The following is a 72,089-nucleotide window of genomic DNA, read 5'->3' as shown; positions in this document are numbered from 1 at the left end:
GAGCATAAAAAGTAAAATTAAGTTTTATACAGGCTCAGATTTTTTTTAACAATAGCCACCCGGGAAATACTCAGAAGAATATAGCAACAACAAAAACACAAAATCTGTTTAAGAAAAAATTTACAATCTTCTTTTTGAAATGGACTGTTTATTGTCATACTCAAAGATATTTTACTGAGTTGGGGGGAGGACTCATATTTGGAGCAAACAAGGGCATATTTTAGCTGCAAACTGGAACTTGGTCAAGTTAGGACTGAAATAATTTGTGTGAGTTTGAGCTAATCTTTTACATAGAAAAGAAACAAATTTCAGACTTTTTCATCAAAGTGAAATGAGATTTCTAATCAGTATTAAAGTCGACTTTTATAAGAAAACTTGAAATCCACTTCAGCTGACAAACCCAAATGTAAATTTTAAAAGAAAAATTTTCATTTAACATATATACCCAGAAGATGGGAATTGATAATGAGTTTTTCTTATTCAGATTTTGGTAATAATTATACAAACCTTTTTAAAAAAGGAATTGATCCATTTCGCTCACATTGTTTGAAATTTACCTTATGGACATGTTTGAAAAATTTCCCCCCAAATTGCATAAGTTTAAAAAAGATTTGTTGCCTATCGAAATGAATTCATTCATTGTTATTCACTGATATCAGAAATAAATCCAATCATGTTTAAATTAATTTTTCATTTCCTTTTATCTTTCCATATATCAAAAAATACTTGTTATGTTCTTCAAATTGATTTCTACCACTTCTTTTGAATCGTTCTTGTCTTTTATCTAATCTTTGGTAACTTGAGAGATTCAATTTAAAGGAATCAGCTTTTTTTGTCTCTAAATTGAAGAACAAAGCACATATTTTCAACATATCCAATATAGAAACTTGATTTACATGACTAATCATGTTTTCTGTTTGTTTCTTTGTTTTCTTTACAGATTGTCTTTTTTCTCCTCCCCTCCCCCCCACCATTTGTGTATGGTGGGGCAAGGTGATTAAAAAGTAGAGTAAATAAATTCTTATTAATTGAAAAAAAGTATTTTTAAAAATGATACTGCTAGTGAAAACCTTTAAAACTCTGTCCGTAGGTGGAGGAATAAAGGAAAGGTCAGATATGGTCCTGTAGGGCTCTGTCCTAAGATATGGTACAACCACATTGTGACAAGACTTCGTAACCCTTAGTAAATGTAGGACAGCAGTTCTTAACCTTTCATGCATCATAGACCTTGTTGGTGGTCTAGTCAAACATATATCTCTTCCCAGAATAATGTTTTTAAGTGCATAAAATGCAAGGCATAGGATCCCAAAGGAAGGTAATTGTATTACAATTCACTTATCTATTTTTTTTTTAATTTCAAAGTGTGCTGGTAAAGAACCCTTTGTAGGAGAAGCCTAGGGCCCTAAGTATCTTCACTGTAGAGAAGCTTACAGTGATAATGTATATGAGAAGAAGCATAGTCTTTTACTGACACCCGAAAGCTGCTCCAAGGTAGGGGTAGAAAGAGCCAAAAGCAACCCACTGAATTTTAAGGGCCAAGGGTGGAGAAGATGTAGAGTCCAGGATGGCAGCATGGCTACCAATATCCTCCCTATGAGTGTACCCCTGTTTCAGAAAGAGTGTGATTGTTAATACTCCTTTCTCCTCTACCAAATGGTATTCATCTGTTACCTTTTGCAATCTGAGAAAGTCAGAGCTTCTAATTCCTCTTCCCCCTTCAATTCTTACTCAAATGGGATGGAGATCACAAGGGCCCATTTATTCTACTATCCTTTCTGTCACATCTCATTAATCCTTAAAACTCCTTTCCAACATAAGCAATGAGGAAAAGACCAGTTGGATAAGACAATTTGAATATACATAGACACACATACATCCTCACATAAATGTATACAGATGTATATATTTGTGCACATGCATACGTACAATTGTGTGACTTTTTGCCATTGCATATTTGAACACCATGCTCATCTACCATAGTATATACCTAGAGTCTTGACATCTAGCCGGTATGTATGACGGTGATACAAGGCTTGATGGTGGAGACCGATGTCAGAATAATCATTTTTCAACAACCTAAGACCTAGTTAAAACTGATTTGTTAAGATAGGAAGCTATGTTTAACAAATCCATTTATCAATAAATATGTATTAAGTATGTATGATCTTAGTACCCTCTTCTGTTCCACAAATAAGGAAAAAAGGCCCTTTTTACAGTTTTCTGTCTCAGTTTCTTTTTCTTTCTTGTTTTTTACTTCTCAACCCCTTATATTCTTGCTTCCCAATTTACCACTCAAGTGGTGACTCTCCAAGGTCAACAATTACCTCGTAATTGCTGAATAGTAATCTTTTATTCTCATAGCTGTTTCTTTCAATATTTGGACACTGGCAATCTCCTCTTCCTCCTGGACATACTTACTTGTATTATCTTTCATGATACTTCCACCTCCTACTATTTTTCTTTCTTTCTTGCTAACTAATCTTTTCCAATACTCTCTTCAGGACCCTTATCCATGATCTTCCCCCTAAGTACAAGAGTAGCCTAGAGATACATCCCATTTTCTCTCTTTTTTTCTGTGCTTCTACTTTTTCATGAACTTGTGAGCTCTCATTGCTCCAGTTTTCATCTCTCTCTTTGAAGATGATTACCAGATCTGTATGTTCACTTGTCTTCTCAAAATTGTAGCCCCATATAAAATTGATAATGATGATGATATATTGTCATACAGAACCTACTATATGCCAGGCATTGTGCTAAGTATTTTACAGTTACCTCATTTATTCCTCTTAGCAATCATGCTATTATTATTCTCATTTTACAGTTAATGAAACTCAAGCAAGTGGTGGTCATGTGATTTATCCCAGATCACTAGCTAACAGGTGTCTTAGGTCAGATTTGAACTCACATTTATTCCTGACTCCATACGCAATACTCAATCCACTGCACCACCTAGCTGTCTAAAACTACCATATGTATGTATGTGTGTATATACATATATATATATATATATACACACACATATATGCACATATTGCACATGCACATATATACATGTATATGGATATATACACATATATACACACCCTCACACGTGTATATATGTGTTATATGTATAATGTGTGCTGTGTGTGTGTGAGTACCTGGATGTACCATAGGTATCTGAAATTACCATGGCCAAAGCAGAATTAATTATCTTGTTTTCTAAATCTATCCTCTAAACTTCTCTGTCTTTGTTGAACTTACCACCATCCTTTCACCTATCAAGATTCAACACCTGGAGAGTTTTCCTGACTTTTTTTTATTTCCCTTAATTCCTATATCCATTCCGATGCCAAATTGTATCCATTCAACTTCTATGACAAGTCTCATTTCTGTCACCCTCCCCACTCATAAAACCATGATGCTGATTCAGGTCCTCAACATCTTTTTCCTGGACCACTGTAATAGCCTTATGTTCATGGTGCTGGTTTTTAGTCTCTCCTCTCTAGTATATCACTCATGGAGATGAAAAAAAATCCTCCTAAAGCAGAAATTTAGCTATTATATTTCCTTGCTTAAAGATATTAAAGTCCTCCTACTTGTTTCTAGAATAAAACATAAACTCCTCAGTTTGACATTTAAAATTCTTCACAGTCCGGTTCTTCTCTAAGTTTTTGGGTTTATTTGCACTGGAAAAACACCTTTACTTTGGCTGAACAGATCTAGTTGTTTTACCCTGAACTTGACATCCATCTCCTGTTTGTGTATGTGTTTGTGTGTGTGTGTGTGTGTGTGTGTGTGTGTGTGTACATTTCAATAGGGTATCTATGCCTAGAATATATATTCCCTCCATATCTCATCCTCTTAAAAATCATCTCTTCATTTTTTATATCTAGATTCATTCAAGACAGTTTATATAGAATTTTCTAGAGGAAATTTTCGTGGATCAATCTAGTTATTAGGTCTCTCTCCTCTCCCAGTACGATGAAGATCTTCAAAGTTAAGAACTGTATATTTGTTTTGTTTTGTTTGTCCCCAGTGCCTTTAACAAATAGACATTAAATAGGTGCTTGTAGGGTTGGAAGTTATAATTATATGTAGGGATGTCCTATAGACCTCTAAAACTCAGGATGTCCAAAACAGAACTCATTATCTTTTCCCCAAAACAATTTCTTCTTCCAAATATTCCTATTTCTTTTGGGGACACTACTCTCAGTCATTCCTGTTGTAATTCTCAATCCTTCACTCTCATTCAATCTACATATCCAATCTGTTGAAATAGTTGTTTACATCTCTCTTATATCTCCCCTTCTCTCTTCTGATATAGTCATAACTATAGTGGAACCTTTCATCAACTCTTACCTAGTACATGAAAATACCCTTCAAAGTGATCTTCCTGTATCATCACTCACCATCCTCCACCAGTTTGCCAAGGTGATTCTTTCTAAAGTTCAGAGCTGTCCATGCCATCCCTCTACTCAATCATCTCCTATAGCTACATATTATCTCTTGGATTAAATGTATGTCCTTTTTAAAAAATTTCAAATGCTTTATATTGCATCCCCTTCCTAATTATATAGCTCACTTATAATTTATTCTACTCTACACACCCAATGATCTATATGAACTGGCCCAATCACAACAACTTGAACGTAGCACACCATCTCTTGTCTAAGTGATTTTGCACTGGCAGTGACTATGGCTGGAAACCTCTGCTCCTTCAACCCCACCTTTTTGTTTTTCTTCAAGATTAAACTCAAACATATCCTCAGGATTTTTTTTAATTTACTTTTAAAAGTATACATTTTATTTATTCATTTTAAATTTTTTTTAATTGAGGCAGTTTTGTCATTTGTGAAATGGGTGGGGGGTACCATTAACTCCTGATATTATGGGGGGAATAGAATAAGATGATATTTCTAACACGTATTATAGACATTAAAGAAGTAAAAAAAAATATTGCTACTGTTTAAATTAGTTTTCTCTTTTTCCAACTTCCCTCCTACACGTGGAACAATTCAAAAAAGAAAAAGAAAACAATCTTTTTAATAAATGTGTATTGTCCAGCAAAACAAATTCTCACATTGACCATGTCCAAAAAAAAATCTCATTTATTATTTTAAGTTCATCGCCTCTTTCAGTAAATGAGTATCATAGTTTTTCATTGTATTGTTCTAATTTCTAAAATCATTCAAAGTTGTTAATCTTTATAATGTTGTTGTCATATGAATTATTACCAAAAATTTTACTCACTTCATTCTGCTTCAGTTCAGAGAGTCTTCTTAGTTTCCCTGGAAACTGTCCATTTTGTTATTTGTTATAAACAATAATAAACCATTGCACTCTTATACATTATTTTGTTTAGTCACTGCCAAGTAAATGGACACTCCAGAATTTTCCAGGATTTTTAAAAATTTTGGTTTATTTTTTTTATTTTGCTAATATGAAAAGAGCTCTTATAAATGTTATCATACATACTTGCATACATTTCCCTATTTCTTTGATCTCCTTAGGTTATGGTAATTAGGGTGGTACTTTTTTGCTGTTCTTCATTAAAGTGTCTTTAATGAGTCTTGCCTTTGTTGGAAGGGGGCAAGCAAAGTGGGACCCTTTTGTCTTTTGTTTTGCAGTGCTTCTCAGCACTGAAGTAACCAAATACCTTTGATCAGTCTTGCCTTTCAAATATAATGGCAAACAAATTGGACTTTTTGTTATGTTTATTTTGGAGTGCTTCTCAGCACTAAGGAATCTTTGATTGAATCTGGAGTCTTTTATGACCTGCTTACTTCAAGGGATTGCCTAGTTCACATGGGCTTGAGTCCCATGTTTGTGATGCCCTTTGACCCTGAAGAAGTGTATATATACTCAGAGGTTAGCGTTTTGCTTTTGGGGACACACTCATTGGAAGAGTGTTGATGATTTGGCCAGACAAAACTCTGGGTAGCCCTTGAAGCCCCCCAGCTTTGAAAAGCCAGATGTTGGTGCACCTGTCTCTCTCTCTCTGGTAACTATGTACTTCCCTGGTCAGACATCTAGAGGCCTGTGTGTTGATTGTGTTTTTGCTCTGTTTATATAATGTATGCTTGTAATTTCTGTTTGTATACTCTCTGGAGTTTAGGGTGCTGGCATTTTTCCCCTGTACTAAGTGAATGATATATACACGTTTAATTAAAGTAAGATCTTTAACCCCTTAAAGTTGCTTTCCTTAGAAAAGTGGATCAAAGAACCTGTGCCAGCAGTTATCCTGTGTGCTTTTGTTGTTGGTCTTTTACCCCTGAAGAGGTACAAATCTAACACATAAAAATTGTTTGCCAACTTATCCTTAATTCTCTATTACATATATATATATATATATATATATGTATATGTATGCATATATACATATATGTGTGTATATTTATATACATGTATATATACACACACATAGACTCACATACACATATATGTGTATATGTATATGTTTGTGCTTGTATATGCATACATGTATGTATAGATGTTTATATATACATATATACACACACATGCATACCACACACAATACGTCTATGTGTATATGAATATATTTGTGTAAACACACATCTATACATATACATGTGCGTATACATACATATATACGTATAATACATATGTGTGTACATACTCACATACACATATATAATTTTCCCTTTCAGGCAATAATTGTTTATTGGTATTCCTGGCCCCAGTTAGCACAGAGACAATAGATTTTTATCCCTGCCTTAAAGCACAAAATGATATGTGATATGCCTGCATTAATAGATTAGTTTTTGAAGGTATTACTGCCATGAACCGATGCCTTGAATTAGTAGGAGTAGATGATTCTACTGGTTTTTCCTCACTAATCGTGTAATGTGCATATTTTGATTCCTGGTTTTTGGTCATGCTTGAAGTTATCACCAACCTTCCAGAACTTAATGAACCCAAGTCAGGATGGAGTTGTACAGCAGAAGGGAAAGGGGGATATTTACCAGAGTGATCCAGGGAATACTTTGTTCTTCTTACCTAAATGTAATCCTTGACTTAGATCATAATCCACCCACAGGAAGCCAGACTCTTATGAATAAAGGGATAGTGAGAGCCTTCTACCCTCTAACCAAACATTGTAAACTGAAAATCACATGCTCTATCTACCTATGATATCTATGACCTTGGAAGTCTATGACTGTTATATAGTGTCAGGTTGTGCTATATTAACTAATGAGACTTGTTGGTACTGTAATAAAACAATACTAAATAATCATTTCTAAGTTTAAAATTATAACAATAACTCAATGATATTCCTCACATAAAATTACAATTAAAAACAAAAACAAAAGGCAAACAAACAAAAAAAAACTTCATTTTAATCCACACATCTTGCATTGGAGGAAACTGGGTCCCAAAAATGAGAAGCACCTTGACCAGTGCAGAAGAATAAGTGTCCAAAATGGGATTTAAACCCAACTCTTCAAATTACAAAATATGTGTTATTTCTGCTGGAACAAGGTGTGATTGTTTAAATGATGTTCATCTTAGTTCAATAGAATACCCTTTGTTTATTTACTAGAGTATGCTTGTCAGTCAAGTAGAAGCTAATAAAGGGCTAAAACACACTACATTATAGAATTAAAATGTCAACATTTATCCATCTGGTTGATGTATTTGAAAGTCTCTACATTATTCCCTTCCTAGCCACTGTCTGCTAATGTTTCAATTACATTCCATCTTCTAAATGACTGGAGAAATTTAAGTAAAGGCACTAAATAGCCTTTTATAAATATCATATGCAAGTTCAAATGCAGAATTTATTTTCCCTCAATTATTTCTTTTTACTCTTCCCTATAATTAGCATCCAATCTTATCCTCATAGCTACAGGCACAAAAACAGTAAATGCTTGACAGTAAGAACTATTTGGGAACTTTTGATACTCATAATTATAAGATATAATTACTTCAGAGATTTAAAAGACTATCTCTGATTATGGAAGCTTTTCTAATTCAGTCATAATATTTGTATTACTACTACATCAAGAAGTCCAATAGTCTAATAGGTTTTTTCCCTTCTTAGTTTTAAAGGCAACTTCAAAACTGATATTTTATTTTTTCTCCTTGAGAGGTTTGGAAGAATCACAAATTGTTAGGTATATTTTAAAATTTTTGATTATACAAAGTGCCACTTAATGCATATCTATGTATACTAAAATTTCATCTTCACTGTAAATTAATTTTAGTGAAGAATCTTGTAAAACAGAAGAAAAGTAGAAGTCTTTCTACATAATGTATTGCTCAGAAGTAAAAAAAAAACCCACACAGGGAAAAATAGAGAAAGGCAATGGATAATTAACTGTCATGTTGATGCCAAAAAAGGCCTTCTCCCTATGGATGTGAACTCCTTACAAAGCTAGAACCATCTTAGCTGCATGTAAGAGGAAGCTGATGCTAAGCCTTAAGCTGAATGTAGGACAAGGACGTGATGAGGCCAAGCCATTGTGTTTGAAATGTGGGTACATATGCTGCAAATAACTAATTAGTGTTCTGCTTCTGTTCAACCTGCTCCTTTTTTATGCTGAAAGCACACTTTTTTAAAGCTACTCACAAAATAACACTATAGCTACTACTAAAGTCCAGGAGAAAGGAATCACTATTATAATGACAGATTTGCACAGAAAGCACATCACTTACACAGGAAAGTACACATAATAGTGTGTTACCCTGCAGAAGTTTGGTTCTGAAACTTTCTTTGACTGTTTTGTAATCCTTCTTACTAAAATTAATTGAGAATATGAATATATATGACATTCCACCTCTAATTCTCATTGAACATTACCTCTCTTCAGCAGTTATCAAAATATTTGAGAAAAGCCAATGACATAATAAATAAAAACAAATATTATGTTATTTAGTGGAAAGAGTGCTCAATTTGGCATAAGAGAAAATAAATCAGAAGCTTGGATGAAGCCATTTAATCTCTCTTGGTCTGTTTCCACGTGTCTATAGTGATTTTGTTGGAAACATTAGCTCTCAAGTCCCTCTAAGTTCAAAACTCTTTTAACCAAATAAACTGAATTCTTAGCAAAAATTAAGATAAAACATTTCTTTGATATATATTCCTTAATATGATCTTTGTTTGTTTTGTTTTCATGACCTGTATTGCCTTACAATTTTTCTTCATGTCAGTCTTGCTTTAGCTGTTGAAAGTAATGTGATGAAAGAGCTTATAAAGACTAATAATCTATTTTCTATTACGAATCATTGGTAACTCTAAGTGGAAATATTTTTGAATCCTTAAATATTACTTAGGAGAGATACTATGAATAAAAGAATTATCTACTTTCATAGATTTATTGTATAGGAGTTGAACTGGAATGTTGTCACATTTGATTTTGTTTTCCAAGGGAAACATTATATATTGCCTCCAAAATCAGTCTACTAAAAAAGATGAATTAAAAGTTTAATCTGAAGCATTTTCCAGACCTTCTAAGAGAGTTTCTTAATAGGTAGCCATAAGACAATGATAGCTTTCATGAATGTTTATTGCTATCGGTTCATTATATACAATCACATAGCACTGCAGTTATATGACTTTCACCAATGTAAGTATAGTTCTGGAAGATTTTATTAAAACAAATTAATTCAAGGAAAGACTTTCTTAAAAGAGTATTTAGATACAATGGTTTAGATGAAAATATTATTGTTTTATAAAATTATTTAACAGCAGACCAGTTCTTTGCCATCAGCCCCAGCAAATTCAGTAATAACCTAAAAGAACATTTCTTAGACTTTACGGTCTGTCAGTACGGAAGTATCAAGCACCTACTACATGCCAGGCATTGGATTAAGTCCTGGAAATACAAAGAAGGGCAAAAATGTACCAGGCATCACAAAAATTTCAGTGTAGTTTTAAGCTGCTCATTTATTATTGCTATTAGAGCTTATAAAGGCAGTTAGACTTTTGGGACTCCCAGTATATGAAATTAATTTATGTAGGTTTATATGGCTTATCATCTTTAACTACTATATTCATGTATTATTAAGATTTTCTAACATGGATGCCCTTGTAGATAGATCATAAAGGAATCATATCCTACAGCTGCTGATATTAAATTTTCATTTTAACAGAAAACAAGTAAGGATGTGTTTTCAAAGGATAATAACTCTTTCCACCAGATATTCACTTTCAGAATCTAAAAGGGAGCAATATTGTATCATTTCTAATTTTTGGAAAGTGCTGGAACATAAAGTAATAGGACATGCTCAGCAGAAGAGTGCTTGGATGAATCCTTTATGACACCTTATAAGATATGACCTGTCAAATACAAAGTAGTTCATGATTTACTCCATTGAAATTCAGGTCAAGTCATAGAGAGAATATTTTGAATAAAGTGGTAGCAGTACATTCAGGGGGAAGAAAGGTAAATATAAGTAGATGAGGTTATGGGCCTTGTACCTCAGTTGCATTCACTTCCAACACATCTGTGAGCGACAGCCTGACCCATGCTAGCTAGATTCTATGAGAATGTTAAATCATATAAAAGAGTAATGTCAGAGAGAAAATGATAAGATTCTAGCCTTGATGGAAATCCTGTATTTCACAGTGTTATGAAAGGGAGACAAGCATCTCACTGACAGATTGTTTCTCAACAGTTTTCTAGAACAGGTTTTGTAAATGATCTACAGACCCAGCTGCCTTATATAGAGGGAGCAGAGTCAAACATTTACTTATGTCATATTACTGAAAAGGCAGTGAAGGTCTCAACTACTTCCTTCATCTCTACCCCACTAGTCCATCAGGATATCTGAAATTCTCACCATTAGTGTAAATGTTTTGGCATACACTGTTACTATAGGCTTTATTAAAATGCCATTAAGCTCTGAGCATCTTGAGAGCATAAATTGATGTTTTTTAGTTTGTTAGTTTTTGTTTGGTTTTGTGGGGTTTTTGGTTTGCTTTCCTTTCTTTGTGTTCCCAGGATTAAGCACAGTGACTTATACATGCTAAGTGGTTAATAACTGCTTATTGACTGATTGATAATATCTAACCTTTAGAAGAGTTAACACATTGCTGAGCTTTTTGAAAAATCAAAGAATTATGTGAGAGCAGAAGAGGGCCATAGGATTATAGACAAGCCTATCCTCACAGCTACCTCCACATCCACTCATTTCGTCGATGAGGAAACCGGGGACTGAAAAGTTTGAATGGTTCATTGAAGATCACAGAATCAGTTTCAGAGCCAGAACTAGAAACCAAGTCAGAAAACATGTCAACCCCTAATCTTTTCTTCTTGTAGTATCTCAGAGCAGAGTGTGTAGTTGCATGTACCCTTAACAGTAATCCTTTTATTCTTCCATTAATCTCTCCATTCGCTCTCTATCAAATTTCTTTCAGGTTCAATTATTTCCATTACAAGTGAATAAATTCTTGACATAGTGTATTGCTACCTTGCTGTAGAAAGGAGGCCTAATTTTCCCTGTGACACATAATTTCTGGGTTACCGTGAACTAGTTACCATATCTCAACATCTCAAATAATTATCTAAGTTTATAATTCACTGTACTATTAATGGGAATGGGAAGATCTTTCCCATCCATTAATAGGCCTATGTGACCTGCTTTGAGCTTGAGTCCCATGGAAGCCTGAGTCACATGGAGGCTTTGGTGGGGAGGAGCTTGCCAAATGGGTGGAGCAGGAAGTGTGAGTGAGACAGAGTTGGGAGAGAGAAAGAGGCAGGAACAGGCAGAACAGCTGGCATGAGGGAGAGAGGGAGTGATTTTGCCTAAGGGAGCTTGTTCATGGGGAGGCTGTGATGGAGGGAAGGCTTGGTGATGAAGATACTCTCTGCACTGGTTATGTGTATTAACTTCTTTATTACTATGATGGATTCAGCTTTCTGCTGTTTGAATAAATGTCTTGGTTTCATTTTTGAGCAAGAGTCTGTTATATTTTGCCATTCAAACCTGAAAATACACTGGCATATTCATAGCAACTGCAGTGGGTATTGTATTGGAGATACAGCCATGTATCAGTTATTGATCTGCATGAATAGGTATTTCTTATTTTTAACAGTATGATTCATTCATAGAGACACCCCCAGATTTGGTTTCATGTATTTACAAACTTTTCTAATTCTCCTTTCCACTGCAAAATATGTAAGCCGTGATTAAAATATTAGTCACTAAAGAGATGCATTGGACATGTGTGTGGGTGTGTGTTTAACAGATGAAAAATAAAATTTTAATGACTTTAATATATTACCTTGGAAACATTTTGGAAAGACCTCTCAAACCATTAAACCACTAAAATAACACCACTCGCTATTTTTGTCAAGATTTCATTTTATCCACATGACTTATTTTCCCAAATTCATTTCTTATTCACTTTTCTTAACCCTATGGAAATGAAGTTCAATTCCCTCCAGCTCTCTTCAACTTGCTTTATACCCTTTTGGTTTGTCCTCAATACTTTATTCTTTCACATTCTGGCAGAGACCAGCTATTTTACTTTAAGACAAAACCACTCCCTTTTTCCTTTTTGAAGCTTGTTTGTTACCAGTCAACCTACCTTCTCCTTCCCTGTTTTGTAGCCCTAAGACTTTCAACTATGCAGCACAGCAGCCCTCTTTCAGTAGTGTAGATCATAACAAGCCCTTTAATGTGAGTCTGCCACCTCCCCAAATGCTCCATTTAGAAGATGCTCCCTTTAATTACTGACTCAAGAAATAGTATGGCTAAAATTATTTTTTAAAAATACGTACATATACACACATATATACACATACCTTAAGACAAGGAAGATCAAACTTTAAAGAAATGCCAACTTGAACAACCATCAATATTTTTATTAAATGAAAATCCTTAAAACTTCCTTACAATGAAAAAGGAGTAAATGATTGGCAGGTCATGTGAATGAAAAATGATGAATATGGTAAAAAAAAATGGTTCCAATTATTAAAATAGAAACTATTGAATTCCATGATCTGTTTTCCAAAGAATTTTTATTTAAATTCAGATTTTAACATAATACAGACATATACTATGCAGATTTTAAGTGCCTGTGCAAAACCTCAGTTTTGAGAAAAGTTCAGTTGCAAGGTTTGTGGAAAAAAATACTAGTAAAGAATTAGCATTTCCAAAGTTGTGTGTTTTGCTGACATTTCACATATCAAGAATCTGTAATAGATTTTTTTTCACTTTTTTTCTTGTTTTTTCCCCCCTTGGCCTGCGTTTTCTTTCACAACATGACTAATATGAAAATGTTTTTCATGATTGCACATGTAAAACTTGAATCAAATTGCTTGCCTTCAGAAAGAATTTGGAACTCAATTTTTAAATGGTAAAACAAAATTGTTTTTACATGTAATTGGGAAAAAATAGAGAGAAAAAAAAGAAGTTCCAAGACATCAGAACTTACAAACAATTGACCTTTTGAATTTCAAATCTAATTATGCTAAGCCTTAAATATGTTTGACAAATTAAGAAAATATAAATTCCATATTTTTAAAAACAGACCTTAGTTTAAAAAAGTGATTAGTATACCAGTAGCTGCCGTTAAAAAAAAAAAACAAACAAAAAATAATACATTAGGGTGAAGTAACTCTAGCATGTTCACATTACATAAAAAATGTACATATTTATGAAGTCTTTTCTTTAGTTGGTACATGGTCCCTTTTATACTAAAGTTTCTTTCCTTTTATCATTCTGTTGAGCCTTCTCTTGTGCTTTTTGAGACCCAGATTATATTCTGTATGTTTTTGTGCCTGTGGAGTCTTCATTTACTGCTACGCTGAAAGTACTTTCTAGGGAATTTTCATCCACTTCTAGAGGAATGAGACCAGAAAGTCCTGATGACTTCCTTTGGGCTTTGATGTGTGATGTCAAAGAGTTAGTTCTTTTAATACCCCTTGTTGAGCTCCAACAAACCCTTAAACTCTGTTGAGGTGAGTTCTGATGAATGGGGGCAATAGCAGTTTAGATACAATTAAACCACTGATGCTTATGAAACACATCATTAACTTGTGAAGTGAGGGACTGCCCTGCAAAGGCTCTCAGAAATGAACTCTGAAGATATTTTTAGATTTGTTTGGGTTACTAAAAGAAACTCGAAATGAACCTCCTATTTTCACATCAGCATCCTGCAGAGCCTCTAAAACCAACTTCTGGACAGGAATAGGCTGACGGTAGACTTAGTAAGGCTGGCATTCTTTGCATATAACAGGATGAGACAAAACAAGGATGGTCTTGAAAAAAGAAAATGTAGAGTTGATGTCCATTTTTATTCTTCAGTTCTCCATGACATAGCAAAGCCTTTCTAGCATCAATCCTAGGATCCTTCTGCTTGTTATCCAGATATTCCAGTTTGTCAATATAATACTGGCATTTTCATTCTCTTCTCTTCAAGTTGATATCAGAGAGTACTCCTTGTATTACCAACAGAGCTTCTTCTAGAGATTTTATATCAGGGTGGTCTTTGGGTGTATGTCTTAGAATTTCTTTAAACAATAAAAAATATTGGACTAGGTGATTTTAAGGAATATCCAGGAAGTTCTGGGGGTCTTATTTTCTTTTTCTTTTTTTTTTTTTTAATCGTCCTTTGATTTTTTTTTTTTAATGCAATTTATTTATTTAACAAATTTGGTTTTCAGCATTGATTTTCACAACAGTTTGAATTACAAATTTTCTCCCCATTTCTGCCCTCCCCCCCCACTCCAAGATGGCGTATATTCTGGTTGCCCTGTTCCCCAGTCAGCCCTCCCCTCTATCACCCCCCTCCCCTCTCATCCCCTTTTCCCTTCCTTTCTTGTAGGGCAAGATAAATTTCTACGCCCCATTGCCTGTGTATCTTATTTTTTAGTTGCATACAAAAAGTTTTTTTGTTTTTGAACATCTGATTTTAAAACTTTGAGTTCCAAATTCCCTTCCCTCCCTCTTCCCTTCCCACCCACCCTCCCTAAGAAGTTGAGCAATTCAACCTAGGCCACACATGTATTATTATGTATAACCCTTTCACAATATTCATGTTGTGAAAGGCTAACTACATTTTGCTCCTTCCCAACCCATCCCGCTTTATTGAATTTTCTTCCTTGACCCTGTCCCCTTTCCAAATTGTTTGTTTTGATTACCTCCACCCCCATCTGCCCTCCACTCCATCATCCCCCTGCCTTTTATTTTTTTTTTTATCTTCCTCCCTCTTCTTTCCTGTGGGGTAAGATACCCAACTGAGTATGTATGGTATTCCCCCTCAGGCCAAATCTGATGAGAGCAAGGTTCACTCATTCCCCCCTCACCTGCCCACTCCCCTCCTCTCCTAGAACTGCTTCCTCTTGCCACCTTTATGGGAGATAATCCACCCCATTCTATCTCTCCCTATCTCCCTCTCTCAGTAAGTTACTCTCTCATCCCTTAATTTCATTTTATTTCTTTTAGCTATCTTCCCTTCATCCTCAACTCACCCTGTGTCTGCTCTCTCTCTTTTACATATATATATATATATACACATACATACATATACACATAGATACATGCATACATACACATTCACTTATATATATACATAAACATATATATATGCATATTCCCTTCAACTACCCTAATACTGAGGTCTCATGAATCATACTCATCATCTTTCCATGTAGGAATGTAAACAAAACAGTTCAACTTTAGTAAGTCCCTTGCAATTTCCGTTTCTTGATTACCTTTTCATGCTTCTCTTGATTCTTGTGTTTGAAAGTCAAATTTTCTATTCAGTTCTGGTCTTTTCACTGAGAAAGCTTGAAAATCCTCCATTTTATTGAAAGTCCATATTTTGCCTTGGAACATGATACTTAGTTTTGCTGGGTAGGTGATTCTAGGTTTTAATCCTAGCTCCATTGACCTCCGGAATATCGCATTCCACGCCCTTCGATCTCTTAATGTAGAAGCTGCCAGATCTTGGGTTATTCTGATTGGGTTTCCACAATATTCAAATTGTTTCTTTCTGGCTGCTTGCAGTATTTTCTCCTTGATCTGGGAGCTCTGGAATTTGGCAACAATATTCCTAGGAGATTTCTTTTTGGGATCTATTTGCGGAGGCGATCGATGGATTCTTTCAATTTCTATTTTGCCCTGTGGCTCTAGAATATCAGGGCAGTTCTCCTTGATAATTTCCTGAAAGATGGTATCTAGGCTCTTTTTTTGATCATGGCTTTCAGGTAGTCCAATTATTTTTAAATTATCTCTCCTGGATCTATTTTCCAGGTCATTGGTTTTTCCAAGGAGATATTTCACATTGTCTTCCATTTTTTCATTCCTCTGGTTCTGTTTTATAATATCCTGATTTCTCATAAAGTCACTAGCTTCCACTTGCTCCAATCTAATTTTTAAAGTAGTATTCTCTTCAGTGGTCTTTTGGACCTCCTTTTCCATTTGGCTAATTCTGCCTTTCAAGGAATTCTTCTCCTCATTGGCTTTTTGGAGCTCTTTTGCCATTTGAGTTAGTCTATTTTGTAAGGTGTTGTTTTCTTCAGTGTATTTTTCAGTATTTTTTTGGGTCTCCTTTAGCAAGTCATTGACTTGTTTTTCATGGTTTTCTCGCATCCTTCTTATTTCTCTTCCCAATTTTTCCTCTACTTCTCTAACTTGCTTTTCCAAATCCTTTTTGAGTTCTTCTATGGTCTGGGGCCAGTTCATGTTTTTCTTGGAGGCTTTGGTTGTAGGCTCTATGACTTTGCTGTCTTCTTTAGGCTGTATGTTTTGGTCTTCTTTGTCACCAAAGAAAGAATCCAAAGTCTGAGACTGAATCTGGGCGCGTTTTCGCGTCCTGGCCATATTCCCAACTAACTAACTTGACCCTTGAGTTTTTCAGTGGGGTATGACTGCTTGTAGATTACAGAGTTCTATGTTCTACGTTTGGGGGGGAGGTGCCAGCTCTGTCAGAGCCGCACTCCTCCTTCCCCAAGGACCCCCAGTCCAGACTGGGCTCAGATCTTCGGCAGGCTGTGCACCCCTGCTGTGATCCGCCACTTAATTCCCCCCACCAGGTGGGCCTGGAGCCGGAAGTAACAACAGCTGTAGCTGCCCCACCTCCGCTGCCCCCAGGGCTGGAAGCCGAACCGCGAACTCCTTCCACTCCCGCAGCTTTTCCCACTAACCTTCTCCGCAGTCTTTGGTGTTTGTGGGTCAAGGGGTCTGGTAACTGCTCACGTATTCAGGGCGCTAGGGCCCCCTCCGCCCGGCTTCTGGACTGGATCGTCCACGCCACTCAGGCTGGGCTCTGCTCCACTCCGTTCCCAGCTCCCAGCTCCCAGCTCCCAGCTCCGTGTGGAATAGAGCTCACCCAGAGACTATCCGGGCTGTCCTGGGCTGGAGCCCTGCTTCCCTCTGCTGTTCTGTGGGTTCTGCCGTTCTAGAATTGGTTCAGAGCCATTTTTATAGGTTTTTGGAGGGACTCGGGTACGGAGCTCACTCTAGTCAGTGCTTACCAGCCGCCATCTTGGCTCCGCCCCTCCCTTATTTTCTTCTGAAAAGAAACTCAAGACATCTTGTTGTTTTTTTTTTTATTCTGATTAAAAAGAACTTTGGCCGCAAGGTAGTTATTGCAGTATCCTCTATAAGCATTTAAAACTGGTAACCAGTTCATAAGAATATGACCAATTTGCTTTACTGTCCCATCTGGCTTTGTTGCCTTTCCTAATCTTGCAAACAGGTCTTCATGCAGACATATATAGGCATCAAAATCTCAAAATATTTGTTTGAGTTCTTCCTCCGACATAATAGATAACTTCAACATGGGGTCATGGTAGGCCTTTCTGGCAAGCTTAAGATCCTCAATTAATTCCTGTTTTCCTCAGAGCATTTTATATATTGCCTCCTAATGCTTTATTTCTTTGGCTGTTAAAGATTCTTTCATGTTGATATCTAACATCTCTGACCATCTTACACTCTTCTTGTAGGAGCTGGGACAGTAGCCTTGCTAAATGATTTCTGGGCACAAGCAGGAGATCTGTTGTCATCTGGAAGTTTAATGTTCAGCCAAAACACTTGACTGCTCCATTTCTCACAAGAGAGATTAAATTTGCCAAAGATGAGAATTGGGCCAGACATTGAAATATTTCATTGCTTGACTCCTCTTGTTCTCCAAACGACTGATTATTAACATCTAGGATAAAAATAGTCCTTTTAATTGTCAGGAAACTTCCAATTTCATCATGAGTCACTATGCTTTACCAAGATTTACATACAATCTTTTGAAATAACCTGCATCAGATTTAGGTCTAAAAAGAATTACTATGGAATATATGAGTTTTTTCAGCCTAAGTGTTCAGCTACCTTTATTTGCCATTTGGCCAGACTTCTTGCTGTGGTAAAGCTCACAGCTTTGCTAACTGTGGGGAGTTCAAAGTACAGGAACCTAAGGAGGAAGAGCTAGATACTTCTTAATAGAGCTTTTATAGCAATGAAATAACAGACCCATTCTAAAAAATATTACATTTCAAAGAAACAAAAACTGCTTTGAATAATATATTTTTTAATGAAAACCTTCTTATCAAACCTCAGTGTTAAGTGTGAAGTGAAATTTGTCATCTTATTTTAAAATTTCTTGTTGCTTCCACTGCCATGGAGATAATGTAGTGAAACAGTTGGTGTTAGAATTATAGCCAGTAAGAATTGGCTCCAATTTCTGACTCTGACATATATACTACTTATGTTACCCTGGACAGGTCACCTAACCTCCTTGGATCTCAGTTTCCTCATCTGTAAAATAAGTGGCTGGATCAGATCATCTCTAAAGTCTCTTCCAGGTCTAAATAAATCATCTTATCAATGTCTGAAGTGATACACACGCATACATACACATACACATATCTATCCATCCACCCATCCATCTATATCTCTCCTAAAACCTCCTATTTTACGGTTTATTTTTCCAGAGGAAAGTTTTGTGCAATTTAATAAATTCTCTCTAGGGCAAAATGATGTCTTCAATAGTATCTGGACATTTTCACCCACATAAAGCATTTCAGTTTAAAGTTATCAACTTCTTACAAAGCATATTCCATTTCTTGAGATGTGATTCTTCCTTTGCTAGGTGATAGTGCTTTAAGGGCTGAGAGTTTAAGGAGACAGCAAGTTTCTAACTAGCTACAGAGCAATGATTTACCAACAAATCATAAAAAGGCACTTCATTACCTTTTCTCTACTCCCCAAAATTCATCAGGAGCATTGGTGTTAATTATAGGAGTGTAAATACCAGTGAGTAGTACATTATTCAGTGTCTCATAAGATTAAATTTAATAAACTGCCATCTTCCTAACAAGTCCTACTTTGGCCATCCTGGTTTTATGCAAACTCTTCTGGCTGTGAATCTCTACCTCACTCTTTTTGACCTTTTATCAGGCCCTTAAATATTGGTACTATTTATACATTATAGTAAGAAGTCAGTTGTGTTTTGTGGCTTAGTCTTACTCTTCTTTCTTTCTGGTTGATCATTACCAATCGTGGATTGGTTTCCACTCCCTTTCCTGAGGAAAACTCCATGATCAATGATACCTGTTGGACATTACTCAATCAAAACAAATTTTCCCAGTGGCTTATAGCTACAATGGCAGAGCTAATTACTATACAACATTCAATCAGTCAGCCAGCCTATAAGTGATTACAATATACCAGGCCCTGGAGATTTGAACACATGAACAAGATAATCCTTGCCCTTAAGAAGCTTATATTCTATTAAAGGAAGAGAACACACAAATTTGAGTAGAATATATGTGTGGAGAGAGAGAGACAGAGAGAGAATAAACAGAATAAACAAAAGATGATTTCTACAGTTATGGTGGAGGGTTAAGTAGGGTGCGTTAGCAGCTTTTTGACCACCCAGGAGGTAGCACTTGAGCTAAATTGTAGAGGCTACCTCCTAGGCAGGTAACTCCAGAGATTTTGAAGGTGTAAATGCTACTGTCTATGATTTCTGAGGCCCTGGTATTACTGAAAAGCTTATTTGAGACCCTGAAGATTCAGGATTTCTGGAACAAATATTCTTGAAATCAGAGACTCTGGTCACATCTAGATAAGACATGAAGTCCGTCAGACTTTTTTGTGTAGAACATTTGTGTTTCTTCAATCATTGAACTTTATTTATTATGCTATACCCCCATGACATTTTACAAAATTTAGGGCAAGCTGACCTCCAAGTAACCTGCCTAGCAGGATAGGCTACCTGAAGGATAACTCCATATTTTACTGAGCATGGAAAGAAAATGTGCAGGGAGTTGGGGATTTCTATAGAAGCTAAAGCTGACTTTTGATACCTCCCATCCTGTAGAGTTAATATTTTTTACCCATAGATTATTTAGCTAAACAGAGTCAATCGACAATGACCATAGGATCAAAATTTTAAAGATAGAATAGGTTTTAAATCACTTAAGCCAATCCTATTACTTTCGGTCTTCAGATAAGGAAATATAAGATGTTAAAAGTCATTCCCAAGGTCACATGGGTAGAAAGTGGCAAACCTGAGATTCCACACTTGTTTCCTGATTCTAAATACATCAGTTTTTTTCAGTGAAATACACTTCCTTATATAATATACCCTTTTTGTCTAGACTTGGCTAAGGATATTTCTGTGATAGATCAATTTTGAATAGTTTGGTCTCATCCATACAGAAAAAATAAAACAGCCCAGGTGTGTAGCTATTAGTATGCCTGAAATTCAGTTCTTTATGTGTGTTATGTCCTGTCTCTAGTTTAAAACTAGCAGATGCTATAACACTTCCTAAAATCAGAAAGTTGGGAAAAATGGAAGGAAAGGAATGCAGTTCATTGACTTTTTGCCTAGCCCACCTGTATTGATTGAGTATGCATTCCACCTAGGCAAAGGACAACTCACATATCAGCTAAACTTTCTTTATAAATAATAATGTAATAAATCCCTGCCCAGGTTTCCAATATGCAGTACTCCTCTACCTTAGGTCCTGTTGTATCACCCATTATTTTCTGATCCTCAAGAACAAGAAAGCCAAGCCATTATGTATTAAGCCTTCAAGCCATTTTGGACATTAGGACTTTTGCAAGTTTTAGGGATTCTGTAGTTATCCAGAGAGGAAAAAATAATGTAGCAGAGATGTGTTGCTGCCCCTGTGCTGCCCAAAATTAGCATATATATATATATATATATATATATATATATATATATATATATATATATATCCACTTTGACCTAGAGAGGTGGTGATTCAGGACACCCAAGCCCTTCCAGATTCAAACGGGGAAGCATTGAAAAGTGCTTAGAACAAATATAATTTACTTCTCCTTCATCTAGGAATTCTAGGAATCTTTTTAACAATGCAGAATCAAACCATTGTTGCGAGTTAGAAGACAATCATCTTTTACTCCCTTCACTACTTCAGAAACAAATTATGTCTTTGATGTCTATGATATCCAAAAAACATGCATTGCCTCAACATGAGCCATTCAATTGTATAATCAACCTGGTTCAAGAAGAAAATATTGTAATTGACCAAATTTATGGCTTGACTAGATTGGACTTGAAACAGCAGGGCAGTTAGTTCTCAGGAAAGAAAGAAAAGAATAGATCACCTCCTTCTCCCTCCCCCATCAGTATCTTGGGGCTAATCATTTGAACAAATGTGGGGAGCTGAGGCTATGTCATGATCATAGAACTCCAAATGCCATGACCATTTGAAACTGGTGTCTGTAATCCCTTGATAGCCAACCTAATTGACCAGTTGACAAGCATGGTGACAATCACCAAATATTGTTCATGAAACATAACCCTAGTCAAGGTAAAAAAGGACAAAAATGAAAAAAAAATCCAGACCTAGTATAGCCTGCATGAATACCAGATGATGCCAATTAGGCTGGTCAAAATTCTGAGATTTTTGTAGTTTCACAAATGCAGCATCTCCAGACTTGTTGGATCAGAGAATCTTGATTTATTTTTACAAAACTACTATCAAATCCTTAGATAGAACACTATAAGTCTACTCTCCCTTCTGGCACCTATGACATTTATTTGCCAAATTAGCCAAGGGGATTCATGAAAGTGTGAGAGTTTCCTTGCAAAGGAAACAAAAAATAATCTAAACTTTCCAATAGAACCTATGTTCTCTTGGAACATTGGAAGTAGGATTGAAAATGAATCATAGTTACTTAAGAACTTGAGATAGTTGTTTAAGGAGAGCATTTATGCTTAGTTGGAACTACCACCTTCTTTTAATTTTCTTGATAATGGCTTTGATATTGAAAGTGCCAATATAGAAAATCATATTTTAAAATGAGTTTCTATTTGACAAACTAGTATTTTCTCATTTTATCTATATAAAATTCAACTTGAAAATGATGAATCCATATCAAGACATTTTGATAGTGTAAATTTTCATTTGTTTATGAGCAATTAATTCATTAGTATAAGTTGATCATATATGTGAGAATCACATGACCTAGGTTGAAATCACATGTCTGATTATTCCAACCCTGAGCAAGTCAATATCCTTGGACCTCAGTTATTTACATTTAAAAGGTAGGCTAAACTACATCACCTCCAATAATATTTATGACATAAATATTAACTGAACAAGGAAGAGGTTACTGAGGAAAAAAAAGGAAAAAAAATAGTTTTATTCTAGGAATAAAAGACCTGTGACATCAGTCTAACATAGATTTCAAAGGATATTCAACATTAGCTAACATTACCTAATTTAACATTACCTAAAACAAATGACCTGAGCTTAGTTTATAGAAGACTAGATCTGACTACCTTTCCACAATCTATATCAGAAAATCTTGGAAGACAGATAAGAGGAGATCTAGGTACTTTTCCCTTTTCTCATGTAGTAAATATATGACATAAGTACCTGAGTTTTAGCTAGTGTTCTGTTCCACCAGTCTTTGCTATGATGGGCACATTTCCAATCTAAATCGTATCCCTCAATTCCTTTCCCAAAAGATTACTTATAGGGGCATTAAAAATAAAGAGCAGAATGGAAAGAAATTGTAATTGATTTTTGGCTCTGAAACTCATTGTTCATTTGAGCTTAAATAAATCATCAGAGTTTTAGGGCTTCCATTTTCTCATACGTGAATAGAGATTTGGACTAAATATTCTTTAGAATATTTTCTTTGGAGATTTTATGATCCCATCACCACACAAAGATCATGTTATTTGGGATAATCTACACTTGAGTAACAGGACCGCTACTTCCACCTGATAGGCTGGTGAGTAAGAAAGCTAAGGAAAAGACACTGGAGTCAGCACACAATTTATATCCACTAGAATTAATATGAACCCCACAGGATAGTGACTTTGAAGGCTGGGGAGGTGCTTTACAATAAATAGACATGCCCATGAACTTACAAAACAGCTGAATCAGATAGATTGAAGGCCAATTAGCTTGTGAGTACTGCATGGCATCTGGGAATACACGAAGTCAGAATGAATAAAGCTTTGGAAAATCAGTCTAAGTCCTTCAAATGATAAACTGTTCATTACTTTCTATTATTTGACTTTCAAATCTAATAGATATTACTCACACTTTGAGGACGGTTATTCACCAGTTTTTATGCCCATCCTAATCATTGCATTTGCACATATACATTTTGGCTGGGTATACACACATATTTATTTATTTATTTATTTATTTGCAGAGATGAACAAATAGAGTCAGAGGTACAGAGATTAGTTTACAATATAGTCACAAATTTTGTTTTCTGTTACTTTCATCCTTCATTATAATTTCTTTTTAAAAATCACTAGTCATAACACATTACAAAGTAGGTAGCTCAGGTAAATAGAGTAACATTTCCCATTAAGCTATTTTCTTAGAATGTTGTTTAAATATCTAAATATATACATTTTGATACATTGATCAATGCAGAAAATAGGCCAGATCAATGTCTGGGGCTGAGCCAAGATGGCAGCTGGAAACCAGGTACTGGCCTAAGGCTTTCGTCCGGTACCCTCCAAACACCCATAAAAAATTGCTCTGAACAAATGTTAGAACTGCAGAAGCTATGAAATAGCAGAGGGAGGCAGGGCTCCAGCCCAGGACAGCCTGGATGGTCGCTGGGTAAGGTCTATTGTGCGCGGAGCTGGTAACAGAGCAGAGCAGAGCAGGGCCTAGTGTGGGCTGTGCCTGGATGAACCAGACTGGGAGCCAGGCAGAACAAGCCCTAGCTCCCTGAATCAGTGAGCTGTGGCAGTTACAAGAGTTCTCAACCCACAAACACCAAAGCAACAGAGAAGGTTAGTGGGAAATGTTGCGGGAACAGAGTGAAAGGAGTTCATGGTTTGGCCAACTCCCCCGGGTAGGGGAGGTGGTACAGCTACATAACTACAGTTGCAGTTGCTTCTGGCCCCAGGCCCACCTGGTGGGAGAAATTAAGTGGCAGATCAGAGCAGGAGTGCAGAGCCTGCTTAAGATCTGAGTCCAGTCTGTGTTGGTGGTTCTTGGGGGAGGAGGAGCGCTGGTGTGGCAAAGCTTGCTGTATAGAAATAGCTCTGAAATCAACATCACATCCCTTCAAGCTTGGAACAAAGTACTCTCTAATCTACAAGCAGTCATACCCCTACAAAAAACTCAAGGGTCAAGTAGCTGGCTGGGAACATGGCCAGGCAGTGAAAATGGAATCAAATTCAGACTCAGACTTTGGAATGTTTCCTTGGTGACAACAAAGACCAAAGCATACTGCCAGAAGAAGTCAACAAAGGCAAAAAGCCTACATCAAAAGCCTCCAAGAAAAACATGAACTTGTTTCAGGCCATGGAAGGGCTCAAAAAGTATTTGGAAAAGCAAGTTAGAGAAGTAGAGGAAAAATTGGGAAAAGAAATGAGAATGATGTGAGAAAACCATGAAAAACAAGTCAATGACTTGCTAAAGGAGACCCAAAAGAATACTGAAAAAAACAACACTTTAAAAATAAACTAACTCAAATGGCAAAAGAGCTCCAAAAAGCCAATGAGGAGAAGAATGCCTTGAAAGGCAGAATTAACCACATGGAAAAGGAGGTCACAAAGACCCCTGAAGAAAATACTACCTCAAAAATTGAATTGGAACAAATGGAAGCTAGTTACTTTATGAGAAATCAAGATTTTATAAAACAGAACCAAAAGAATGAAAAAGTGGAAAACAATGTGAAATATCTCATTGGAAAAACCACCAACCTGGAAAAATTGATCCAGGAGAGATAATTTAAAAATTATTGGATTACCTGAAAGCCATGATCAAAAAAAGAGCCTAGATATTATCTTTCAAGAAATTATTGAGGAGAACTGCCATGATATTCTAGAGCCAGAGGGTAAAGTAGAAATTGAAAGAATCCACAGATCACCTTCTGAAAAAGATCGCCAAATGAAAACTCCTAGGAATATTGTCACCAAATTTCATCACCCCTAGATCTAGTAGAAAATACTTCAAGCAGCCAGAAAGAAACAATTAGAGTATTGTGGAAACACAATCAGAATAATCCAAGATCTAGCAGCTTCTACATTAAGGGATCAAAGGGTTTGGAATATGATATTCTGGAGGTCAATGGAGCTAGGACTAAAATGAAGAATCACCTACCCAGCAAAATTGAGTATCATGCTCCAAGGCAAAATGTTGATTTTCAATAAAATAGGGGACTTTCAATCTTTCTCAGTGAAAAGACCAGAGCTGAATAAAAAAATTGACTTTCAAACACAAGAATCAAGGGAAGCATACAAAGGTAAACAAGAAAAAGAAATCATGAGGAACTTACTAAAGTTGAACCATTTTGTTTACATTCCTATGTGGAAAGATGATGTGTATACTTCATGAGACCTCACTATGAGGATAGCTGAAGGGAATATACATATATATATATATATATATATATATATATATATATATATATATATATATATATATATGTATGTATATATATATATACATATATATATATATATATATATATATATATATATATATATATATATAAATACACAGAGGGCACAGGGTGAGTTGAATATGAAGGGATGACATCTAAAAAATTAAAATTAATTAAATTAAGGGATGAGAAAGGAATATATTGAGAGAGGGAGAAAGGGAGAGATAGAATGGGTTAAATTGCCTCCCATAATAGTGGCAAGAAAAATCAGTTCTGTTGGGAGGGAAGAGGTGGCTGGTGAGGGAGAATGAGTGAATCTTGATCTCATCGGATTTGACCTGAGGAAGGCATAATATCCACACTCAGTTGGGTATCTTACCCCACGGGAAAGAAGGAGGAAGGAGATAAAAAGGGGGAACAATAGAAGGGAGGGCAGACAGGGGGAGGAAGTAATCAAAAGCAAACACTTTTGAAAAAGGACACGGTCAAGGGACAAAATTGCATAAAGGTGGATAGGATAGGAGGGAGCAAAATATAGTTAGTCTTTAACAACATGTGTATTGTGGAAGGGTTTTGCATAATGATACACATGTGGCCTATGTTGAATTGCTTTCCTTCTTAGGGAGGGTGGGGGGGGAGGGAAAAGGGGAGAGAATTTGCAATCAAAGTTTTAAAAGAAGATGTTCAAAAAACTAATTTTTGCATGCAACTTGCAAATAAGATATACTTGCAATGGGGCATAAACATCTATCTTGTCCTACAAGGAAGTAAGGGAAAAGGGGATGGGGCAGAGTGGGGTGACAGAAGGGAGGGCTGACTGGGGAATGGGGCAATCAGAATATATGCCATCTTGAAGTGGGGGGAGGGTAGAAATGGGGAGAAAATTTGTAATTCAAACTCTTGTGAAAATTAATTCCTGCAAACTAAAAATATTAAATAAATAAATAAATAAATGAATAATGATTAAAAAAAAGAAAATAGTCCACACCTTTTTTTTTAAGTCTGCCACTGTCAATGACTATTCCACCAAGTGAATTTTACCCTCCACCTCACCTCCTAGCCTCAGTCAAGATGTGACATGAGACAGATTTTGAACCCAACTAAACTAGTCTCAGTGTTCTGCTAACTTATAGAACCAAGTAGCACTGGTAGTGGTCAGTAACAAAATTCCCTCACAGATTCCCTGAGTTGGATTATTTGAAAAGGAAAACAAATAGTGATCATTTACAATCCTTCGCATAAAGTAAATTCACAATATAAAATACAAAATATGTAAGAGGGAAAAATCTCTTCTTAAATATCAGAAACTAGAAGAGAAAAGAATCAGCCTGAAATGTATTTACTTCTCTGATGAATATGTCTTTCCATGTACAAACTCAAATTTAGTTATTGTCTGTGTTACAATCCAAATACATTCTGTTTGAGCCATTAAAAACAAAGTAAGTGCTTCATGTAATTTTGATTTTTAATTTAACTTGGTAAGTTATGAGTCTAATATGCCCACTTTTCTTCTTCATTCTAAAAGCAACTTTCAGGATATGTGTAAGTCTTTCTTTTTTCTGAGAAGTTCCAAAATTTAACTGTGTTAAGAAAATAAAATTCTAAAAGAAGCACAAAAGATTTTTTCTTAAAAAAATAGTAATAGGCTGATTCTACTGTCATATAACAGGTAGTTTGAGGTATCCATAAAATCTCTAGCCAACTTCTTTAAAGGTCCTCACTGGGGAACTTCAATGTAGATGATTCAAGGTCATAAGCTGCAAATAACCTATATGAAGATTTTTAGGTTTAGCCCTCCAGAGAGAATAAGCACATAGCCAAAGCACATGCTTAAGTTATCATGGAACATTTCCTCAAAATGATGGCATTATTTTTCATTATAATTATGTCTTATAACGTAGAAATTTTAAAGCTAAGGAACAGTGTGTCACTTCTCACCTGACAGATAGACTTCCTTAATCTTAATGCCCTTACTGGGACTGCTGCAAAATCACAGAGGGTTTAGTTAATTCCAAAGAACATTTTAGAGAAGCTTCTTTCAGTTCCCTACTCAGTTTCTTAAGTGCAGGTTGATTATCTAGAATATTGTTTTGTCACTGTTTGGGATGCATTTGAAGATTACACTCAGAAGAATCCATTTATTCATGAAGATATGAGCATCTCAGTCACTAATTTACTATAAACTGAATTGATCCTTTTCCCTTTTATTACACTGAGTTGATAAAGAAGAAGAGAGGATTAAAGGCAGAATGGACTTAGCAAAATGAAATACAAACAGGGGAGTTGATACGAGGACCTTAATCCATGTAACTTAAGTTTTGGACTAACCAATCATAATAAATGTAATGTATATTGACAGTTTTATTAGTAGAGTGAGGGCAGTGACAACAGAGAAAAGAGGTCATATTTGTGAACACAAAGAACAACAAAATTGCCAAAGTCTACAGCTATGCAGATGTATAATGGTAATAATCCTGTCCTTATATTTTAAGGGACAATAAGTATAATGATTGTAGATTTTATTATTTCTTTGTCTCTTTCTTTTTCATGTAGGGATATCTCATACTGCTAAATGATTTTTTTTGAGAAGAAAAGTGATCTAATTGAAGGACTATGAGAGCTAGTCTTGTAGTCAAAAAAAAATACAATAATATAAGTGATACTCCCTGCATTCTGGGAGTTACATCTTTAACCTTCTCATGTCCTACAGACAACTTTGCTGCCTTTTGGAGGCAAAAAAATAGCTTGATTCTTATTTGAGGAAGAGAGAGAAACTGATAAGTAGAGATCTTATCACACATCACCCCATGATGGCAAGATCCTAAGTTCTCTTCAAAAGTACCTTTCAATATTTTAAGGGCTTTTTACTAACTCCTCACTCTCTTTTCCCAATATCTTTTGACAAATCCTGTTGATTGCACTTTCATAACATCTCTCATCTCTGCCTTCATTCTCTTGTCTAACAACACAATACCCCTAATGGGGTCCTTTACTACTTCGCACATTCACTAGTAAGATTAGCTTCCTGTTGGTCTCCAGGGCTCTAAGTCTCTGTCCATTGAATTGTTTCCTCCACTTAGGTGTCCATTCGATCTTGGTAAAGTGCACATAAGGCTGTCACTCCTCTTCCCCCATTCAATAAACTTCAGTGGCTTCCTAATGCTTACAGGACCAAATATGATATCCTCTCTTTGGTATTCATAACCTCTGTCTATAACTTGGATCTTTCCTGTTTTCTAATACCTCCCCTTCCCACATATTCTGCAATTCAGTGACAGTAGTCTCCTTATCCTTCTCCTCACAAGATACTCTATCTCCTCAATCTCTACTTTTTATATAAATGTCCCCCATTCCTATAATTCTTTCCCTCAACCTCTTCATCTCATGGTTTTCCTGGCTTCCTTCAAGCCCTAGATAAAATTCTAGTCAACTTCAAATCCAGCCTCAGAGACTTGGCATACTATACTTGCTGTGTGACCTTGGGCAAGTCACTTAACCCCAATTGCCCTGCCTTCCCTCCCCTTAAAAAAAAGAATAAAAATTCTATTCAACACAGAAACCTTTCTGCTAGTATCCCCTCAATACTAACACTTTTCTTGTGTGTGTGTGTGTGTGTGTGTGTGTGTGTGTGTGTGTGTGTGCGAGAGAGAGAGAGAGAGAGAGAGAGAGAGAGGAGAGAGAGAGGTGGGGGGGGTGTTTTATATTTAACATCCCTGTTCACCTGTGAGCTCCTTGAGATCTGGAGCTTTTTTTTTTTCTTTTTACTTTTTACCTTTCTGTTTATGTGCACGTATGTCTCTCTGTATGTGTACACAAATGCAGTCAATCCTCAGCTTTCACAAAGGTAATGCTCCTAGAAAAGGTCATAAAAGTTAAAAACACAGATGCTGACACATTGTACCACTTGGAAATAAGGGGTTAGCTTCCTGTGACCACTAAAAACTTTCATCAGAGACACTGAAAATACAGTTTCTTACATACAATTCTTTATAATGAAACATTAATTCTGTTAATATATACTTTTTGTAATATAATAACCATGAAATAACCAATAAAATACAGCACACAAAATACAATTGGTTACACGAGAAACATTGTTTTCTTACTAGTAATTCCCTGAAATTCTTTGACCTTTTGTGCTAATATCTCAATTTAAAAAAAAATCTCAGACAGAATTCACTTTTCATAACACATATAATTGACAGTACCATAAATACTGTACAACAAATAAATTTCTTAAAACTAAAGCATATTTAACCTGAATTTCACATTATCCAACCTTCCACAGTGTCAGATAGCTATGTAAGGATGTTGTATTGTATACTATACTGCTGTAAATCTCTCTGCCTTGACTGCCCTCTGAAAAACAAAGGAAGAGTTGCTGGGACTTTCATCTCTGCACTCAGAAGATGCCAAGACTAGTGAGGCCTGGATACCATCTGTGATATTTGGTCCTTCATGGCTGGTAGATGGAATTGAGATTATAAAAGACTCACAAGCTTGGAATATCTGTCAGTGATGTCTACTTCTTCCTCTGTTTGAGATCCATAAAGGTTTCCGGGTATGGGAGCATGACAGAGGTGAGTTGACATTTAACCTGTACTCTTGATGAGATTGGCAGCCACGATATGTCTAGCCAGCTGGTCAAGTGTCTGCAGACATTCCAGCATGTTTATCTTTATGTTACACCTTTATTTTCTTTTTTTATTAGTTTTTTTTTAGTTTAAATCATTATTTATTTATTTAATATTTTAGTTTTCAGCATTTTCACAAGAGTTTTAATTACTAATTTTCTCCCCATTTCTACCCTCCACCCACTCCAAGATGGCATGTACTCTGATTGCCCCATTCCCCGGTCAGCACTCCCTTATGTCACCCCCCTGCCCCCATACCCTTTTCCCTTACTTTCTTGTAGGTCAAGATAGATGTTTATGCCCCATTGCCTGCATATCTTATTTCCTAGTTGCATGCAAAAACTTTTTTTTGAACATCTTCTTTTAAAATTTTGATTGCAAATTCTCTCCCCTCTTCACTCCCCACCCACCCTCCCTAAGAAGGCAAGCAATTCAACATAGGCCACATGTGTATCATTATGCAAAACCCTTCCACAATACTCATGTTGTGAAAAAATAACTATATTTTGCTCCTTCCTGTCCTATCCCCCTTTATACAGTTTTCTCCTTTGACCCTGTCCCTTTTCAAAAGCGTTCGCTTTTGATTACCTCCTCCCCCTATCTGCCCTCCCTTCTATCATCCCGCCCTTTTTACCTCCTTCCTCCTTCTTTCCTGTAGGGTAAGATACCCAATTGAGTGTTACGCCTTTATTTTCTCACTAAGCCACATTGCTGCTTTGCACACTTCATCAGGGATCCCAATGGATTTGCATTATGCTTTAAGGACACAATTGCAACACAAAACTTGAGTTTTAAAAGCAAATAATGAAAATATGCAACAAATGAACAGGGAGCTCTTTGCAACCATAGAGTGAACAAGACCAGTGAAGCACATAGTGGGATACCAGCCACTCTACAAACTTGCATGTATCATGCCTCTCATTTTTTCCACTCTACTATACATAGCTGTGAATATATAAGGTTGCCAACTTGAGAGTGAAAATGAAGTTACTAATAAAATCATGCAAATGCTTGAAATTGTGAAAATTAAATGCAAGTGTTCAGTCACTATTGACATTACATGCATATAGATATATTGCAAAAACAATTAAAAATGTAGAGAAATGAATAACAGATCATTTCTCTGGAGAGAACATAGAGAAAAGGGGGTATAAAGGCATAGAGCAAATGTCAGAAAATCTGTCTTTTTTTCCCTCCCCCTTTGGAACAACTATGCCACAGATATCAGAAACCCTTCAAAATGGAGGGTAATGGCAAATGTGTGTAGTTAACAGTAGCTTTCCTCGAAGGTGGGGACAATGGAGAAGCATCAAGAATGCAAGGACACTGCAAAGAAGATAATACTTCTGGCATAGATAACACTTTTCCATCTTATTTCAGAATTATCATGGTTTCCCAAGTGTCTCTCTCACTACTGCTCTCATTATCGTCTTCTGTGGTTCTGATCTCAGTGCAACATGGTGAAATCTCTAAGTTGGAGACTACACTTCCCATTGGAGAACTCTTTGTTCCTGGTTTCAATTTCCTAGTCCGTACCTGGTTCCACACTTTGCTGTGTGCTATTACAAGATCCATTAGCTACATCTGAGTTTTTATTGCACAGCATACAAAAGTCAAGGGCTGTATATCTAGTTGCAGAGTATGTTTCATCAGTTTGTTTTCAGTCTTATGCTGGCATTCCCACTTCTGCAGGGTAGTCAGCAACAATAAAGAAATGCGCATCTTGGAGTTTTCTGTACCATCTTTGCCAACTTCCTTGAATACCCACTGAGCCATTTGCTCTGCTTCATTGGTATCCTGCTCTATGTTATATTAAGAAGAGCCCTTGCCACCATTATGTAGCAATATATTCAAGCCCCCTGTGATCTATATGTGTATCACTTCAACCATGATGTAAGACACAAGTCCATCTTATCCCATTTATATCCTGAGCCAAATATTAAAGTGAAGTGCAATGACAAAGGTTACAAATTTGTTAGTTCAGGTTCATTGTTGGAATGAATTGTGGTACTTATCAGTCATAAGTAAACAAAAGAATGTTTACTTAGCCACCACATAGATAGTTCAACAATTGTACTCCAGAATTTAGTTTGAGTAGATTCAGGGCATAGCTTAGTGACTTATATATTCTTGGGACATCTGCCTTGTCTGAAGGGACCTCCATCATGTACTTGTGAAGTTGATTTATTAACCAAAGTGGGAGGCTTCATATTTGTCCTTTTTGCTTTTCATCTCATGAAATTATGTCCAGTGTTTTAGCCTGTCAAGTTTTGGGATCCTTACTTAGTCATTCCTCATGGATTTGTGCCATCTGCAAACTCAATAAGCATGCCATCTGTGCCTTTATACAAGTAATTGGTAAAAATGTTAAATAGTTTAAAGACATAAAGAGATCTCTTGGGGAATCTATTGAAATTCTCCTGCTAAGTTATCACTGTAATATTAATAACTGATCTCTGATTCCAGCCATCAAAATAATTCTAAATTATTTAAATTGGATTATTGTCTAATCCACATCTCTCCATTTTTCCATAAAAATAACATAGCATGCTTTATTAATTGCTAGAGTTAATATCTAGATAAATATCTAGATAAATTCTCCCAGTATACCTATATTAGAATGCCATAAAAATAAGGGTTGTTTGTCATGTATTCTTCTTGACAAAGCCATAATGGTTCTTTATAGTCAGTAATTCCTTTCATGGATATTTACAAACCATACTTTAGTGACTCATTAGAGAATTTTCCAAGGTAAGATATAAAATTAAGCTTACCGGCCTATAGTTTTCAGACTCTTTTATTCCTTCAAAAATCAGAATTACATGTCTTTTTTCAGTCCTGTAGTACTTCCTGTTCTCTGCAACCTTTAACGTATCCTTGATACTGGCTTAACAATAAGATCCTCCACTTTCTTTTTTCAGAACAATGACCACCTATCTTCTATTTCTCTAGTGCAAACTTCATAAGGGAGTGGTCATTTAAGGCCAAGTTTCTCATCATCTCTGTGAAAGCAATATCTTTAACTGTTAAAATAAAACAAAAACCAAAACAAGAGAAAATAAAAAGTCACTGACTGGTTTCTCAACTTTTTGAAGGATGAAATGATGAAAAAAAATGAACAGTTATTAACTTATCTTCTTTAACCAAAGAGATCTCTAGCAGATGTCTGAATGATATAAAGCTTCCATCATGGCTATATCATTCCTTTGTATCCAGTATATACTGAACTCTTCCTCTATATCCCTTTTTTTCTTCATGTGGTCAGTAAAATACTCTGATATTCAATTATAAAATTGTTTCATTTTCTATCTCCATTTATCTTTAGTCCAATTTTCTTCACCATTTGATTCCTGGGATTACTTAAGAGTATAGTTTCTTAATATTCAGTGCTGTCTCCTCCTTGTTTTTACACATTCTGTTTCTTTTTTCCTAATCTATACTCATTTAGGTATAACACTGACTTGTACAGAGAGAGCATTTGCAGAGCTTACCTTCTAAATTCTAGGTGAGAGCTTTAGGGGTGATAAAATATCTGGCTACTTCTGGCTGGCAGTTTGTGAGTCAGGGTTAGTCAAAAATGACAAAAATAGTCTCATTATTATCTACTGAGTGAGAAAAGGCAATGACTCAGTGAACCCTTGCAGAGGAACTGTCTATCCTAGGTTCTCTCTCTTTTTTTTCTATGGAGTATAACTCTAGTCTTCAAGATGCAACACCACCACTGCCCTGCCCCGCCATACACCATGTGGAATGGGAAAAGGAGGATTTTCTCTTTTTCCCACCTTAGCAACCATGAGCACATAGCACCTAAAACACAAGCCCTGGCTGGTGAGAAAGAGACTAGTTTGCAAAAATCTAGTTGCTTTATTAGCTTTGTGTTTCTTTGACTCATTTTACATGACTAAATAGAAATCTTGAGATTGATTCACTCAATTTTATTAGCAAACTCCTAAGCTGAAGAGGATGTGGATCCTGAATCCTAGGACCCATCTTAAAGCAAAGGAACTTTCTGTATCTAATAAGAAAACAATTGAAACAGAGAAGAACCCATGCTTGGCCATAGCTGGCCAACAGACAAGAAGTTTGAGCATACAGAACAGAGATTTAGCTGAAATGTAGCAATGCCTACTGAGGAATCCCAAAAACATCTTCATGTTCTGATGATGTTTGGGAATCAACCTCTGAAGATAATATATTAGTAGATTTAAATTATCTAACCCTATTTTTAAATGTTTCTGCTGTTGGTTGTTTTGTGGTTTGTCCTTCATTCTCAGAGAAGATCAATGACATCAGGAGGTGGTGTCTTGACTTGCAGGCAAATTAGATTTAAGTAAGGCAGGACTGTGCAAAATCATCAGCCTCATTCTCTCCTCCAGTGTCATTTTGGTATCTGGTATTTGTCCTGACATAGGTCAGGACAAATGGCAGTGGCATGATCACAGGCATTTAATGTTTAGCATTTATTAATATGTAATTACATATGTAATATGTAATTAATATTAATATGCCATTTCTCACTAATGATGTACCTTTCTACTTAACCATTAGAAATTAACTGAAATATGAGCTGAACTAAAGATTTAGGTTATAATTCCCCTGGAGCACTAGGAAGGAGAGAGGTAGTATCATAATCCAATGAATTGAGAGAAGAAACCTACTGATTAGAGGATACAGTCACCCAGGACCAAAATTGATCTAGACTTTGTGCATAGGTCCACTGAGAGGGGGCCTCTATTGGAGGAGCAAAGATTGCATATATGTTTAAGTCCCACAGTGGTTCTGATAGTTAAATAGAATCATATTCTACTCTTGAATTGAGTTTTGACCAAATTTCAGTGATGCTTAAGATGTTAAAGTGTGCTACTTAAGTTGGAAGTGCTGTTTGTGGTCTAAACTGTGTTTATGATTGTGTTTTGTATTTTGTTACTGAATCTTGGACTATTTCTTTATGAACTTCTGAATTGCCAATTTATATTATTTTCCCTTCTGTACAGATATTCCCCATGACATTTAGTTTTGTATATGTACATAAGTAGTTTTCTCCTTTCTCCATCTTTTTTTTCAAATCTTTTGGAATAGTTTTCCAAGAACCTAGCAAATGCAATCTTACTATCCTTTGATAGGTGCCCCCCCATTTCTAACCAGGATTCTGTCATTCCAAAATTTCAAGCCAAGATTTCAGCAAGAACTCAATATTTAGGCATTTTAACTATTACATGTCTTAATTTCTTTCTACTGAAATGCATGATAACCTAGAAAGAGTACTTCTGAAATAGTCAAACAACAAACCCTGCCTTTGTAGATTTTGGTTCAAATTTATATTTTGTTACAAGAAAAATAATAATATAAATAATTAATCCAGAATTACACACATGCACACACACACACACACACACACACACACACACACACACACACACACACAAATTCCAGTTGAAATATTGGTTAACTTAGATTTATTGGAAGTGAGTTTGAATCTTCTTTTTGCTACCTATGACTTAAGTGACCTTGGACAATCCTTTTAACCACTCAGGGCCTTAATTTAATCCTTTGTAAATGAAGCTGGACTAAATCATCCCTACGATCCATTCTGGCCTTTGATCGATAATCATTAATTTATTTTATAATCTTTAAGTAGGAACAGGACATCGTAGGTTTAAAGCTTATAAAGCTTTTTTCTGGTTTTCTAGTACAATCCCCTTATTTTATATGTGTGGACAATGAGGCCTAGCAAAGTTAAGCGACTTTGTTAAAAGTAACAGTTTGAGTAAGTGACACAACTAAGGTAAATTTGTAGTGAATTTAATAAAAGGATAAATTGTTATCTTCAATTATAATTATCAAGATGTTTGCAAAAAAAAATCTACTATCCTGTGTTTTAAGAATTTTATTGTGTAATTTCACACTGCAGTGATTCTTTACTTAATAGAGTAGACAGATCAGTTTACAAAACAAAGAGAAAAAGAGAACTGCAAAATGGAAAAAAGAATTTCATACGCACTTGCATAGTTCACCAAATGAAAAAAGACTATCCTATAGAAGTAAGAAAATATCTTATAGTTACTCAAAAGTTTAGTAAATAAAGGAAAGAGAGTGGAAAAACAAAAATATATGAACCACTGAATCTAAGAAGATGATGCTAATGGTGTTCATTTGCATAAGGCATTTGCTTTAAAAATAAATGCAGATGAGGAAAACAAGGATTTATTGCCTCCTCTTTCATTCTTTGCTACATTTCAGCTCTACAGGGAACTGATCAGTTCTAATATTCTTTAACTCTTTTACTTCCTATTTAGGATAACTGTTCTTGGCAAACATAACTATAAGGTTTATGCATGAGGAAACTAAATGTGTTTGAAATTGATAAAGATTGGATGGAGCTATATTTTAGGGAAAATGAATTTTGGTAAATATGTTTTAATGCAAATCTTATCTAGCAAATGTCAGAATCACTCTGGTGATATTTCATAAGTTGAAATATATTCAGTGTTGACCTGTAGCAAGCTGTAAACTAAAGATTTACACTCTAAGCAGGAATATTAAAAAAAAAATCTCCTGTATATTTCCTGATAAACAAAGCTGCTTCCTTGGGCATTTTCTGTTTCAATGAAAGGTGAGGGAACAAATTTTATAACAGTGCTCTTAGAGTAGGCAGAAGAAAAAAAACTACTTATGGTGTTTACTTACATAGGCAGACATGGAAACAAGTGGTTTCTCAAGTAAATTTAAGCATAAATTTCTATCTTGCTCAGTATATTTTGAAATACACACACATGCATACATATGCAGATACATGTGTAATATACGTAGCAAAGATATGGTGGTATAGCACCATATTTCACTTAATAGAACAGATTTTATGCCAAATCTTTTTGCAAAAAAAAATGGGGTGTGGCCATTATATGAAACTTTACAAATTGTGCAAGTAGTACTTAAAAATAATTTATTACTAAACTGTATCTCTGGCAGACAAACTGTACAGTTTAGCTACAGTGGGAAGATTCAAGTCTTCCCATATCAAGTTAACTTACTTATGGCAGCTTTGCCTATCTACCTGCTCCCCCTTTGTGCCAACGGTTCTTCATTGGGTTGAGTGACAGTACCGTTAGTACTGCAGCACGCTACGCAAACCACACAAGTTGGTTTTTTGAAATATACTGACAATGAGTGTGGGCTGAGAATTCTATGCTCACGACTCTCAATGCGTGATAGATAAATGCTTATCCATATATCACTGGTGAATACATTGCTGCTCTATTTACCTTATAATCAGAAGAACAGAATTACAACATGTGAAAATTACATGGTGAAAGGTTATAAACCAATTTTTGGACCAAAAAAAACAGGGTGTGATGATTATGCAGTGAAATACTGTATATTATATGTATACACAGTTATATAATGTATATATGCAGATACATATACACACATAGATATACACATATGTATATGTGTGTATACATATGTAGCTACTACACATATATACACACATATTTGGACATATACACATATACATACTTGCATACACACATATATACATGTATACATATCTCTCTCTCTCTCTCTCTCTCTCTCTCTCTCTCTACACACACACACACACACACACACACACACACACACACACACATACCTTTTTACCAGGAACTGTGTTAAGCATTGGAATATGTATACACACATATGTGCATGCATCCAAACATATATATATATACATATATACATATGCATATATACACACATATATGATTATATGTACATTCATACATGTATGTATGTTTATGTATTGGGCATAAACACAGAGATATACATATATACCTTGATTTCTTTTAGTTTGTTTTTAAGCCAAATTTCTAAAGCAAAAGCAGAGAGGAGGACAAGTACATGATGTTCCAAAGTCAATCAATACTAATACAATAGTGACCTGATATACACAGAAGGATAGTGAAAAGGTTATTTTGTTACTGCTTTGTGGTTACATAAACACATTTTAAAGAAATGCAGCTTATTGAGTATGTGTACAGTGGATAATTTTCAGTTACATGGAAAAGGGCAGAGGAAGAATTATTCTAACTTTTATTTTAATTTACATGAGGCAATGACATACAGAAGCAGCTCTGGGATAGAATATATTTTGCAACCTGTCTCTGATGTCACTACTACTTTTTCTGTTGCTGCTTAAAAGCTGCGTTGCAATAGAACACAGATCAGAGAATCAGAGAATGAGTGAACTTCTTGAGCTGTTCTATCTAGGAGGAAGCACCTCAGGTCATTCTAAATTAAAGTAACATTTTATTTAGTTATTTTAATATCATAAATTTTCTTATACTATGTTATAACTTCTAGGTTGCTCTTTCTAATAGAGACTTGATTTTCCAGTGACTGAAGAATTGCTACATTCTTATAGCTCCATGGAAATAGGAGAACTATTAAATTTTGGAATACACAGGAAGTATGATGTTTTAGGTTTTCAATACTGGCACCCAGGTGCCACAAACACAATTCCGATTGAGAGGGGAATTTTAGTTGGGAAAAAATAGGTAAGTAGTGTTTGGCCTGAGACTTTAGGGAAGAGTAGGTCCATCCATCTTCCTACACTGAAAATTTTCCTCTTGAATCCAGAAAAGGAATTTATTTATTTAAGTTCTCAATCAATGTAGCAAAATACTTACCTGCTCAATTCAAGGGCAAGGTATAGACATCTGTTTCTTAAATTGTTCATTCTAGCAAAATGGATAGTCTCTATGATTAGGTTCATTTGTCAGCTAGTGAAAGCAGTGGCAAAGAAAGGAAGAGAGGGAATGGAAAAAGCAGCTCAAAGGAAGACAAGGGAAGAGAAGACTACAACTCAAAAATCTTTCAAAAACAAGAGAATTCCTCCCCACATGATTTATGTTTTTTGATTTGTCAAAGCAATTCTTTTAAATTTTAATTTCTATTCCTCCTCATTTGTTTTAACTTTTTATTTTATGTATCTTTCATACCTTTGCTGTCCTCCTGTGCTACTTTAGGACTTTTTTCCAGAAACAAGTAATTTTCAAAATTATTGATTTATAGTAGAACTTTTGCTCCTCCTATTTCCCCTTAATTCTCATTTTTAAATTATTCACCTTGAGAACAATAGATATTTTGCTCATTGAATCTACATAGGTTGTAGACTCAATAAGAATGAAAAGTGTAGAAAAAAATTCAAAAGTCAACCACCTGTATGACTAGAAGAATAGTGGTACTCTCAAAAGAGACATGGAAGTGTGTTCAGGTGGTGGATTTGCAAGATAAGGGCTATGAATTATCTTTAGCTATGTTTTTTTTAGCTCTGGAGAGCTATGAATGTCAATGTGATGTTATTTTGAAATGTCTAATATGCAGTCAGCTTAGGGGAGATAGTCAAGTTGGATAAATAGATTTGTGTATTATCTGCATTATGATGACATTTAAACACATCAATGTTGATAGGCTTAGCAAGAGAAAGAGTATATAAAGAGAAAATAAGAACCAGGATGCAGACTTGTAGTATATCAATATTTAGTGATCAGGTTATGAATGATTATTGAGCAAAGGATATTGAGAAGGAGCTGTCAAAGACATAGTAGGAGAGACCAAAAGCAGGAGTAACAAAAAAGGAAAGTATGTTTAGAATCTTAGAGAATCAAGTAAAAATTTACTTGAAATAATAAAAAAAAAACTTTATCATAGCTGCAGGATATAAAATAAACCCATGTAAATCCTTGGCGTTCCTATACATTACTAACAAAACCCAACAGCAAGAGATAGAAAGAGAAATTGTATTTAAAGTTACTGTAGACACTATAAAATATTTGGGAGTCTACCTGCCAAGACAAACCCAAGGCCTATATAAATATAATTATGAAACACTTTTCACACAAATAGAGTCAGATCTAAATAAATGGAAAAACATCAGTTGCTCATGGTTAGGTCGAGCTAATATAATAAAAATGACGATTTTACCTAAATTTATTTATTCAGTGCCATAGCAATCAAACTACCAAAAAAATATTTTACAGAGCTGGAAAAATAACAACAAAATTCATCTGGAAGAATAAAATGTCCAGAATATCAAGGGAATTAATTAAAACAAATGCTAGGGAAGGTGGCCTAGCCATACCAGATATTAAAGTTTACTATAAAACAGCAGTCATCAAAACTACTTGGTAATGGCTAAGAAACAGAGTGGTGGATCAATGGAATAGCTTAGGTACACAAGATGCAGTAGTCAATGACTATAGCAATCTACTGTTTAATAAAGCCAATGAATTCAGTTTCTGGGCTAAGAATTCACTATTTCACCAAAAGTGCTAGTAAAGTTGTAAAATGGTAGGGCAGAAATTGGGCATATACCAATATCTTATACCGTATACCAAAATAAAGTCAAAATGGGTTAATGATTTAGGAATAAAGGCTAATACTATAAACAATTTGGGAGAACAAGGAATAGTTTACCTATCACATTTATGGGAAATGGAGGAGATAGAGAACTTACAAAATTCAAAACGGATATTTTGATTATGCTAAATTGAAAAGTTTTTGTATAAATAAAGCCAGTGCAACCAAGATAAGGAGAGAAGCAGAAAATTGGGATAAAATCTTTACTTCTAGTGTCTCCAATAAAGGCCTCATCTCTAAAATATACAGGGAACTAAGCCAAATTTATAGGAATACAACTCGTTCCCCAATTGAGAAATGGTCAAAGGATATGAACAGGCAGTTTTCAGAGGAAAAAATTAAAGATATCTATAGGCATATGAAAAAATGCTCTAAATCACTACTAATTAGAGACATGCAAATCAAAACAACTCTTGGGTACCACATCTCTCCTGTCAGATTGGCTAACATGACAAAATAGGAAAATGATAAATACTGGAGAAGATGGGGGAAAATTATAATATTATTACATTGTTGGTGGAGTGGGAAACTGATACATCCATTATGGAGAGTAATTTGGAACTATGCCCAAAGGGCTATAAAAATGTGCATACCCTTTGACCCAGCAATACCACTTCTAGGGCTATATCTCAAAGAGATTATATAAGTGGGAAAGGAATCTGTATCTACCAAAATATTTATAGCAGCTCTTTTTGTGGTGGCAAAGAATTGGAAATCAAGGGGATCACCATCAATTGGGAAATGGCTAAACAAATTGTGGTATATGAATGTAATGGAATACTATTGTGCCATAAGAAATGAGGAGCAGACAGAAGTCATTATAACCTGGAATGACTTACATGAACTGATGCTGTGTGAGGGGAGCAGAACCAGGAGATCATTGTACATGATTACAGACACAGAGTATCTATAGGGACTAACTTGGATAGACTTAACTCCTCTCATCAATGCAAGGTTCAAAGACAACTCCAAAAGACTCATGATGGAAAAACACATCCAGAGAAAAAATTGTGGAGTCTGAATGCAGATTGAGGCAAACGTTTTGCTCTCTCTCTCTTTTTTTTTTTTGGTTTTGTTTCTCCTTTTTTGTGATTCATTCCATTGGTTATAATTCTTCATTACAACTGTACTATTATGTAAATAAGTTCAAGGTGAAGGTTTATGTAGAACCTACACTGGATTACATCCCCCAAGATTGGGAGAAGGAGTAGGAGGAAGAGGAAATTTGGAACCCCAATACTTGTGGAACTGAATATGGTAAATTAAAAATAAAAAATTGATTAAAAAAATAAGTGACCACTCAAAAAAAAAAAAGAAAGTATGACTGAAATCCAGAGAGGAAGGAAGTATTGGAGAGGGTTGTTAATAGGTCAAACAATAGATAAATATGAAGAAAGATGAGGCTGGAGAAAAGTCTAGATTCCATACTTAAGATATAATTGATAACATTAAATTTCTAACTTTCCCTTGGCACTGATTTATATACCTCTGTAGTTGGGTTTTGTGGTAGCCTCAGTATCCTCATATTGAGGAATATAGGGGTTAGTCAGTTCTGAGTATTTGCATAATCTCCTAGATAATTGACTTGCCAGTTCTCTGTCAGGTCTGATGTTTATTTCCTCCTATTCTGCGGCTCTGTGTCGACATGCATGTGGCAAGTCTTCATACTTTCCCCAAATTTCTTTAATATAGGCTCTTTTCTTTTTCATAGCTTGGAAAAATCAGTTTCTGAATTTTCTTTTCTTGCATTGGCAAGGCTTAGGAGTCATTTCCACTGACAGTGAGAAAACCTAATTTGGTACAGGGTAGGAATGCCAAATGAGACCAGTAATTATCAAAGTTCTCTGTAGGTAACTCATGTTTGCTTCTTCTATCTTTCTATGTGTAAGTGGTTCAGTTTTTCTCTTTTCCTTGTATTCAGCTATAAATACTCTATCACACAGATATGTGTGTCATACATATATATATGCATATTTATATATTTTTTATTTTGTGATTTTTGATTTTTATGTTTGTAAGTATGCAAATTTCTGCCATGTTGCTGGTCAGGGGACCTCAACTTTCTGGTTCAATCATTCTTGAAAATACGGTTGGAATTTTTTTAAGGAAAGTCTTTTGACTGCAAACCCCCCCCTATTGGGACCATATATCAAATATGTTATTGAAACTTCTCTAACAACTCTCCCTCTCTCTCTCTCTCTCTGTGTCTCTCTCACTCTCTGTCCATACACACACACATATGTGCATATGCACATATAGACATATGTGCATACTATCATGGCAACATTATTTGTGATACAAAAATCCTGTATAAATTTGTCAATTTCTGGAGAGAGGAAAAAAAAACATGACTGTGCCATGTAGATGCAACGGAGTATCAATAGCCTAAAACAATGATGACTATAAAGCGTTCATAGAAAAAAATAAGGCTATTCTTGTGAAGTGTGGCAGAGTGGATAAAACCCAGGGAAGGAATATTCAGTAATGCTAATACAAATATTATCAAGAACCACAGATATTATGTCAAATAAGGCAATTATTTGGTAGCACATTTTGGAAACTTGAAGAAGGCGTACTCCTCTTTGTTGACACCTAGGAAACTACAAAAGTGGAAGTGACATATACCATGAATCATAATCACAGTATTGTGTGGTAGTTCTACAAAACTGTCTTTATAGAATTTGTTTTATATTGGGCTTTTGGTCAGATTTTTGGGATGTTTTATTGTTTAAAACTATATGTATCAATCCAAAGAACATTTTCAATTATCACAAACATTTTCTGTTTAAAAAGACAGGGAAGGAAATAAGTGATTATTTTAGAAATTTCAGTGAAAAGTCTTCATTATTTTGACATAAACTCTTAGCTAGGTAGAAAACTAAGATATCCAGATCAGTGCCCCAAGGCAACTGGATAGCTTATGTTTTTGTTCTTTGCTTCTTTGTTTTTTTTTTGTTCTTTTTACTGTACAATTTTAATTCCCTTAATTTAAGTCCACAAATATTCAATTATATTGTTTCCTTGAACATGATGGGCACAAATAACTTCAATAGTCTGTTTGGTCATGTTATTTTCATTTAATTCTCTATTGGTGACAAATTTACCTTGCCTTGTTTTTGAGAAAAGAACACATCCACTGGAATATAAGCCTTACTTTTTGGTTAATGTACTTCCTGTTTCCAGAACCCAAGCCCAATGATTTGGAATTAGTAATGTGCAGCACTATGGAAATTATTATTGTCTAAAAATAGTCACTCACTTTTTTGCCATATCTGTCTAAAGTCTATTCAAAATAAATGCTGAGTCAAAAGAAACTGTGAATGTATCTTAGAATGAGGCTAACCTAATTTTGATATCTTTCATCTGTCTGGTATGGCAGTCCAGTTTGTTTTTTTGTTTCTTTGGTGCATTTGTGACACAATAATGCTACTATTTCATTTTGTTAAATATCTTTCTAACCATATGATCACATGGTCATAAAATACTGAGAAGAAAATGAGGTCAACTGAGATGAAAGGCAGCATATTTTGGCAATATATCTTCATTGCTTTTGTTTCATGTGTCCTAAGTTCCAGGCTAAAATCAATATTCTCCTTCAAATAAATTAAACCAAAATAAGTATTTAACATATATGTTAGACACTAGGAGATAGATCAACATGTCAACATATAACATGACAAGGTCACTAGCCAAATTTCTTCAGGAAGCAGGTAGTCATGTGATTTAAGAATTATATTTTGAAGTTAAGGTGACTGTGTTATATTTTGAGTTGTGTAAATGTTGTCAATCTGCTTATAACATAGGCTATATTAGTAGCCCATAAGTATTCAATGATTCTATTCACATTGAGAAAAAATTAGTGACAAAATATAATTTATGTTTTAACATTGAAGAAGAATTCTCTTTTGAAACACCAGTTACAAAAGGATGTCACCAGACCAGCGATGCCTGGTCAATTGTCTCATCCTATTTCTCTTTAGAAAGACTCACATGACTGGTAGTATAATTGACTAGACTTGTTTATTTAATACTATACTTTCACTATTACAGAACCATGACAAAATAATTTCAGACTTGCATATGATTTTCAATAAAATTGAACATTTGCAGTAAAGCAAATCTTACACATTAGATGTAATTGGTTATTAAAATGAAATTGTTGCCCTTAAATTAACTTCTTCAAAAATGATGGTACATTATTGAACTTATCTGCTAATTAAAGAACCTGAGGTAGAATGGGACTGACACATCATATATGAAAATTTGAATTAATACAACTTATCTTAATGATAACCAAAATGTGAGAATCCCCTGAAGGGATATTTGGCTTGTAATTACTTATTAATGAATATTAAGAGTTATGTTTTATTTAATATAAATGTTCACATTTTCAAATAAAATGTTGAATATATAATTTTCAGGACTTTTCTTTATGAAAGTAATCATTGAAGAGTAACAGTGATCCATTGTCATTTTTCTAATCAATCTCTTAATATTTAATAGAAATATATTTTTGATATTATACCTTCATGTTATTTTGATTGAAATACAATTGAAAGATAGTTGATTATACATAAAACATGGTCCTGTAAGATTAAACATATATGATTATATTTTAAGACCTGTCTTTCTTTCTGCAAATTTAATTGTTTCTATTTTTTACTTACCATTTCCACCTGTCAGCATCTTTTTCTGAGTTTTCATTATTTTTCCACTGCATTACTTTTGGATATTCTACCAAGTCTCATTTACTTCAGATACATTCCAATCTATTTATCACACCAGTTTTGAAACAATATTCTAAATCACAGATCTGATTATATCACTCACCTCCTTAAGAGCCATTAATGACTCTCCATTGTCCATGGAGATTCAGTCTTACAACACCTACCTCTACCTTTTAAGCAGTTGACTCTAAGGTCTAGTTATTTGGTTTATATGTTGTTTGTCTACTTAGCCCCTCTTCAGACACATGTTTTTAGGGCCCATTTGTTATCAGCTTTCTTAAATTAAATAAATTATTAATAACATATGGGATTATAGATCTCCTCTATAGTGTCAGGCAGGGCCATGCATCCACTCAGAGTTTAAATAACATCAAAATGAGAAAATTTTTAAAGTGCTGGTTTGTAATGTATTTAACAAATATGAACATTATGAAGTTTTCCAATTAACTCATAATTAAATGTGGTGTTTGAAATCTCATGTTTTCATTATTTAAATGCTTTTACTTTCACTGACCCAACTCATGGTACAAATTCACTCCCTTTACTAAAATTTTCAGTATGTGAAAAGTTATAAGTGTCTATAATGATGCTCTATTTCTGTCTTTATGAATGTTGAATCAATGGATCCAATTCATGTCTGACAGTACATCATTGCATTCAGCAAAAATTTCAAAGATTAATAGCTTGTCATGGAAAGCTCAAACTGATAATAGTGATCTGGAAAATCTTATGCCTGTCTATTTGAAAGTATTTCCTACAAAACATTAAAAAAAACTGCAGAGGGTGCATATAGCATTTTATATGGATATGGAAAGTGTCAATATTACATTTAATAGCTTCATGAAGAATGACAATGGAAAGTTAAAATAGAAATCAGGGCTTAAATAATATTCTAAAGAGTGCAAGTCAAATAGAGCATCTTGGATTCTGAGACTGACAAACTGGCAAGAGGAATCAAAGAAGATCTCGCACAGACTGTGACAGCCTTGCAGAAAGATTAAATTAAAATCTATCACACTGGAAAAGCTAAGGGAACAGGTAGATTCTCCTTGACTGGAGTGAGAAGAACCTGCTGGTGAGTTTGGGGAGATAAAAGTGGTGATGTAGGCAGAAAAGTCAGAGTTATCAGCAAAGAACACTGACCCAGATAGTCCAGAAATTAAAAACTCTGTCCAGTGCTTAATAACAATTTGAAAATCTTAAATGTCATAATGGCACCTGTTTGTTGGCCCCATTTTTTCAAATATGCACAAATGTCTGACTGAGCCAAAAGCAGCCTCCAAAAGTTAAAAAAAATGTCCTTGGTTTCTAACTTCAGTATTGACTGCTGATACTGAGACAAGCTAGAACTGAAATTGTCCCACTTAGTCAATGATGACAGAAGAGTTTTCATAAAGTACTTGGAGTGATCTCAAACCAAATCTGGCCAAGTTAAAAAAAAAAAAAACTCTTCCATTAACTTTATTTCTGATATGTCCCTCCAAGACTTTCCATAAGGTATTCATTTTTGATCTATATGAGTCAAACTCTGTAAGGGCAATTGAAGTAGGATTTTTTTTATGCTTTTCTGTTTGTGTTGTTTAGCTTCCTAGCCTTGGTCTCACATGCTTCTGTGCTGAGCCAATCAGATGTGCATGTGGGCTCTAGCCAATCAGATGCCAACTAGAACTGTGTATAAAGAGAGCCTAGAGTGTGAGAAAGCAGACATTGAGAGAGTCAGCATTGAGAGGGTGAGCCAGCATTGAGAAGACAACAAAGAGAACTAAGCTGTTGTTGCAGAGCTCCTGGACTTTGAAAGTGAACTGAGCTGTTGAGACGTGAAAGGAAACCTGTGCAAGCTGGTAGAAGACCTCTGAGAGTGGGGAGGAGACCTCTGAGAGTGGGGAGGAGACCTTGGATGGCAGAGACTTGCTGAAGGAGCTTTGAGCTGTAAAAGCAAATAGCATTGTAGGGCAGCATGGTGAACATATACTTCTCTGTATAAACATTTCTAGGATAACACTTTTCTGTATTGATAATTAAGAGAGTTTCTTTCAAGGAATCATTTAATTTTGAAATATGAATGGAAAATTGTTTTTTGGATATGCATATATAGAATGGCATTCAGCTGCACTGAATCCAAAAATTTTATAATCATTGAACAATAAACAGGGGGGGATCTTGGATTCTCTGTATCTTTCCATCAGTTGTGTGATGGTAAATATATGATCTACTGCGGAATGTTTTTTATGAAACCTCCATGTCCTTCTGAATTCCTTCATTAAGGATACCCCTTATGCACAGATATTATTCTCATAAACATTTTATGTAGGTAGTATTATGCACTGATCTTCAGCATAAGAAATTCTAAGGAAATAGAAATGAACAAAACAAGCAACTGATGAGATATGCTAGGTGTAACATCAATCACAACAGCAAACCTGAGGACTGTTGCTCTGGATAATTTCAAGGGTCAAATCTCATAGTATAATGAACTCTGTTTATTCAGATACTAAACATTGTTCAATAAACCAAAGCATAACATTCATAGCAACATCCTTAAGCAAAACATATCATCTAATACACATATATCTCATAACACTCAGTATGTCATATGGCACATAGCATATATCATTGGATTCAGTAGCATTCCCCAAAATATTTTTTTACACAGCAGGAAATCCCAGTCTAGGGTCTTCCCTAGGACAATACATTATGCAGCATATATCATTGCATCCCCAAAACCAGGGGGTCCCAGGCCAGGGTCTTCCCTAGCACAACACATCCTTAAGGGGTAGAAGAAAATACTACACCATCCACCCCTAGGTCACAGTAAGAACAGTCTCCTTAATCATTACCAAGCATCCAAGTAAAGTCCTCTTTTATTTTCACTCAAGGTTGACTTCCAAGTCCCATGGCTCTTCCTCTCTGGGCTGACCACTCCTGACTCTCACCTGGATTCAAATGTAGGCAGCTCTCCACTCCTGCTCCAGTTCTGAGATCACAGGGACTGCTCCACTCTAAGCTCTTCCTGTTCCTGCCAGACAGTAGGCTCCAGGGGTTCCTGCCCACAGCTTCTGTTTATGGGAAAACAAAGCTTAACAGGTCAACAAAACACACACCACCAACACTTCCATCTCAATTCACCTCCAAAGTCAAGAGGTTCTATATTGACAGCTCAGTTCACTTTAACAGTTTCCTTCCCATGGACAGTGTCCAGCCCTAGTGCTCTATTTGCTTTTTCAGCTCAAAAAACTCCTTCAGCAAGTCTCTGTCACCAAGGTCTCCTCTCCACTCTCAGAGATCTCCTCCCAGCTCTCAAAGGTTTATTTTCAGCTCTCAATAGCTTTAGTTCACTTTCAAAGTCCAGAGGCTCTGCAATAATAGCTCATTTCTATTCACTGTCTTCTCAATGCTGGCTCACCCTCTCAATGCTGGCTCTCTCAATGTCTGTTTTCTCACACTCTGGGCTCTCTTTATATACAGTTCTAGATATGAAAGAATTGACTCTGATCTGTACAATGACCAACCATGTCTCCAGAGGACATATAGTGAAGAATAATACCCAGCTTTTGGCAGAGGGAGCTACTAGTCACAAGATACAGAATGAGATAAGCATTTTTTTCAACATGGCCAGATTATTTTTGTATGAGTATGCTTATTTTTAAAGGTGTTTTTCTTCAGGAAAAATTAAAATGGGGAAAAGAATTAATGTGAACAAGAAGACAATCAACAACAATATGAACAAAAAATATTCCATGATAAAAGAAAAGCAATTTCTGTCCATTTTAGAGAGATCTTAGTCAGATGACAACTCCTTCCTTCCTCTAAGTTTGTATACTCTTCTTCTCAGACATCCTAATATTGTAAACTTTTTACTCATTTACAAACTTTTTTAGACTTCCCACTTACTTTCTTCCATGCCTCAGAATAAGTCAAAAAAGAATTATTAAGCACCTATTATATGCTAGGAACTGTCCTAATTTATAAGTATACAAATAAAAACAAAAACAGTCCCTCCTTTCAAGGAATTCACAGTCTAATAGAGCAGATAGTCCTTAAACTAGTAGACATAAAAAACATTAGAGGTAATCTCATCATAACTCATTCACTTTAATTTGGTTTTCAAAATATTTTATTTTGCTCATTTTATAACTTTCTTTAACTCTTCCAAGGATTCTTGTAGGCCTTGTCTCTAATTTTCATTTTCTTTGAGGTTTTGCTTTTAGATTTTTAAAAATCATTTTCTTCTTCTATGTGTCTTGGGTTTCCCTTTCACCATAGTATCTCTTCTATTTTTTATTTGTTATGTTTTTTTTTTGTTTTCTCATTCCTCCAGTCTACTTCTGATATTTCACATTTGTCTTGGGCTTTGTTCACTTTCTGAGGATATCTTTTTTTGTTTTTTGTCCTTCTATGACTTCTACTGTTTTCTGGAGTCCTGCAAATTTATGTTGCTTATGAAGTTATGTGATTTAGGGAGAAGTGAGTTCATTGCCTCCCTGGTCTGAGGTCTTCAGGGTCCTGACTCAGTTTTCTGTCTGTTGGATTGTGTATGGCTGACTATTAGTAGAGTGATTCTATATTCAGTTATTCTTAGTCTTCTGGTAATTTCTGTAAGCTCAGAGCAATTGAACAGCTTTTTCTCCTTTAGACTGGATCTCCTGCCCTAGTTCTTCTACTAAAGTTTTATGGGCAGGTCTAAAGGATAAAACTTAGTCATATACATAAAAAGCTACATATTTATACTATTTTTCACAGTCTATAAATTTTGATTTTAAAAATAACTTTAGTAAAAATGCAGTCTGACTCATCTTCCATATAAGAAAATGGAGATCTAGACTAGGTAAATTATTTACCTGGATATATCTTTAGCAATTCAAATTATAAATAAACTGAAAAGCTTTCCACTTAAATGTGCATCTCCTCATAATTTCCGTACTGCAACCATTCTTGACTACACTCTCACCTAACATATCTCATCAGGTGCTTATTTTGTTCATTTCTATTTCCTTAGTATTGCTCACACTGAAGATCAGCGCACAATACTACCTCCCCTTTAACATCTATATAAAATGTTTATGAGGATAATATCTGTGCATAAGGAGTAGTCTCAATGGAGGAATTCAGAAGGACATGGAGGTTTCACAACAAATACTCCGCAGTAGACCATATATTTACCATTACACAGTTGATGGAAAGATTTAGAGAATGCCATTGGATTCAGTGCAGCTGAATGTCATCATATTGCACATCCAAAAAGCAGTTTTCCATTCATCTTTCAAAATTAAACAACATTCCCTGAAAGATACCCTCATCTAATTATGAATAAAGAAAAGTAATATACTAGAAATGCTTATACAGAGAAACAGATGTTCACCAAAGTTCTTCCCATTTTAATAAAGAAAATTTTAGTCTCCAAGTTTAAGAATTTCTATAGATGGTGAGGTTTTAGTGGTAGTAATAGCAACAGCAGCAAGAGGAAGAGAGTAGTAGTAGTAGTGGTAGTAGTACTAGTAGTAGTAGTATTCGTCATCATCATCACCATCATCATCATCATCATCATAGTAGTAGCAGAAAGAAGAGAAAAAGAAGAAGTATCAGTAGTAGGTGTGATAGTAGTAGCAATATTGGGAGAGAGAAAGAGAAGGAGAGAAAAAGAAGAAGGAGGAGAGGAGAGAAAGAAGAGAGAAGAGAAGAGAGAGAAGAAGAGAAGAAGGAAGAGAAGAAGAGAGAAGAAAAAGAAGAAAAGAAGAAGAAGAGAAGAAAGAAAAGAAGAGGAGAAGGAGGAGAGGAGAAGGAGGAGGAGGAGGAGAGGAGGGAAGAAGTGACATTAATGGATAACAAAGGCATTTTAACAAATGTAATCTATTGTCTAACTTGTATCCCCTACAAAAACCTGGGTTGGGATAGTCATAAGGTGGCGTATTATCTTTGGTGCTTCAATTTGTATTCAGAGTCCATCAGTTGTCTCCCTGGAAGTGAATGACATTTTTTCGTGATGGGTCCTTTGGATTGCCTTCAATCATTTTCTTAACCGGATGTAACAACAATGCTTCTTGTCACTACTGTGGCTTTGTAAGACGAATAACACGAGCACAGAGGAGGGCTGCTAGCACAGGTTGTTTGTTCTGATTTTCTAAGGAAAGCAACTTTAAGGGGTTTACAATCTCACTTTCATTAAACATACATATATCACTCACTTAGTTGAGGAGGAAAAATCCCCGAACTTCAGAGAAAACACAAATAGAAATTAGAGGCAAAAATTATATAAACAGAGCAAAATAACACAAATCAGCAGACAAGTTTCTAGCTGTCTGTCCAAGACATTACATACATAGTTATCAGAGAGAGAAGCATGAAAGTCTGGGTTTTTTCAAAGCTGGGGGGGCTTCTTAATGGCTACCCAGAATCTCGTCTGGTTAAATTACACGTTACTCTTCCAGTGGGTGAATCCTAAAGAAAATGCTAACCTCAGCTGACCTTCAGGGTCAGAGGGCATCACAACCATGAGACTCAAACCTATGTGACGTAAACCTTCCTGTGCCTTAAGCAGGTCATCAAAGACTACTGATTCAATCAAAGACTCTTGGTTGAAACAAAGTCAAGACTCAAAGGCACTTGATTCCCTTGGTGCTGAGAAGCACTCCAAAACAAAAGAGAACAAAAAGTCCCACTTTACTTGCTATTATGCCTGAGTAACTAAATCTTTACAACTGATCATCTTTATGATATTGCTGTCACTGAGTACAATGTTCTCCTGGTTCTTCACTTCACATCAGTTTGTAGAAGTCTTCAAAGTTGGTTTTTATTGTTGTTATTGATATATCGTTATTATTTTTTTTATGAAAGCATCCTGTGAATCATTTCCCAGAACACAATAGTGTTCCATATTTAGTATCCCCTTTGTGTGTAGACTGAAATTGTTCTTCAGAGTGGTTGGACCAGATCACAACTCCAACAATAGTGCATGGGGGTCCAAATTATTCCACATCCCCTCCAACATTTTTCTCATTACTTTTATGTCAAATTTGACAACCTGATAGGTATGAATCAGCATCTCAGAGTTTTTATAATTTGAATTTCCCTAATCGATAGAATTTTGGACCATTATTTTTCACATGACTATTGAGAGATTTGTTTTTGTCTTCTTAACACTGACTCTTCCTGTTATTTGACTATTAATCAATTGGGAATGTCTCATATATTTTTTAAATAAATTTGACTCATTTTTATATGTATTTGAGAAATGAGGCCTTTACCAAATAAATTTTCTGTAAATTACCTCCCCCCAGTTTCCTGGTTTCATTCTAATTTTGACTGTGTTAGTTTTATTTTATTTTTTTAACTTTTGGTATATTTTTATTATTGTGATTTTCTTGGATGTAATTTTCTATTGTTCTGTAATTTGTTCTTTAACCAACCAGTACTTCATTTTTTTCCGTTTTGTTTTTGTCCTTTAATGAGCTTATATTCCTTTTTAAAAAAAAATTCCTGCAGTTACATGTCAAAACAATTTTTAACATTCATTTTTAAAACTTTGAGTTCCAAATTTTCTCCCTTCATGCTTCTTCACCCCTCCCTTCATGGGGTTTGACATAGGTTATACATGTGTAGTCATGCAAAACATATCCATAATAGTCATGCTGTGAAAGAAAATATATGTTTAAGAAAAACTCAAAAAAAGATAGTTAACAAAATGCTTCAACCTGTATTTGATTTCCACATGAAGTAATCAAATATGCCTATAGCCATATAAAAAAATGCTCTAACTCACTACTGATTGGAAAAATGCAAATTAAAACAATCCTGATGTACAACTTTCATACCTATTAGATTGGCTAATCGGACAGGAAAGGTAAATCACAAGTGTTGGAGGGAATGTGGGAAAAAATGAGATGTTAATGCACTGTTGGTGGAATTGTTTTTTTTTTTTTTTTCCTCCAGGGATGGATAGCATTTTTTATCATAAGTCCTTCAAAGTTTTCTTGGATCATTGTATTGCTGCGAGTAGCTGAGTCATTCACAGTTGATTATCTTAAAATATTGCTATGTATTTTGTAAACAGTACATTTCACTTTGCATCAGCTCATGCAAGTCTATCCATGTTTTTTTGAGGGCTATAACTATTTTTGTACATATAGATCCTCTTCTTTTTTTAAAAAAAAATATCTCTTGGGATACAGACCTAGGAATGGTATTACTAAGTCAAAGGTTAAGCATGGTTTTATACTGCTTTGCACATAGTTCCAAATTGCTCAATGGAATTGTTGAATCAGTTAATAATTCCTCCAACAGTGCATTAAAATCTCATTTTCCCACATTCCCTCCAACATTTGTCATTTACCTTTTCTGTCTTATTAGCCAATCTAATACGTATGAGGTAGTACCTCAGGATTATTTTAATTTGCATTTCTCCAATCAGTAGTGAGTTAGAGAAATTTTTTTTTCATATGGCCATAGGTAGTTTTGATTACTTCATATGGAAAGTTTTCATATATTTGATCATTTGTCAATTGGGGATTGGCTCTTATTTTTATAAATTTGATTCAGTTCTTTATATGTCTAAGAAATTCAGTCTTAATCTGAGGAAATTGCTTAAATTGTTTTCACAGTTACTATTGCTAACTATATTTCTTTTCATCCTATCCCCTCATTTATTCTACTCTCTCTCCTTTCACCCTGTCCCTCATCAAAAGTGTTTTGCTTCTGTCTACCTCCTACCGCAATCTGTCCTCCCTTTTATCACCCAATCTCCTTCTCTTATCCCCTTCCCCTCCTACCTTCCTGTAGGCTAAGATAGATTTTTATGTCCCAATTGTGGGTGTATGTTATTCCCTCTTTGAGCCAATTTTGATGATATTAAGGTTCACTCACTCTCTCTAACCTCACCCTCTTCACCTCCACTGCAAGTGCTTTTTCTTGTGTCTTTTATGTGAGATAATTTATCCCATTCTACCTCTTTGTTTCTATTTCTCCTAGTGTATTCTCTCACCCTTTAATATTGTTTTTATATCAGCCTTTAAAATTCAACTCACACTTGTACCCTTTGTTTATATATACTCCTTCTAACTATCCTAATAATGAGAAAGGTTTTAATAGTTACAAGTATCATCTTCTATATTGGCAATGAAGATGGGCTTTTAGCACTTATTCAATCAAGTGCCCTTGAAGAGTTTGGCCTTTGTTTCCTTGGTTAAATTAGGAGTCCTTGATGACCTCCTTGCCTCAAAGGGATAGCCTGGTTTACATGGGTTTGAGTGACATCAGAGGCTTTTAGACGTTTAAGTGGCATTTTTGTGATGCTTTTAAGTCATGTGGGTGAGTCACATGTGTGACTCACATTTTGACCCTGAATAAGATATATACACCCAGAGGTTGGCCTTCTCTGGGAGGTTCTCACTCCCGGAGGAGTTGGGAAGCAATTAGGTGTAGACCAATTTCTCACATCATAAATCAAGTTAAGGTCAAAATGGATAAATGACTTAGACATAAAAGGTGATGTCATAAGTAAATTAGCAGACCATAGAAAATTGTCCCTGTTAGAGCTATGGATAAGGGATAAATTATAACCAAACACTCCCGGAGGTGCAGGACTCTGGGCAGGCGCTTTAAGGGCCTCCCAACTGAACTCAGATGTTGCTGGTTCCTTGGTAACTATGGATTGTATTTGGTCTATTTATAAATGTATGTTTGTAATTTGTTTGTATTTGAGCTGAAGTTCAGGGTGCTGCATTTTCCCTGAACTAATTGAAGGATATTTGTATGTTGGATTGAAATAAGATTGTCAACCCCCTAAATGCTATTTTTCCTTAGTAAACAGATCAAGAGAACCTGTGCTTGCAGCATTCTTGTTGTTGGGCTTGTGCTGGTTTTTCACCCCCACAGCAGCTATTAGCCGGATTGTTGCAACATCTTCCCATGTAGGAATGTAAACAATTTGATGTTATTAAGCCCTTTATGATTTCCCTTTCCTGGTAATCTTTTTATGCATCTCTTGAGTCTTATACTTGAAAACTGAATTTTCTATTCAGCTCTGGTCTTTTCATCAAGAATGCTTGAAAGTCCTCTATCTCATTTGAATGTCCATGTTTTTACCCTGAAGGATTATACTCAGTTTTGCTGGGTAGGTGATCCTTAGTTTCAATCCTAGCTCCTTTGCCTTCCAGAATTTCATTTTCCAAGTCCTCCAGCCCTTTAGGTAGAAGCTGCTAAATCTTGTGTTTTCCTGACTGTGGCTCCACCATACTTGAATTGTTTCTCTCTGGCTACTTACAATATTCTTTCCTTGACCTGGGAGTTCTGGAATTTGGCAAAAATATTCTGGGAGTTTTCATTTTGACATGTCTTTCCTCTTCCTTTCTTACTTGATTTTCAAAGTCTGTTTTGACTTCATTCATGACCTGAGACCAATTCTATTTTTCTTGGAGGCTTTGGACACGGGAGTTTTGACTTTGTTGTCTTCTGAGTGTTTTGATTTTCCTTGTTATCATGGTAACTGTATATAGTCAGAGTTTTTTTTTTATTTTCATTTTTCCCAGCCTATTTCTTTACTTTTCACGATTTGTTAAAATTGGTAACTGCTTCCATGATGGAAGGTGCATTGTACCAAGATTCAGGAATTTTGTGCAGCTCTTCTTATAGATACTTCCAGTGACATGTAATGTTTCAGTTCTTGCAAGGTAACGCTCTAAGGAGAGGTTTTTACTATTTACTTACCCTGTGCTCTGGACTGTGAGCAACCACAAGCACTCTTTTCTGCCCTGAAACTGTGAGTAAGGTCCCCCCTACACTGTACCTGCAAGTTATGCTATGCTAGTGCTCCTCCTCACCTTGGGACTGCCACCCAGGAATGAGACCCAGATCTAAGTATGGGTAAAGCAACAGAGTTCTACTTCACTGCTACCAAAAAGAGACCTGTAAGAACCTTCTGACCAGTTGTTTGACCCTCTTACAGCCTGGGGGTGGGATAAGAGCTCCGGAAGCAGCAAATGCCACTGCTGCTGCTGAGTCAGACACTCCCAAGGCCTACTGTATATTTGCTGTAGCCAGGTTTGGGCTGGCAGTCCCTGGGCTGGACTGAGCCTATCTTACCCAGATGCAACAGACTTTTTTGCTGACCTTCCAAGTTGTCTTGGGCTAGAAATTTGTTTCACACTGTCTTTTTGTGGGCTCTGATGCTCTAGAATTTATTAAAATCATTTTTTTTTAAGATTTGCTAGTATTTTTTTTATATTTTTTAAAATTTATTTAACATATTTAGTTTTCAGCATTGATTTTCACAAGAGTTTGAATTACAAATTTTCTCCCCATTTCTACCCTCCTCCCCACTCCAAGATGTCATATATTTTGGTTGCCCTGTTCCCCAGTCAGCGCTCCCCTCTGTCACCCCACTCCCCTCCCATCCCCTTTTCCCTTCCTTTCTTGTAGGGCAAGATAAATTTCTACGCCGTATTGCCTGTGTATCTTATTTTCTAGTTGCATGCAAAAGCTTTTTATTTTTGTTTGTTTTTGAACATCTGTTTTTAAAACTTTGAGTTCCAAATTCTCTCCCCTCTTCCCTTCCCACCCACCCTCCCTAAGAAGTCAAGTAATTCAACATAGGCCACATGTGTATCATTATGTATAACCCTTCCACAATACTCATGTCATGAAAGACTCACTATATTTTGCTCCTTCCCAACCCATCCCCCTTTATTGAATTTTCTCCCTTGACCTTGTCCCCTTTCAAAAGTATTTATGTTTGACTACCTCCATCCCCATCTGCCCTCCCCTCCATCATCACCCCCATTTTTTTTTATCTTCTTCCCTCTTCTTTCTTATGGGGTAAGATTCCCAATTGGGTATGTATGGTATTCCCTCCTTAAGCCAAATCTGATGAGAGCAATGTTCACTCATTCGCCCCTCATCCGCCCTCTCCCCTCCTCCCACAGAACTGCTTCCTCTTGCCACCTTTATGGGAGATAATCCATCCCATTCTATCTCTCCTTATCTCCCTCTCTCAGTATGTTCCTCTCTCATCCCTTAATTTGATTTTATTTCTTTTAGATATTTTCCCTTCATCTTCAACTCACCCTGTGTCCACTCTCTCCCTCTCTCTCTCTCTCTCTCTCTCTCTCTCTCTCTCTCTCTCTCTGTATATATATATATATATATATATACATACATACATACACACATAGATATATACATACATACATATTCACCCATATATATACATAAACATATACATATGCATATTCCCTTCAGCTACCCTAATACTGAGGTCTCATGAATCATACTTGTCATCTTTCCATGAAGGAACGTCAACAAAACAGTTCGCCTTTAGTAAGTCCCTTGCAATTTTCTTTTTCTTGTTCTTTTTCTTGATTACCTTTTCATGCTTCTCTTGATTCTTGTGTTTGAAAGTCAAATTTTCTATTCAGTTCTGGTCTTTTCGCTGAGAAAGCTTGAAAATCCTCCATTTTATTGAAAATCCATATTTTGCCTTGGAGCATGATACTCACTTTTGCTGGGTAGGTGATTCTAGGTTTTAATCCTAGCTCCATTGACCTCCGCAATATCATATTCCAAGCCCTTTGATCTCTTAATGTACAGGCTGCCAGATCTTGGGTTATTCTGATTGGGTTTCCACAATACTCAAATTGTTTCTTTCTGGCTGCTTGCAGTATTTTCTCCTTGATCTGGGATCTCTGGATTTTGGTGACAATATTCCTGGGAGATTTCTTTTTGGGATCTATTTGAGGAGGTGATCGATGGATTCTTCCAATTTCTATTTTGCCCTGTGGCTCTAGAATATCAGGGCAGTTCTCCTTGATAATTTCTTGAAAGATGATATCTAGGCTCTTTTTTTGATCATGGCTTTCAGGTAGTCCAATAATTTTTAAATTATCTCTCCTGAATCTATTTTCCAGGTCAGTGGTTTTTCCAATGAGATATTTCACATTGTCTTCCATTTTTAATTCCTTTGGTTTTGTTTTATAATATCTTGATTTCTCAAAAGTCACTAGCTTCCACTTGCTCTGATCTAATTTTTAATGTAGTATTTTCTTCAGTGGTCTTTTGGACCTCCTTTTCCATTTGGCTAATTCTGCCTTTCAAGGCATTCTTCTCCTCATTGGCTTTTTGGAGCTCTTTTGCCATTTGAGTTAGTCTGTTTTTTAAGGTGTTGTTTTCTTCAGTGTATTTTTCAGTATTTTTGGGGTCTCCTTTAGCAAGTCTTTGACTTGTTTTTCATGGTTTTCTCGCATCCTTCTCATTTCTCTTCCCAATTTTTCCTCTACTTCTCTAACTTGCTTTTCCAAATTCTTTTTGAGCTCTTCCATGGCCTGGGACCAGTTCATGTTTTTCTTGGAGGCTTTTGGTGTAGGCTCTTGTACTTTATTGACTTCTTTAGGCTATATGTTTTGGTCTTCTTTGTCAGCAAAGAAAGAATGCAAAGTCTGAGACTGAATCTCGGTGTGTTTTCGCTTCCTGGCCATATTCCCAGCCAACTAACTTGACCTTTGAGTTTTTCAGTGGGGTATGACTGCTTGTAGACTAGAGAGTTCTATGTTCCACGTTTTGGGGGGAGGTGCCGGCTCTGCCCCACCAGCACTGCTCCTTCCCCAAGAACCCCCAATCTGAACTGGGCTTAGATCTTCTGCAGGCTGTGCACTCCTGTTCTGATCTGCCACTTAATTCCTCCCACCAGGTGGGCCTGGAGCCGGAAGTAACAACAGCTGTAGCTGCCCCACCTCTGCTGCCCCCGGGGCTGGAAGCTGAACCGTGAAGTCCTTCTACTCCCGCAACTTTTCCCACTAACCTTCTCTGCTGTCTTTGGTGTTTGTGGGTTGAGAGGTCTGGTAACTGCTGCAGCTCACTGATTCAGGGTGCTATGGCATGCTCTGCCCGGTTGCTGGTCTTGTTGATCCACGCCGCTCAGGCTGGGCTCTGCTCCCAGCTCCGTGTGGGATAGACCTCACCCAGAGACCATCCAGGCTGTCCTGGGCTGGAGCCCTGCTTCCCTCTGCTGTTTTGTGGGCTCTGACATTCTAGAATTGGTTCATAGCCATTTTTATAGGTTTTTGGAGGGACTCGGTACAGAGCTCACGCTAGTCACTGCTTACCAGCCGCCATCTTGGCTCCGCCCCCCTGTTCAAAATCATTTTAAAGGTATTTGGAGGGTTTGGGGGAAGAGCTAAGTTGGCTCCCTGCCTTTACTCTGCTATATTGGCCCCACCTCCTGCATTATTTTTTTTGTTCAAAAGCTTTTTAATTTTTTGTAATCAAAATTACACATTTTACTTTCTGTTATTTTCTCTTTTGTTTGGTTATAATTTATCCCTTATCCATAGCTCTAACAGGCACAATTTTCTATGGTCTGCTAATTTACTTATGATATCACCTTTTATGTCAAAGTCATTTATCCATTTTGACCTTAACTTGATTTATGATGTGAGAAATTGGTCTACATCTAGTTTCTTCCCAACTACTTTCTTATTTTCCTATCAATTTTTGTCAAATGATGAAGTCTAATTCCAGAGGCTTGAATTTGGGTGTTTATTAAGCAGCAGATTACTGTCTTTTTGCTGTTGTACATTGTGTACCTGATCTATGCCACTGATTCACCACTATTTCTTAGCCAGAACTAGATTTATTTTCGTTATTACCACTTTGTAATATAATTTGAAATGTTTTAATTCTAGGCTGCATTCTTTCACATTTTTTTTCCCATTGATTCCCATGATATTCCTAAACATTCATTCTTCCTAATAAATTTTGTTATTTTTTTTCTAGGTCTATGAAACTCAGTGGTAGTTTGATTTTTATTTCACTGAATAAGTTAATTATTTTAGGTAAAATTTTCATTTTATTTTATTCTCTAAACCTATATATATATAAGTTATTAATAGCCATATTAATAAAATTGATGATGATAATGATGAAGATAAATACTTCCAGAGATAACTGTTCCCAGATTTTCCCTTATTGTCAGAAGAATCTCACACCATCCTCGATACCTATATGATGAACAGAAGTGGGATAGCACAGTTTACAAGAAAAATACTTTTAGCAGATATACACACACAAATGCACATACACACATGCACACACACAGAGTAAAAATAAGGGACTGGAGCAGAATCTATTATGCTTCAGCTGAAGTAAAAAAAAAAGCAGGGGTAGCAATCATGATCTCAAAAAAAAAAGCAGAAGAGGATACAGACCTAAGAAAAAGAGATAAGCAGGGAAGAAGGGAAACTGAAAGGTATCATAGAGAATTAAATAATATCATTAAGAAAGATCCATGCACCAAATTATATAGCCAATCAATTCCTAAAGGAAAGGTTCAGTGAGTTAAAGAGGAAATAGTAAAATTATAGTAGTGAGGGAAATTTGTGTCCCTTCTCAGAATTAGAAAAATCAAACAAAAAAGTAAACAATAAAGAAGTTAAGAATATGAACAGGATTTTCAAAAAAGAAAAGTTAGATGGCATAGACCTCAAGAAAAAAGTGGACGGGAATAATCATTTTACAAGGCAAAGAAAAATGATTGTGTGTTAAGGCATAAAACCTCACAACAAAATGAAGAAAAGCAGAAATATTAAGTACATCCTTTTCAAAGTATAATACAACAAAATTATATTAACTAAAGGGCCATGGAAACATAGATTAAGATTAATTGGGAACTAAATAATCTAATCCTAAAGAAAGAGTGGGTCAAAGAACAAATCATAGAAACAATATATGATTACATTAAAGAAAATGACAGCAATTAGAAAACTTACCAAAATTCATGGGATGCCACCAAAACAGTACTTCGAGGAAAATTTAAATCTTTATGTGCTTACATCCAAAAAATAGAGAAACAGAAGCTCAAAGACTTTGGAATGCAAAGGGAAAAAAAATCAAAACTAGAAAACAATAAATTAAAAATTCCCACTTAAACATCAAATACAAAATTCTGAAAATCACAGGAAAGATTAACAATATGGAGAATAAGAAAATCATTTACCTAATAAAAAAACTAGGACCTGGTTTTATGGGAAAAAAATGAATATATCGGTGTCTGGTTTGATTTAAAAAAAAAAAGAAAGAAAAAATTCAAATTGCTGGTATCAAAAATGGAAAGGATGAAATCCCCACCAATAAAAATAAAACTAAAACAATTATTGGGAGTTATTTTTCCCAATCATATTTCAATAAATTTAAAAACCTAAGTGAAATGGATGAATATTTACAAAAATGCAAACTCCCTACATTAACAGAAGAGGAAATAGAATACTTAAATAATATTGTCTTAGGGGAAAAAAAAAACTTTAAAAGTTATATATCAGTTCCCAGTGAAAATTTCTACAGAAAAAGATGGATTCACAAGTGAATTCAATGAAACATTTAAAGAACAATTATTTCCAATATTATATAAAGTATTTGGAAAAATAAGCAAAAAGGAAGTCCTCCTAGATTCCTCCTATGACACAAATGTGGTGCTGATACCTAAACCAGGAAGATCAAAAAGAGAAAGTAATTACAGAACAATTTCCCTAATGAATATTGATGCAAAAATTTGAAATAAAACACCAGCAAGCAGATTACCATTATAATCACAAAGATTTTAGACTATAACCAAGTGGAATTCATACTAGGAAACCAGGAGTGGTTCAACATTAGGAAAACTTTCAGAATTATTGAGCACTTCAATAAGAAAAATGAGAGAAATCATAGGATTATATCAATAGATGAAGAAAATGCTTTTGACAAAATACAATCATCATTCCTATTAAGAACACTAGAAAACATAGGAACAAATGGAAGTTTAATTAAAATGTTAACTGTTATCTACCTAAAACCATCAACAAGCATTATCTGTAACTGGGGTAAGCAAGAAGCCTTCTCAACAAGATTAAGGGTGAAGCAAGGATGCCCGTTATTGACACTGTTATTAAATATAGTACCCCAAATTCTAGCAATAGAAATAACAGAAGAAAAAAAATTGAAAGAATTGTAATAGGCCATGGCAACAGAGGACTATTATTCTTTGGAGATGATATGGTGGTATACCGAGAGAATTCTATGGAATCAACAAAAAAACTAGTTAAAATTATTATCAACTTTAGTAAATTTTCAGAATATATAAATAAGTCTATGTGTAATCAGCCTTTCTCTATATTAACAACAAAGTCCAGCAGCAAGAGATAGAAAATGAAATTCCATTTAAAACAACTGTAGACAATATAAAAAACTTGGGAATCTGCCTGCCAAGACAAACCCAAGAATTATATGAATTATATGAAAACAAATACAAAAATATACAAAATACATTTCATTCAAATAAAGTCATATCTAAACAATTAGATTTTTTTATTATTCATGGTTAGGTAAATTCAATATAATAAAAATGTGACAATTCTACATAAATTAATTTACTTATTCAATGTCATACCAATCAAACTACCAAAAATATTTTATAGAGCTAGGAAAAATCAAATCTAAATTCGTCTGTGAGAGCAAAAGGTCAAGAATATAAACATAATCCATGAAAAAAATGTAAAGGAAGGTGGCCTAGCATTACGAGATCTCAAACTGTATTACAAAGCTGTAATCATCAAATCAATCTGCTGCTCTAGAGTGGTAGATCAGTGGCATGGATTAGATACACACTACCCAGTAGTAAATGATTGTGGTAATTTACTGCTTGAAAAAACTAAAAATCCAAGATTTTGGGGACAAGACGTCACTACTTGACATCTCCCAGCATTTACTAAGATAAGGTCAAAATAGGTATGTGATTTACTTAAAATGGTGAAATCATAAGCAAAGTAGAGGGCAAGGATTAATTTACCTGTCAGATATGGATAGGGGAAGTATTTATGACTAAATAAGAGATAGAGAGTATTGAATGAAGTAAAATGAATGATTTTGAATGTATTAAATTTAAAAGATTGTGCACAAACAAAACCAATGCTGCCAAGATTAAAAGGAAAGTAGAAAAGTGGGAAAACATTTTTACAGCAAGTTTTAAAGGCCTCATTTTTCAGATATGTAGAGAACTGAGTCAATTTTATAAGAACAAGTTATTACCCAAATGATAAATGGTCAAAAGTTATGAACAATTTTCAGACAAACAAACCAAAGCTATCAATAGTCTTATGAATAAGTGCTCTAAACCACTATTAATTATAGAAATGCAAATTAAAGGAACTCTGAGGTAGCACCTTACATGCATAGGATTTAATAATATTACACAAAAAGAAATGACATGTTGGAAAAGATGTGGGAAAAAATTGTACACTAATATATTCATGGTGGAATTGTGATCTAATCCAATCATTTTGGAGAGTAATTTGCACTATGTCCAAAGGACTGTACATACCCTTTGACCAAACAATGTCAGTCCTATTGTACACCCACACAGATCGAAGAAACAGTAAAATGACTTACATGTACAAAAATATTTATCATGCACCTTTATGTGGTTTCAAAGGGTAGGAAATTGAGGGGATGTCCATCAATTGGGAATGGCTGAACAAGTTGTGGTATGTGATTGTGATGGAATACTATTGTTCTGTAAGAGATGACAAGCAAGTTGCTTTCAGAAATACCTGAGAAGGGTTATGTGACCTGATAGAAAAAGGAGGGAGAAGAAGCAGGAGAACTTTGTACACAGCAATGGTAACATTGTGTGATGATGAATTGTGAATGACTTAGCTGTTATTAGCAATATAATAATCCAAGACAATTTCTAAGGACATAGGATGAAATATGCCATTCACCTTCAGAGAATGAATTGATTCAACCTGAATGCAGATGGCAGGATACTTTTGTAAAACTTTATTATGTTTTATGGTTTGTTTTCTTTTATAACATGTTTAATATGGAAATGAATTGCATGATTGCACAAGAATAATCTATATTGAATTCCTTGCTTTCTCCAGGAGGGTGTAATATTGGGAAAGAGAGAGAGAATTTGGAATTCAACATTTTTTTAATGTTTAAAGATGTTGTAATGTTAATACAATTTGTTTCTTTTTTTTTTGGCAGGGCAATTGGGGTTAAGTAACTTGCCCAAGGTCACACAGCTAGTACATGTGTCAAGTGTCTGAGGCTGAATTTGAACTCAGGTCATCCTGACTCCAGGGCCAGTGATCTATTCACTGCGCCACCTACCTGCCCCCAATGTTAATACAATTTGAAGATCTTCCCTGCCCCTTAATAGGCCTATGTGACCTCCTTTGAAATTGAGTCATATGGAAGCCTGAGTCATATGAGCTTGGGTCATGAAGGTTGTGATGCCCTTGGTACCTGAAGACGGGTATATATATTCTGAGGTTAGCATTTTGCTTTGGGGCTCACTCATTGGAAGAGTGTTCCAGTGATTTAGCCAAATGAGCCTCTGGGTAGCCATTAAGGAGCCCCTTGGCTTTGAAAAACCCAGATGTTGGTGCTGCTCTACCTGTTAATTATGTATATATTGGTTTTTGTCAGGCAGTTGGAAGCCCTTTCTGTTGGCCTTTGCTGTTTGTATTTTCTCTGTTTATATGACTTCTGCTTGTTTTTTTTCTCTGAATATATATATATATGTATGTATATGTATATATATACATATGTATATGTATATATATATGTACACACACACATATATATGTATGTATATACACACACACATACACACACACATATATATGTTTGATTAAAGTAAGATTGTTGATTCCTTTAAAGTTGCTTGCCTTTAGAAAAACAGACCAAAGAACCTATACTAGCAGCCCTCCTGTGTACTGGTGTTATTGGTCTTATACCCCCACAGCAGCTACAAGTGGCATTATTGTTACAGATGTAAAAAAAAAACCACACACACAAAAATAATTAAAAATAAAAATAAGCACATAGCCAAATAATGATGGAAAAGCATTTATAAAGAAATATACTAATTCTATGGGGAACACATCTAGATTCTTGTTAATGAATAGTTGTGAGATGGAATTGGGATGAACACTATTATTTATGCTCCTTAAACAATAGAGAACAGGCACACACAGGTCACCTTGAAGGCAATATTTGGCCTATCACTTTCCTCTAATATTTTGCTTATTCAACCAATATTGTGCCCTGATTCATAAGAGTTGTTTGAATATATTATCTTCTGAAGATTATTTCTGACATATTCAATTAATTGTTGTGGGGGGAAATGCTTATGCATTCTTTCATTAAAACAATGTGTAATTATAGTTCAGCTACTAAAAGGTCAGATTTAGTCATGAATTGTAAAGGCACTGGGTGATTTAAGATTAATTAAAAAATGTTTACATATTTTCTTGAAGGTTATATTTTAGTGGCATATTATGATATAAATGCAGTTACTTCAATGAAAAGACAACTATTTGTGAAAATGGTGAAAAATTCCTAGAAACTATGATTCAAGACTAAGGTTACAGAGAGGCCAAAGACTTATAGAGCAGATTGTTTGTGCTCTTAATTTTTTGTATTTTTTTGAGAAAAGAATTAGATGGTATTTAAAGTGGTATACCCAAAATAAAATCATATATGGAGAGGTTTTCCCTATATTCTGGTCATACACAGATCCCTTTCCAGGAGCAGTTTCTTTGCATATTATAAGAGTATGAACATGCCCAGAATATAAGGAAAGTTCTTTTACATATAAATATTAACATGGCATATTATATATACAAAATGACTCACTTCTGAAATTGGCGTCATTCTCAAGTTTAGTAACTACATAGATGCTGATCATTCACTTATAAAATTATCAGTTAACATTATAATAAATGTAGCATTAAGAATAAAAGTGAAATACAATGCTGTCATTCAACCAAACCCCTCCATATTGTCCTTTTAAAAAATTGTCAATGACAAAAATGGGATATATGTACATATATATATATATATATACATATATATATATATACATATATGGCATAGAGAGTATAATAATTTTATGTTTAATAGACTGTCATTGTAAGGAGAACAGACAGAATGTGAGAGTCATGATGACAATGTATGATGCAGAGTTCTGAACAGATCATAAACTTATCCTTTCCAAACTAAGCAATCATTCAACAAAATGAGATGCCCCAAGGCAAGATGACTACCACAAAACTTAATGTCAACAGATAACAGCACTTGTCTGAGCATGAACACTTCCTTGTTAACTCACAAGGAAAGCTGAGCCAATGCATAGTTGGCAATAGTGGAGCAGAAAAGAGTGGACAGCTTTCGAAGATTTGTTCTACAACACCACATTTTCTTATCTAGGTCAGAACATTCAAAAATATCAATATCAGTTTGATGAAAATGACAGAGAAATTCAGAAGCTGTTAGGTGAAAATGAAAGCTTCATAGGGTTTACCAGCAGAATAATTGGTCCATCTCTGAGATGGCAGCATTTAACTCCACAAAAAGTAAAGTGTAAGCAAAGCTTGAAGAGATGCAGGATTTTACACTCAATAAAAAGGCAGATGAAATTCAGTTTTACACTGCTAGCAACAATCCAAATAACTTTTTTCTTGCCCTGAAGGCTATTTAGCATCCAAAGACCTGTGAAGAAGTTTTGAATGCCATTAGGCTCCTCACATGTGGCAAAGTGCCTTGTGCTGATTCTATTTTCCCAAGAGTTCAAGAATGCCGCTGTGGTCCACCTGTATAGAAAAAGAGAAATAGGTGGTCTTATGACAACGACAAGGTGGTCTCTCTTAGTCAATGCCATGGAGATTCTTGTCAGAGTCCTCCTTAATACATTGTTCCTTCACCTGGAAGATGATCATTTATCTGAGAGCCAGTGTGGCTTCAGGAAAGGCTGAGGAGTGGTTAATATGGTGTTTGCTGTTTGACAACTCCAAGAGAAATGCCAGGAGAACAGAAGTCATCTGCACACAATATTCATCAGTCTAATAAAGGTCTTTGATACTGTCACTCATGAGGACTTGTGGAAAATTATGTCAAAATTTGGTTGCCTGGAGAAGTTTATCAGTATTGTATATTAGTCTCATGATGACATGCTTGGTGAATTGTAATAGCTCAAAAGAAATGTGAGAGGCACAAATATCCACTCCAAATGTTCACATGGACTATTTGTGCCCACCCTGTGGTAAATCCTTCCAAACTTGTATTGGTCTGGTCAGCTATAGTCAGACACACTATACCTTGACCCCAACATAATGATATCATTGTGATCCTCTTTGAGAATGAAAGGCAACAACCAACATCATAACAAATCTAGCAGTAAGAATAAAATATTGTCATTCAACCAGATACCTACATCTTGACCTTTTAAAGCAATGTTGTTGATGGAAAATTGCATACGGATGAAATAAAAGACATAGACAGAGAGTCTAACAATTTTACATCATGAATCAATTTCCATAAGTAAATAAAAATGGGTTAAAATCACTAAAGTCAACAAATATTTGATATATTTGACAGTAAAATATCAATTCAGGATAGCATAAATTTAGAATATCATCTCATTTGTAAAATTTTACAGCCATGAATATAAGTTGGGATGGGAATATTAACTGTCTTCAAGCACTGGAATTGCTATTTGGTAAAGGGTCAAAAATTGTTCTCTTAGAAACTAAAGGATAAAACCAGGTATAATCTATTTAAGTTAAAAAGAAGTCACTTTAGGTTTCTTGACAAAGTATAATAAAATAAAAATTTAGTTGTCCAGTAGAGTCTGGGAAACTACTTGTTCAATCATTTCATATTTATTTATGAAGCACTTTGCAGTTCTTGGTGGCAATTCCTGTCATGTGTGGATTCAATAGATGCCTTTTGTAGGTGCTTCCAATTTTCAGATTCTGTGATTCTAATAGTAGCCTTTCCTGATGCCCCCACTTTCCTACCAGCTACTCCAGAAACATTTACATAGTTTTTATATTGTTTATATTCTCTATATATTTACTTATGTGCACAATGTCTCTCCTAATAGAATGTAAACTCCTTGAGGACAGACATTATTGGGTTTGTTTTGTTTTGTTTTGTTTTTGTCTCTGAAATCCCAGCACTGTGCTGGAAATGAAGTAGCTAACAATAAATGTTTGTTGTTTCATTGGACAATACCCATTCTTCAATATGCTGTGCATACATGTGAATAGTTAGACCAAGATCTTTTGAATTGTTAATGATTTTCTTTAGAATCCTCTACAGTGTTCTAGGGCTTGTTGAAATCAGCATGATCATCTACATATAGTAGTATCTCAACATCTAAAGAAAATATCCCTACAAATTCAACTTGATGATAATTCTCCTTAGTGACACCAAAGAACAATTTGGATGAACATATAAATTTTAACGATCCCAAGGTTCTGCATCAAATGAAGTCTCATCTTGAAATATTAAATTACTTTTATTGTTTGTCTAAATGATAAAACACTATAGATTCTGAAGATCCATATTGCCATATAACCCAAAAATAAAAGGAGAGATGCATGGTGATATGAGCTGATATCACCCTATTAGAAATAATGATTATGAAAGTATAAGAGTGTACAAATGTTTTCAGAGGAATTTATGATTGAAGAAGGTGATCATTATCATGTTATAAGTGGTAACAGATAATCAGCCCATGTGATTAATGGTATTCTCAAAATATCATTAGGAAGCAAGGAAGGGCCCTCTCAAGGCAGGTGGACTAATTGTAGTAAGCTTATGGGAGAACATGAGAATAGCCATACAGGTCTGGTTGGCATAAATCGATTGGCAATTTTCATGAAAGATGAGCTCATTGATTTATTAGAGTGTCAATGAGATCACTGATTCATTTTTGTACTTGATCATTAAAGTTAAAAATATTTGACAGAAGTGCTTTAAAGCAAATAGTTGTTACCAAGAGTCAGCAATAAACAGAATTCATTATTATTCAGAATTCTTTTCTTATATACTAAGGCATGTGTTCTTATGTATTCCATTGAAATGTTGATGGAAAAGCAAAGAAGACAACAGAATGTATAAAAGCAAATCTACACAATCAAATGCAGAGAAAAAATTAGAGGAAATTTTAAAAATAGTAGATTTGAAACTGTAGATTACAATTGAAACAGAATATCTGATATGCAGAAGACTATGATCTCTATAAAAATCTGAAGCATTATAATTATTTTGTAATAAATGCAACAATGTTATCACTGTTAATGAACCTTAATTTTTTTTAAAAAAATGTATAATGTCAGAGTAGTTTGGAGAGCTAGAGGGAACGTTTTGTAATTTATTGCTTATTGGGCATATGATATTTCATCTACCCAATCATGTTGAATAGCTTAATATGATGATCAACAAATAAATGCTGTATCCTTTTAACAAAAATAATACTAACAACTTTCATAGCAGGTAGATTGCATGAGACCCAGCTGCCTCCAGCTATCTGTACAAAGGAATCCATCTCCAACCAGACCATTCCCATTGAACAATAGGCAGCTCCAAAAGCTTGAGCCTAATACTTTAGGGCTGGAATTCACCTAGATTAGATTCTATTTACATTTTACTCAGCAGTTCTCCTACTTTGATGAGGTCCTGTCCAAGGTGGAGGAGAATGTTCCGAGGAGGATTAAGCCAATTTCATCATCAGCCTTGTCCTTCAGAGACTTTCTGACCTACAAGGACTGATCCCTAAGAGAGAAAATAGAAAGAAAAAACTAACATCCTAAATTAATAATCAGATACAACAGAAAATAATAATTTCTCTCAAAAGTGTTGAAGAATTCTAGTAGATCTTGAGTCTAAAAAGAGTTACAAACTCCTTTGGAAACAGCATTATTTTAGGAGTGTGTTCCTTTATATGCTAATCAACAGCACAAGTAAATATTTTGTCTGACCTATTTTTTTTTTTAAGTGAAGAAACTATCTATCTTTTAAGAAGAATCCAAGGTGATATGCTGACTTGAATTCCAAGTAGGTTCCATTTTAATGTTTTGGGGAAAAAAAATCAGCAAATGAACAATCTGACAGAAATAAGGAAATGTAAATACTTCAATGGCCAAGTCATTTTTGAAGTAGTGTATGTGTGTGTGTGTGTGTGTGTGTGTGTCTGTGTCTGTGTCTGTGTCTGTGTGTCTGTCTGTGTGTCTGTGCATCTGTATATCTGTGTGTCTGTGTGTGACATAAAGGATCTCCATCATAATTTAACATCTAGGATTTTATTCTCTCTTGCAAAAATCAGCTTAAAAACAGTCTTAGAATAGACTAAAATAAAACAATTGCATAGCAGTAATTTGTAGAGTTAAACAAATTAATATAAACAACCACATAACTAGACATCTACATTGATATTGATGCATTTTAATATCCTCTCACATGGATACAAGTGTTAATTCATGCAACTTTTTCTGCTTTCTACACTGCTACTACTACATCATGTCACCTAAATAACTGTAATTAAGCGTTCCCTTTCACTGCTGATTACAGAGCACTGATGAACATTCCCACTGGATTTAATAGCCTCTTTCATAGTAACTACAATAATCATCTCATATTATGTCTTTCCTTCTGAAGACTTCTTTAATAATCTGAAATTCAAATTGTACAGGCTGTTAATTTTTGCAGTCTGAAGTTCAACAGGAGCTTAATCAAGAGAAACTAAGTATCACATCATTGACATCTATTAAGCAATATGGTAATATGCAGCTTAGAAAATACATACCTAGGTTGTTTTGTCAATAGATCAATACTTAAAGAAATCATAGTACAATCCAGCAAATCATTTTTTTCTTATTTTGAGATGAATGTAAGAGCTAAAACTTTTAACATTGACATTCCCACCTCCCTAAATAGTTCTTTCATTTTGAAATTTCAGGTACTCTATATCCATATAAATTCTACCTTGATATTTAATTGTAAAAATGAAGTAAACAATATTCCAGTAAATAATAATGAAAAAATCTCAAGTAGAAAGATGAAATATTTTGTTGGTTTTTTTTTTCTAATTTAGTGGAATAAAACTAAACTTATAAATTACAACATTTGATCACTAATGAATTTTTTTCCTCAAAGGTGGAAAAATAGTAACACTATTATAGCATATATATGAATATGAAGGTATGATATCTAAAAAATGAAATAAATTCATGGGGTGATAGAGGAATGTATTGAGAAAAGTGAAAGGGAGAGATAGAATGGGGTAAATTATCTCACATAGAAGTGGCAAGAAAAAGCAGTTCTGTTGGAAGGGAAGTGGGGGCTAGTGAGGGGAAATGAGTGAATCTTACTCTCATTGGATTCAACTTGAGGAGGGAATAACATACACACTCAATTGGGTATCTTACTCCACACGAAAGTAAGGAGAAAGGGATAAAAAGGGGTAGAAGATAGAAGGGAGGTCAGATGGGGGAGCAGGAAATCAAAAGCAAACACTTTTGAAAAGGGACATGGTCAAGGGAGAAAATTGAATAAAGGGGGACCAGACATAGGATTAAAGGAAATATATTAGCTTTTCACAACATGAGAATTATTGAAGTGTTTTACATAATGATACATGTGTGATCTATGTTGAATTGCTTGCCTTTCTAGGGAGGGTGGGTGAGAAGGGAAGAGGGGAGAGAATTTGGAACTC

General features: G+C 35.2%; 1 pseudogene; it reads right to left on the bottom strand.

Annotated features, from left to right (window-relative positions):
- Window positions 1–13,641: 13,641 nt before the first annotated feature.
- On the bottom strand, window positions 13,642–45,561 carry LOC118857701 (annotated as a pseudogene).
- Between the last annotated feature and the right edge of the window lie 26,528 nt (window positions 45,562–72,089).

The sequence above is a fragment of the Trichosurus vulpecula genome, chromosome 7 (assembly GCF_011100635.1).
Source record: "Trichosurus vulpecula isolate mTriVul1 chromosome 7, mTriVul1.pri, whole genome shotgun sequence".
In the NCBI taxonomy this organism is placed as follows: Eukaryota; Metazoa; Chordata; class Mammalia; order Diprotodontia; family Phalangeridae; genus Trichosurus; species Trichosurus vulpecula.
This window is presented reverse-complemented; position numbering and strand designations above follow the sequence as displayed.